The 55,844-nt window shown below is 30.0% G+C and overlaps 14 protein-coding genes across 14 annotated transcripts; 7 read left to right on the top strand and 7 right to left on the bottom strand.

The window, feature by feature from the left end:
* Positions 1-7,329: 7,329 nt before the first annotated feature.
* On the bottom strand, positions 7,330-8,276 carry GGI43DRAFT_419074 (uncharacterized protein). Its single transcript, XM_083207631.1, has 3 exons — positions 8,067-8,276; positions 7,795-7,973; positions 7,330-7,695 (listed from the first exon to the last, which is right to left on the bottom strand). The coding sequence occupies exons 1-3, from the start codon at positions 8,256-8,258 to the stop codon at positions 7,542-7,544; spliced, it is 525 nt and encodes a 174-aa protein (XP_083055147.1). The 5' UTR covers positions 8,259-8,276; the 3' UTR covers positions 7,330-7,541.
* A 1,600-nt stretch (positions 8,277-9,876) lies between these two features.
* GGI43DRAFT_388948 (MFS transporter) lies at positions 9,877-11,587 on the bottom strand (the record flags this gene model as incomplete). The annotated part of the gene is made up of 3 exons (XM_083204131.1): positions 9,877-10,538; positions 10,593-11,264; positions 11,329-11,587. 3 exons carry the CDS (start codon positions 11,585-11,587, stop codon positions 9,877-9,879), a joined length of 1,593 nt encoding a protein of 530 aa, XP_083055146.1.
* A 2,862-nt stretch (positions 11,588-14,449) lies between these two features.
* Positions 14,450-15,645, top strand: GGI43DRAFT_426639 (thioesterase family protein; the record flags this gene model as incomplete). Its single annotated transcript, XM_083208691.1, has 3 exons — positions 14,450-14,609; positions 14,669-15,219; positions 15,364-15,645. 3 exons carry the CDS (start codon positions 14,450-14,452, stop codon positions 15,643-15,645), a joined length of 993 nt encoding a protein of 330 aa, XP_083055145.1.
* Positions 15,646-17,043: 1,398 nt separating this feature from the next.
* Positions 17,044-18,110, top strand: GGI43DRAFT_426638 (uncharacterized protein; the record flags this gene model as incomplete). The annotated part of the gene is made up of 3 exons (XM_083208690.1): positions 17,044-17,444; positions 17,508-18,009; positions 18,063-18,110. 3 exons carry the CDS (start codon positions 17,044-17,046, stop codon positions 18,108-18,110), a joined length of 951 nt encoding a protein of 316 aa, XP_083055144.1.
* Positions 18,111-18,974: 864 nt separating this feature from the next.
* On the top strand, positions 18,975-21,487 carry GGI43DRAFT_303927 (Zn(II)2Cys6 transcription factor). Its single transcript, XM_083201585.1, has 6 exons — positions 18,975-19,316; positions 19,388-20,149; positions 20,239-20,335; positions 20,392-20,627; positions 20,678-20,991; positions 21,058-21,487. Exons 1-6 carry the CDS (start codon positions 19,177-19,179, stop codon positions 21,114-21,116), a joined length of 1,608 nt encoding a protein of 535 aa, XP_083055143.1. The 5' UTR covers positions 18,975-19,176; the 3' UTR covers positions 21,117-21,487.
* Positions 21,488-21,800: 313 nt separating this feature from the next.
* On the bottom strand, positions 21,801-23,654 carry GGI43DRAFT_419063 (glycoside hydrolase family 18 protein). Its single transcript, XM_083207630.1, has 5 exons — positions 23,309-23,654; positions 23,196-23,252; positions 23,119-23,132; positions 22,945-23,063; positions 21,801-22,879 (listed from the first exon to the last, which is right to left on the bottom strand). The coding sequence occupies exons 1-5, from the start codon at positions 23,409-23,411 to the stop codon at positions 21,979-21,981; spliced, it is 1,194 nt and encodes a 397-aa protein (XP_083055142.1). The 5' UTR covers positions 23,412-23,654; the 3' UTR covers positions 21,801-21,978.
* A 1,508-nt stretch (positions 23,655-25,162) lies between these two features.
* On the bottom strand, positions 25,163-26,162 carry GGI43DRAFT_426634 (NADP-dependent oxidoreductase; the record flags this gene model as incomplete). The annotated part of the gene is made up of 2 exons (XM_083208689.1): positions 25,163-25,586; positions 25,624-26,162. The coding sequence occupies 2 exons, from the start codon at positions 26,160-26,162 to the stop codon at positions 25,163-25,165; spliced, it is 963 nt and encodes a 320-aa protein (XP_083055141.1).
* A 1,095-nt stretch (positions 26,163-27,257) lies between these two features.
* On the bottom strand, positions 27,258-28,800 carry GGI43DRAFT_432435 (cytochrome P450; the record flags this gene model as incomplete). Its single annotated transcript, XM_083209576.1, has 4 exons — positions 28,372-28,800; positions 27,820-28,295; positions 27,511-27,759; positions 27,258-27,440 (listed from the first exon to the last, which is right to left on the bottom strand). Exons 1-4 carry the CDS (start codon positions 28,481-28,483, stop codon positions 27,258-27,260), a joined length of 1,020 nt encoding a protein of 339 aa, XP_083055140.1. The 5' UTR covers positions 28,484-28,800.
* A 1,467-nt stretch (positions 28,801-30,267) lies between these two features.
* On the top strand, positions 30,268-32,420 carry GGI43DRAFT_419059 (Zn(II)2Cys6 transcription factor domain-containing protein). Its single transcript, XM_083207629.1, has 2 exons — positions 30,268-30,376; positions 30,436-32,420. Exons 1-2 carry the CDS (start codon positions 30,287-30,289, stop codon positions 32,323-32,325), a joined length of 1,980 nt encoding a protein of 659 aa, XP_083055139.1. The 5' UTR covers positions 30,268-30,286; the 3' UTR covers positions 32,326-32,420.
* A 665-nt stretch (positions 32,421-33,085) lies between these two features.
* Positions 33,086-33,783, top strand: GGI43DRAFT_303904 (Endoribonuclease L-PSP/chorismate mutase-like protein). Its single transcript, XM_083201584.1, has 3 exons — positions 33,086-33,375; positions 33,430-33,587; positions 33,641-33,783. The coding sequence occupies exons 1-3, from the start codon at positions 33,211-33,213 to the stop codon at positions 33,714-33,716; spliced, it is 399 nt and encodes a 132-aa protein (XP_083055138.1). The 5' UTR covers positions 33,086-33,210; the 3' UTR covers positions 33,717-33,783.
* GGI43DRAFT_303902 (uncharacterized protein) lies at positions 33,690-35,393 on the bottom strand. Its single transcript, XM_083201583.1, has 2 exons — positions 35,126-35,393; positions 33,690-35,064 (listed from the first exon to the last, which is right to left on the bottom strand). The coding sequence occupies exons 1-2, from the start codon at positions 35,315-35,317 to the stop codon at positions 33,850-33,852; spliced, it is 1,407 nt and encodes a 468-aa protein (XP_083055137.1). The 5' UTR covers positions 35,318-35,393; the 3' UTR covers positions 33,690-33,849.
* A 215-nt stretch (positions 35,394-35,608) lies between these two features.
* Positions 35,609-36,462, top strand: GGI43DRAFT_303901 (HAD-like domain-containing protein). The gene has a single exon (XM_083201582.1). The coding sequence runs from the start codon at positions 35,764-35,766 to the stop codon at positions 36,403-36,405; it is 642 nt and encodes a 213-aa protein (XP_083055136.1). The 5' UTR covers positions 35,609-35,763; the 3' UTR covers positions 36,406-36,462.
* Positions 36,463-36,876: 414 nt separating this feature from the next.
* GGI43DRAFT_432434 (monooxygenase) lies at positions 36,877-38,399 on the bottom strand (the record flags this gene model as incomplete). Its single annotated transcript, XM_083209575.1, has 3 exons — positions 36,877-37,095; positions 37,139-37,851; positions 37,919-38,399. 3 exons carry the CDS (start codon positions 38,397-38,399, stop codon positions 36,877-36,879), a joined length of 1,413 nt encoding a protein of 470 aa, XP_083055135.1.
* Positions 38,400-38,662: 263 nt separating this feature from the next.
* GGI43DRAFT_419054 (transcription factor domain-containing protein) lies at positions 38,663-40,913 on the top strand. Its single transcript, XM_083207628.1, has 3 exons — positions 38,663-39,287; positions 39,359-39,823; positions 39,888-40,913. Exons 1-3 carry the CDS (start codon positions 38,880-38,882, stop codon positions 40,647-40,649), a joined length of 1,635 nt encoding a protein of 544 aa, XP_083055134.1. The 5' UTR covers positions 38,663-38,879; the 3' UTR covers positions 40,650-40,913.
* The last annotated feature ends 14,931 nt before the right edge of the window (positions 40,914-55,844 follow it).

Raw genomic sequence — 55,844 nt, 5'->3', positions numbered from 1 at the left:
TATATTTAATTTTTTATATATTATTATTAAAAAAAATATTAATTAATAAAAATATTAAAAAAATTATTTAAAATAAAATTATTATTAAAAAAAAATATAAAATGAAAAATATTAATATTATAAAAATAAAAAAAAATAAAAAATAATATTATTAAATATAATAAAAAAAAATAAAAAAAAAAATATAAAAGCTTATTAAATATTTTAAAAATTTAATAGTATTAATAAAAAAACTTTATTAAAATTTAAAAATTATATTAATTTAAAATTTATTTTTTATATTTTTAAAAAATTTATAAGCTTTATTAAAAAAAAAGCAGGGTTAGCCTTAAAGAAATTAAATTATAATATAACAGTTTAACAAACAGCTTTTATTACCCCCTGCTTTTTATATTTTTTTTTTTAATATATTTTAATTTTTTTAAATTATTAATTTTATAAATAATAATATATTTTATTTTTTTAAATTACTTTTATTTTTAAATATAAAAATATTTAATTTTTATACTTATTATAAGTTATTTTTTTTTAACTTTTTTAAATTTTTTATTTAATTTAAAATAATAACTAGTAATTTTATATATTTATTAAAATATAAAATTAAAAGTTTTATAATAAGACTTTTAATTTTTAATATAATATAAATAATAATAAAAATTTTTTTTTAAAATAATATATTTATAACCTTAAGTTTTATAATAAGTATAAGATTTTATTATAAAAATAAAATTTTTTAATATAATATTAATAAGACTTTTATATTTTTTTTTTTTAACTTAATAATATTTTTATTATTTTTTTTATACTTATAATTAAATATAATAAAAATAATAAAAAAAAAATATAAAAAAAAAAAAATACTTATTAAAAAAAATAAGTATAAGTATTTATATATTATAATAATCAGGTTTTAAAAGTAAAACTAATAAAAAAAGAGTATTATATTATAATTTAATTTTTATAATTATAATAATATACTTATAAAATAAGCTATTTTAAATTAAATATAAATTAACTAGCTAATTATAAATATTAATTAGCTTTAAAAAAAAAACTAGGAAAGCTAACTTTTTTTATAATTTAGGAAAGCTTAAAAAAATAATTTTTTATAATAATTTAAAATATTTAATTAAATATATAAATTTAATTTTTTATACTTATTAAAATAATTTAAATAGCTAATTATTAATATACTAATTATAATATAATTAAAGTGTAACTTACTAAGTCTTATTAACTTTAGTAGTAATTAATTATTATTACTTTTTATTATTACTTATAAATCCCCTTAACTTTTTTACTAATATAAACCTAAACCTTAGGTTTATTTTTTAAGAATCCCTTTGTGTTACTAATCTAATTTAAGAATCTAGTGACTGGGTTATTACACCTTGCTATTATTATTATCGCCGCTAACCTTACTGCTGCTGCTGCTTTTTTTTTTACAGGTGTTAATATAACTTTAATAGCTTTTTTAAGCTTTTTTAATAATATAGTCTTGTATTTAATACCTTAATAACTTAAGAAGAACTTTATTAGCTATTTCCTAGGCTTAAAAATATATTAACTATTTTTTTTTTATTAAAATAAAATAAATTTTATATTAACTATTATCTAGGGTTATTTTTTTAAGTATTATAAAATTATATAAGCTTGTAACTGTATAAATAAAAAAAATTTAATTATTAAAATTATATTTTAAAGTGTTAAATTATATAATTTTTTATTTTTTTTTATAATAGTTAAAAACTTATTTAATAATAGTTTTTAATATTATATACTGCAAGTTATATAGCTTTTTACTAGTTTAAAAGTGTTAATTAATATTACCCTAGTTTTTAAAGTGGTAATGCACTTTTAGGTAAGGAATTATAATATTTTTTTACTAGCTAAAGCTAATATTAGCTAAATAATATTTAATTAACAGGATTTTAAAGCTTTTAATTATTATATATAATAAAAATATAATATTATTAATAAACCCCTTAGTTTTTGTTAATATATAATAAAATAAGTTATTAAAGGTTATAGTAGTAAATATATTTTATAATATATTATTTTTCTTAAATTAAAACTTTTACTAATTTATTTAAAAAATAAAAGTAAGAATATATATATTATTAATAGCCCTGATAGCTCTCTTAACACTACTAGTTTTTTTATTTAAAATAACCTTTAATAAGGTATATAATACTGCTAGTAAGGTTATAAAAGCTAGGTGTAGTTTTTTTATAAAATAAAAAAAATTTTAAATAATTTGTAATATAATTAATTAATATATTTTAAAATAGTAAGTAATATTTTTTTAAGTTTTATTAAATATATAAATTTATAAAAATACTATTATTTTTTATTTAAAAAACTATAGCTAGTTTTTTAAAGTTTTAATATAAAACTTTAATTAATTATAAAAAACTTAAAATATTATTTTTTTTATATAAAATAATTTTTTAAATTTTTTTTTTAAGTTTTATAAAATTTTATTATAAAGCTTTTATAAAGCTGTTATAGTAAAGTAGTAAGAATTTTTATTATTTTTTTTTTTAAATAAGTTAATATTTTTTAATTATTAATACTATTAATTATTAGTAAAATAATTATAAATTTAAAAATTTTTTTATTTTTAATATTTTTATTAAAAAAATTATAAAAATTATTTTTTATAATTTTTATAATTAATTTATTAAATTTAATTATAATTTAAATTAAATTTAATAATAGTAATTAAATAAAATTATAAAAATATTCTTTTATAATATTATTTAACTGTTATAGCTTTTATTTAATAGAATTTCTTATTAATTTTTAATAATTAAACTATTTATAAATATTTACATAGCCCTAGTTAATATAATATATACTTAACAAGGGATATAAGATTTTATATAATTTAAATCTTTATATATATAATTATACTAATAATGTTTTTTAAATAAGAAATAGCTAGTGTCTTATAAATTTAAATTAGCTACTTAAATACTTTTTAAGCGAGTTATATCAGGACTTAAGTAAAAGTAATAATATTAAAAGTAAAAATATAAAAGTAAATTAAAATTTATAAATAATAAACCTAGTTATAATTATTAAAAAAAATATTAGCTTTAAAATCTTTTAAGCTAATATAAGTAAAAGTAATTTATAATAAAATATTATTTTTTTAATTATATAAAAAAATAATTATAATATAATATTTAAATAATATATTAAATAATAAAAAAGCTAAAATATAACTAGTTAAAAATTAATTATTATTTTTTAAATTTAAATAAATATTTTATATTATATTAATAAATTTTATATTTTTAATTAAAAATAAAAATCTTTTTTTTTAATATAACTAGTTAAAAGCTAATTATTATAAAAAAAAAATATAAAAAAAAAAAATTTTTTTAAAAAAAAAAAAAAAAGTAAAAATAAATATAATTTTTTAATAATACTTAATTATTATTTAATAATAAAAATACTCTTTAGTTTTATTTAATCTTTTATTACTTTTCTTATAATAACTTAATTATAATACTAGCTTTTAACTTACTTTTAATTATTATATATTTTGTATTTATTATATATATTATTTTATAAATTATTTAATTATAAAAAAAAAATTAAACTAGTTTTTTTATTTTTATTTTAATAATAAAAATAAATAAAAATTTAATTATTATTAGTTTTTTTTAATTATTAATTAAATATTTTTAAAAAATATATTTATTATAAGTTATTTAATAAAAATTATGTTTTTATTAATTTTTTTACTTTACTTATTACTTATAAATTTTAAAGTTTAATAATTTTAATTAATTATTTTATAAGTTATTAAAAATATAATAATTATTAATTAATTATTAATTTTTACTAGGTTAAATTTAAAAAATACTAGTATTATAAATAAATATAAATTTAAATTATAAAAAATAAATATAATTATATTATTAAATATATTACTAGTAAAAAAATTATTAAATAATAATAAATTTAAAATACTTATATAAATATTTTTTATAAAATTAATATTAATATTATTAACTTATTATTTATTTTAGCTTATAAATTAATTACTTATATTAATATAAATAATTTTTAAGTAATTTAAAGCTAGCTATTAATTTATTATAAAATTATAAAATTAATAAAATTAATTATATTATTTTATATAAATATAAAATTTAAAATAAATTTATTAAAATTATTATTAAAAAATAAAAAAATATTAATATTTTAAAAAAAGTTTTAAGTAATAAGTAGTAAACTAGTTAATTTTTAACTAATTTTTAATATTTAATTTATAATTAATTAAACTTAAAATTTAAATAAATTTAAAATAATTTTAATTTAAATAAATATTTAAAGTTATAATAAAATATTATAATATATAAATATATATTATTTTACTATTACTTTATTAAAAATTAATATTTAATTTAATATTAATTTAATTTTATTTTTTTTAAATTTATTTTAATTTTTTTTTTTTTAATTTAATTTAATTTTATTTTTTTAATAAATTATTAATAAATTACTAGTAAATTATTTTAATTAATTAGTAACTGATTAAAGTTTAATTATTATATTTTTTAAAATTTAAATTATAATTTTAAAAATTTACTTTTATATTTTAAAAATTATAATTTTTAAAATTTTTAATATAAAATTAAAATTATTATTTTTAATACTATTTTTTTTTTAATTAACTAGAAGTTAATTAATTTTTATATTTTTTTTTAAATTTTATAATTAATAAAATTAAATTTTTTAATTTAAATATTTTTTTTTATTTAAATAATTTTATTATTTAATATAATAAAAGTATTTATTATTATTATATTTATATTTTATAATTTTTTTAATTTTATATATTTTTTTAATTATAAAAAAATTATTTAATAGCAAGTTAAGTTTTAATTTTTTATTATTATATTATTTAAAATTAATTATATTAAATATATTATATATTTTAATTAAAAATAATAATAATAATTTATATATAAAGTAATTAAAGTTAATAATTTTTTAAATTTAATAAAATTTAATATATTAAGTAAATTATTATAAATTAAAATATTTTATAAAAATAAAAATTTAATTATTAATATTAAATTTTTTATTTTAATATTTATTATTATATTATTTTTAATATACTTTATTAAATTTTTATAATATTATAAAAGTTATTTTATATATATTTTTTAATAATTTTATTTTTTAATTATTTTTTTATTTATATATAAAAATATAATTTTTATAATAAATAAAAGATTTAAATAATATTTTAATAGTAAAAATATAAAAAAGTAATTATAAATTAAATATATAATTATATTATATATAAATTAAATAAATAAATATTTTTTAATTTAATTTAATTAATATTTATTATAATATACTTATAAATAATATTTTAAATTTTAATTTTACTTTTTTATTTAATTATTAATTTATTAGTAAATATATTATTAATTATTTTTTTTATATATAAAATATATTAAAAATATTTAAGAAATTAATTTATAATTATAAAAATAGTATTATAATTATATCTTTTATATTAAATTTTTAATATATTTATAATAAAATTTATAAAAAAGTTTTATTATAATTAAATTAATTATAATAAAAATATTAACTTATTATATAATAAATAATATTTAATTTTTATAATTTAATAAATTATATAAGTATTAATATATATTTTTATATTTTATTTTATATTTTAATAAAAAAATATATAAATTTTTTTTTTTAAATATTTTATTAATTTTTTAATTTTTAATAGTTAAATTATTATAAAATAATATAAGTATTTTTATTTTTATTTTATAAGAAATAAATATTTTATTTTAATAATATAATAATTTATTATTATTTATATATTAATATTATTTTTATAACTTATTTATAAAATTAAGCTTATTAATTTTTATATTTATAAATTTTATAATTTAAATATTTTTTTTTTAAGTTTTTTATAAAACTTATAAAAATATATAACTAGCTTTTAATAATATTTTAATATTTTTTTTATTAAATTAAATTTTAATTATTTATTTTAATTTTTTAAATAATTTATTAAAAAAAAATTACTTATTTATTTATAATTAAAATCTTTTTAATTAAAAAAATTAATATTAATTATAATTTAATATTTAAATAGTTTTTATTTACTAGTATTTAAATTTTTAATATTTTTTATAATATATTTATAATAATTATATAAGTTTTTTTATTTTTAAATTATTATAAAAAAATAAGTAAATAAGTAAATAATTAAAAATTATTTTTTATTTTATTTTTTTATTTAATAAATTATATTTTTAAAATAATTTATTTATAAAATTAAATTTATTTAAATATTATTTAATTTAAAAATTAAATAATATTAAATATTATAAAATATAAATTAATTTAATTATTAATCTTTTTTTATTAATTAAATAATTATATTTTAAATAATTTATAATAATATATATTTTCTTTTTTATATAAAAAAAGTAATATTTTTAAATTAAATATATATATATTATAACTAGTATTTTTATATTTAATATTATATAATTTAATTTATAATTTTATAGTTTATATAATAAATAAATAATTAAATACTAAGTATTTTATTATAATTATATAAGTATTATATTAATAATAAATTTAAATATATTAATTTTAATTTATATTAGTATTTTTAAATTATAATAAATTAAAACTAGTTTTTTTTAAAAATTTTTATTTTAATTAATTAAATATAATTAATTTACTAAAATTTAATTTAAAAATTATTTTTATTTTATTTTCTATTTTATTAATTAAAAAAATTAAAATTTTATTATAATTTTTAATAAATTTTTAATAAAAACTTATAAAATTTTAAAATAAAAGTATTTTATTAATATTATATATTATAATTACTTAGTAATATTTTTAATATAAACTTATTTTATATATAATTTATTAAATTAAATAATAAATTTAAAATAAAATATTAAAGTTATTAACCCTCATGTATCTGTTAAGGCGAGCATATCTAACAGTTATAGCTCAGAATATTTATAAATACTGTAAAATAAAATCGGCCCTTTTTGGTAGCTCTATAGTAAGCACTAGATATAGAAAAATAGAATCTGTTAGCTTGAATATCTTTTTCGCATTCTACACCTACAAGAGGCCAGAAACATGGAAAACAGCGCGGCTGTAAATGTGGACATAGAACATGCCGTAATATCCATAGCCCTGGTGATAATATAATCTATAAGCAGGTGGCACACCCTCTTGCCTACATTTATCCGACACCTTTTCCAAAGACGAACTACGAGATATCCAAATCTAAACACCCCGAAATTAGTGAGTTGGTGATCCTGATTATCTGCAAGTGCGGGTAAGCTAGAAGGGATCATGGTTTATCATTGACTGTTTCAATATAGTGGCACAAATGACACTATCAATAAAGATTCTTGGTGCAATTTGATAATACCTATTATGGTGGATTATATTGCTGTCAATAACTGGGAGAAAAATAGCTTAAGGCCTTACGTCGAAAGTCATTTTCTCTAATGGGGATTCTGCCAAACAAAGAACGACCCGATCATATCGTTCCAGTTCCCCTGATTACCCACAGACCGGAGATCAGGGTATCCTGGATATGAGATTGTTACGGACGGAGGACCTGCCGGGTCATCTGTTTCAAAACCGCAAGCGTTATTCCTATTTAGAATTCGTCGGTTAGAACATTTTATATCACGAATAATAACGGATAGGGGCTTATTAGATGTATCAAGATGGTAAATAAAAAAGAGGACTCACTCAAATCCTTGCACGTAGGCACCTTGGTCTGGGACAAAGGACGAAATGGTGTGATACCAAGGAGATGTAAGAACAATACAAATCTCTCTGCCGGCGTCTGGGGCTTTGAAGATGGTAGAGAGGGGCTGAACCTTGTAACCACATGTGCCTCCCCAGTTGATATCAGTGCATATTTCGCACTATGGAGCGCAGTATGTCAGCTTTGTCCAGAGCATGTAGACGCCAGCACAGACACTTATTGTATTGAGCGGTTCAAGACTGAGATTCCTTACTCCGCCAGGAGTGCCTCTCTTTTGTAGAGACGTCTCATTAGCCCATGGAATGTCTTCAAACTTAATGAAAGTGACATTCCCGTGGGGGTTTCTAGAAACAAGGGGATACGTATTGCGAGTATTATCGTTCGTGGGAGCTGCGTTTGCATCCATAACGTAGAGCGAGAGGAACAAAGTAAATGCGGTATTCATGATGGAAGATAGTTGGCCAGTGGTTGTAATTGATTCGAAAGTCGCTTTGTGAGCTAGGTACCACAACTAGCTTTAAATACGTCTTTGCTCCACGTGACAAAAGAGAGGGATCCAAACCATCTTTGTATACACCTATTCTGCCAATGAGGGGAAGACCCCACGTGTCTTTGATCTATACCTCCTGACACTGACAATCGACTCCCTAAGCGGCCATAATGCTGCGGCTAGTTGGTGGCATTCTCGTGTTTCTCTGGGGTCCAAATTATACGAGGCAGTGGTTAGTTTAACAAAGAAGGTATCTTCAAGGCAATCGTTTACCTACATCTATAGTTGCCTCAATCAGACGGTCAATTCTCTCGGATGATACCGTTGCTCGCCTTTACGAGTCATCTTGTCTAGGATTTTAATTGTCTGACACTTGGGTGCTCAATTTGGGATTCATTGTATACTCCAACACTGCCAGTCTGATAGGAAAGAATATACGAAAGCTAATGCAACTCACCCTAGCATATAGAGTTATTTCTCTCCGTGTTCATGAATAGTTTTTCTATATGTCATATTTACCGATAAGCAAACAGCGCATGTAAGACATATTCCATTTTCCCAAAGCTTCTATATATTACCTTTCAGAAATTAAAATAAAAGCGCCTCCATCTGGTCGTCTTATCCTTGAATTATCGTTAGATTTAGACCGTATCTACCCGACAGTATGTGCAATGATCATCATTGTGCAGATTGTTCGACAAGAATACCCAAGGAAAGATCTCAACAATCTCAAATTATTATTGTCGAAGTACCTTAGGAATGACCTGCGCATAACTACCCACCGCAGCATGGTCAAAATCTTTAAGGGAACCATCTCTGCGCGAAAAATGTGTCCCTAAGTTGGAGGAGCAATGCTTTAAGAACACTTATCAACTGCACTGTTCATAGACTTCAGGAAACTATTTCTCATTCATGCACCGCCTTTTATTCCATTTGTGAAACACGAAGCCATTTCACCGGTTCATTACATCTCGGTTGGTTCTCAGCCCAAGTCATAATTTTCTCCGTCTCGGCGTCCATGTACCACGTCCTGTTTGTTGGAAATGGATAGTAAAAGATATCCTCGTTTGGATCATCAAACGCCATTTGGCAGAGTTGAGATATATGCATGTCCCAGTATCTTGCGCGCCTGCCACAATACTTACGCAGTATTTCCTCGCTCAATAGCTCAAAAGTGAGTTATTATTACTCTTTATAAATGCATCTATCGCCTTGACATACACTCCTAGTGTATAATTTTTAAATATTATTAATTTGCCCTAGGCATTAGTAAAAGCTGGTTTTGCAAAAGTTTACATATAGAAATTAATAAGATTAGTTTCTATATGAAGGCTAAATTATATATGCTAGGCCAGTTGTTATAACATCGTTTTTATAGATCGAGTAGTAGTCCTATAAAATGGGCAGAGTTCGACCAAAATAAAACATATATCTAAATTGGAAGTATAATGTACGAAGAACAAAAGGATATTGAGGGCATTAAGTAACACAAAATTAAAAGAGAAAATACAGTATTTCACTCCTGGTTAATGACTTATGTTATAATAATATAGTAGAATAGTAAAGACTCCTATTAGGGTTCTCTAGGAGATTCCATAACCTCCATGTCAGGCACCGCCACATCGCGATGCTGGGTCATAGCTGCTTCAGCTTGAGCAGCATAAACGCAGCGTTGGCGTATCCAGGCTCCGTATTTGTAGAATATAAATGGGAAAGGGACACAAGCTAGTGATAGAAATGCTGGAATGGAGCTTGCCCAGTGGATACCAAGGGCCTGGTACATGTCAGGTGTGAACAGAGGAAAAGCTGCACCGAACAGTGATCGTAATACTGTATTTGCGGCTAGCGCAGAAGCGGCGAACATGAGGTAGGAGTCTACCAGGTAACTCACTACGGACAAGAAGACGACTAAAAGTCCAAATCCAAAGGGAATGCTTGCTGCCACCGACGACGCCCAGTGAACGGATGGTTGGTTCGTCCATGCAAACCAAAATAGACCGATTGGGATGGCGATAGCTGTATACATGGCTGGTAGGAGGCGTGTCTCTGGAGGAGCGATATCGCCATGCTGCTTGGCTATTTTGTTATACTGTTTGTTCGTCCAGAAACTGAAAGCAAGTGCACTAAGCAGACCGATGACACCACCAAGGAACGGAAGCCCAGCGAGGCCCTCTGACCAATTGCGATTCACTTGATAAACAATTGGGAAAGCCCCAAAAAGTAGATATAGTGTCCCTGCGCAGAAATATTAGCTTATGATTAGTCTGATTCGTGGAGATTTTGACGGACCATAGATAATAGCCATATAGAGCGACAATAATAGCACAATGGGTTCTTGTATCAAAATAACCCAAGGCCGAGTTAAACTAGTCGCTAATATACTCTTGACCGAAGGCCTGCATATTTCTATGTCTGATTTCAGCGCGTACACCATTCCCGTCATTTGCGACAATTTTGCCACTCTTTTGCGAAGAATAACACTCGAGTATGTCTCAGGTACGAATAAACTTCCAAAGATCCACATGACTCCTGCGAAAATAGCTATCAATCCAGAGACCCATCGCCAGCCCTGATGCTCTCCAAGGAACCCACCGCACATGGGTCCTAACGTCGGGCCAATCGACGGCATTAGAACAAAAAAACCAAGAGCAGGGCCTCTGGATGAGGGTGGGAATATGTCCGCAATAACACCACCGGAATTGGTGAGAGTAGATGAACCAAATGAGCCGGCAAAAAATCGCAGGACGAGGAGTGTGCTAGGATTATTGGCACCAGCACAGCCAGCGGCGAAGGCGGTGAACATACCAAACGTCATGATGAAGATTATTTGGCGCCCATAAAGCTCTGAGAGAGGAGCCCATATTAGAGGGCCAAGAGCGAAACCGAGCACGAAGAGAGATACTCCGGCCGTGATCAACTCCGTGCTCGTCCCAAGATTCGACTTCAATTCAAGCAATGAACCTATTACATCAATGTTAGTTCGTTTTGACTGGGTTAGAAAGTAAAGACCTTTTGCTAGACTAACCAGTGAAAGCTGTTGAAGCAAATGTCGTCGCCAAGGTCCCCCCGCCAGCGATTATTGTGATCAACCATTTTAACCTGGTGGGCCAATTGTAGGGATTACCAACATCGTGAGGAAGGAAAGATACGATATATGGATTCTCTTGAGTGCCAGAGCCTGTATATCTAAACTCAAGAACTTCGGGTGTGACTCGAGCTTGGTCAAAGACGAGCCTAAGCAAGGACAAAGGACGAAGTGGGGCGTTATCTAGCTTTTGACTCATCATGAGTATTAATCAGTGGTTCGTGATAATGAGAGGTGAGATCAAACTAGAAGTGACACTTTAGGTACGTCAGGCGATGGTTATATACCTTATAAGATGGAAAATCTACACGTTATGAGTATGAACAGTCAAACGAGACATGATACCCCTTATTTTAAGCCATCAGGGGCTTCCATGGACACTATGAAGCCGTCTCTAAAGTCACAGCTTGAACCCTGTTAATGATATCCGTTTTGTAAATCCGTCTGCAATTCATATCCCATAATTGTGTTATTGCACGGATCCTTTAGCTGGATGTCTGCGCAGAATTCGAACCTGTTTAGCCGCCGCACAAGCAAAGCAGCTACCGACTATGGCTACAACTGAGTCAGTACTCAGTAGCTGACACCTGTTGAGGATTTCTACAAGATTATAACTCAGATTTCAATACCCGCACAAAAGACCGCTTGAAAAGATCGTTAGAAAACTCCACTTAAAAACTCCGCTTGAAAACTCCGCTTGAAAACTCCGCTTGAAATATCCGTCAAGGATCGTCCCAACCGAGTATCCGTGTTAGTATAGGCTATAATACAACAAAACAAGTCAAGGCTTCCAAATTCATTCTTTAACAACTTCTTTAACAACTAATAATAGCTCCTGAATTTATGTTCGTGTAGTACCTATTTCAGGTAGAGCAATGATGGTTTCTCCAAGTCTGTAATATTGTGCCATCCGCTTGCTGCAGATATTGACAAAAATGTCTTGTGGATAAAAGAATAAGTAGTATAAAAGAATGTCCAGTGCTTCGAAGTATTATGCGCTAGATGTATTAAACTGTAAATACCCGGCCCTGAGGCAGTAGCATATTTCCTCTTTAGATGTAGCACATAGGCAATACACCAAAGGAGATGCTTTAAGCTATAGAAATTAACCGAGTGTCATGCTACTATATTACTGTGGTCCGGACGGCAATACGCTTTGCGATGACCATAACTGACCAAGACGGCAAAGATCTCACTTGTCACCCAGTATTCTCATTAACCGTCCACCCCTCGTGCCCATATTTAATCTCTGTGTGGCCTCTTGAAAAATTTGCCACTCGAAGGGTTTGTGAGATAATTGATGCTTTCGTCTTTCGTAACTGACATGATCGTCTCTGTGATATCTCTTTCGAACTATGTTGAGTTGGTGTCTCAGGAGTTGTATACCCCATTGGTGGGAGACAGGGGCAAATTCGCAGTGTTAGTGTTACGACTTTGTTTAGCGTAACAGGTAGAATCCCTTATAAGCAGCTAGTTCTATTACAGTAATTACTATAATAGTAATTAGGGATGGCATATCAAGCATCCAAGGCATAATTAGAATTTTAAAAAGTAGACTTCACCTGCTTATAATTAACATACACATGATTTTATATACTTATACTTAACATACACATGATTTTATATACTTATACATGTTTAACAGATATCATAGCTATGAGTTAAAATATAATATATATATAATAAGTATATTTGATAATATAATAAAATTATAATATGGCGGATAAGTGCTGTAATTTAGCGTATACGAGCTATAATAAGCGCTATAATTTAATAAATATACGCTATAGTTTAGCAAATAAATTTTAGTTTTAGTAGATAAGTACAGGAGTGGGAAACAGTGGCGAAGTTTAGTAGTTAGCTATAATAAAACCCTGGTAAAATGCCTTATAAAAGTTAACAAATGCCCTATAACAATTGATAAATTACTATAACTCTTTTATAAATACAAAGCATTTACGTTATAGCAACTGTGTTAAGAAATTAAATTATTAAAAATACTAAAATCGTTACGATTTTCGGACTGGCTAATTAGAGCGCGGCATTTCCTTGATCGGGACCTTTAGCAGGAGCACTACTATAGATAACTTACAGCACAGCGCTTTAGCGCAGTATTCATTCCGCGATAGGGACTTTTAGCGGGCGCGCCGGGCGCACTATTATAACTTAGAGTGCTGTTATATACACAGCGCCTTATAAGATGAAAAAGAAGAAATGCAGGCGTTTTTGCTAATGTATAAATAATCTAGTGGTATAGATAAATAATTTAATTCACTTATTGCTTGTTTAATCCCTGTTTGCAGCGCTTTTTTCTTACTTGAGTTATATGATGCATGTATTTATATTATAGAATTGACTGCTCTATGAGACAGCCTTGCAATGATATATCTCCCCTTTATAATCCGCTATAAATTATAGTGGATTACAGTGGCTTCGAACCATTAAAGATAAATATCCTAGCCTCTTATTAGGAAATAAAAACTGTTGTAGGTTCTAAAACGGTTTAGTCTGAGCTGAGTTTCAGTTCTCAGGCAATAGTTACAGCGCAGTAAACCACTAAAATGCCCCACCAATTTCCCGTACTGTACTATAGCTTAGCGGATAAGCCCTGTAAATTAGCGATTAAACGCTATGTTATTGCATATGGATCTTACGTTGCAATACTACTTTGTTTTACAAGTCCCGCCTTTTTGGATGCTATTTACGCCCGCTTATTAGATGCTTGATAAGTCGTCCCTGGTAATTATTTGCCTAATCTTTTACCATATTTAGCTTAACGGTATAACGGATCATTATAGTTAGAGTAAGCTGGTACTATTCATACATCCCCTAAAGTCAGAAAGCAAACTAGCTTATGGTTAGGCTGATTAAAAATTGTTTTATGTATTGAAATGTAACGTTTAGTGATATATATTTCGAGATGACGTGCGCTATCAGCTGTCAGTGTGAAACAAGCTGACGTGAGAGCCATGTTACTCTTTGTGTGTAGTTAATAAAGTATAAGAACTGGCCTTGCATGCTTGCTTTTACAGTGGCATTTCTTCTAGCGTTAACTGACACCATGGTCGATGCTCACATTCCGAATTCGGAGGCGACTCCGGGTTGGAAAACACACAAGTTTGCCCGGACCGAGTTTCTAGAAGCGATCGAAACCACGCCTCTCGAGGGATTTGGCGGCTCTCGATATGCGGGAAATGCACCTGTTGATTGGTGCTCAGGAAGTACAGAATACTTCAGTTGTTTAAGGTAGTTTACGCGACTTACTGACACATGTAAATAGCCGGTAGCAGGGGAAAGCTGCCCGTTTTAGGTGGATTTCTCGGCGCAGTATTAATCAACGCAGCTTGTCAGTTCAGCCGTATACAATTCAAGACAAGAGCCGAACATGACCCTCTTAGTCTCTACATCGAGTTCCTCCAGCCAGTTCGCCAAGGACCATATCATGTGGCCCTAAGCATCCTACAAAGCAGTGCTTCTCAAGCCACTATAATGGCCGAGATCGTGTCCGCTGATCCGGCCAAGAATATTGTATACTGCCATGCGACTATACGTGTTGGGAGCTTGAGCAGAGGAAAGACTCTCTTGGAGCAGAATATAAACCAGAAGAAGGTAGTTGTTCCAGACCGCATCAAGGACTGTAGCCGCTGGGTTGACGCCTTCTTCTACTACGTAAACCCGCCATCTACGACAGTGCGGTGTTACACTCCTACTGGTGGGCCGACTGCATTATGGAGCCCTGCATTCGGGGGCCAGAATGTACGATACATGTGGAAGAAATTAGACAATGAACAGACGTACGAACTGGAGCACCTGCCATTGTTAGTAGATATGGTAAGGATGAACCATCTTCTACGGACTGATATACCAATCTACACTTTCGCTGTCCTTCATTATAACTATAACGCCCCTAAATTTGTCTACCTTAATCTATATGCCCCAGTCCAAGTGATCATATACTGACCGAACTGATTACAGATCCCCCCTCTTCCTTTGAACTATGAAGATAATGCACTGGAAGGTATCGTGAAATACCAACTTCCAACGATTTCTCTTAAGCTGGACTTCTGCACCAACGTAAGAGGGAAAGAGTGGCTGCTAAGTAAAACTCATATGCGTTGGCTCTCTGGTAATCGATTTGAAGAAAATATTAAAATTATAGATGAGGACGGGAAATTTGTAGCAACATGCCATCAACTTTGTGGCATATATCCATCTAAATATCTACAGGAGAAGGAGAAGCCTGAGACTCGCCTATGAGCTAGTTCAAATATGCTTCTGGGAAGAGGGCCCGACTGCGGAAAATGTCAATATTAATCCTACTCGCCAAGCTTTCATCGCAGTTGATATCATATTTCGCTGTGTCAAATTGGGCTACACTTAGTAAACCGTAACACTTAGTCAAAAAGTTTGCGTCTCTTCGTACGATAAATTGAAAGTCAATCTGCCGTTGCAAACGTCTGCCGCTCCAGGCATGGACGGCAATAAGTTCGTAAATTAAGACTTCTGACCAACCATTTCTTCAAGGTTTCCACGTACGTTAGTCGTCCATTTTTTGCTCTTTGTCAAATAACAAAAGAAAGTATTCTCAAGTGATCAGGAATAGCAGCCAGTTAACATCGGTATTTAAGATGATCAAGAATGCAAAAAATATAATGAAGTATATATGTGTATTTCTTTTAGTTAGACCTAGGTTGTGAAATTCGTAATTGAACTTTACTATTATTAGTTTTCCTAGTAACGAATAACTGCTGATGAAATTCATAACTCTGGATTAGACGGAATGCAAGACCAGTTTGCACTATCCAGGCATCGCCCAGGTTATAATGTGAAATAAACGCGTAGCTTTCGCCGCCAAGGTCCAAAGCATCTTACATATTATCGAAATAGTTAGGCTCGTGTTCTAATGAAAGCTTACTATATCTATCCCCGCTTCTATCATAAATTTCTTTTCAAGACGCGTTCTAGAAAATACGATGCTCTCAATCTTACAGTCCCGAAGTTCCATCTTCTTGTTCTCTCCTCCAGCTCATTTTCGGTATATTCTCCGTGCCTTCCGCGACTACCACCATTACTATAAAACAAGCGCCACGCATACGACGTGGATCGCCTACTAATATTAGTGTTTTTTCTACTTGGAAGAAAACTAACATGTGGACCTTTCTTGGTCAAGGTCAAATTAAGTAACCTTTCCTGAAATATCTCTCCGCTAGGGTTTTTTAGTTCACCCCAGTGATCTGATTTACACCGAGTCTATTGTCGGAAGACCCATGTCATGTATCAACCCGGTGGACACACTTCCGAACTAATGGCTTTGTACTAATATTATACTATTGAAATAGATATCGTACATTAATTGGCTGGATCCGATCCCGCCTTAGTTATGCCGTGTGGGGCATTCGAATGTATCATATCACATCAATATTAGGCTGTTATTTCTTCAGATGGTTTTGTGGATATTTGTGAGAACAAGACAAAGACGGTACGCAAAATTAGATCTAGTATTACGAAGCCCATCAGCGTATCAAATATATATATATCGTGTTAACACCCGACTTTGCAGACTGAAACATCATCAACAAAATCCAATATTTTGACTGTCATATATGCAAAGTATCTGCACTTACCGTTAATCTATTCTAAGCTCCCGGTCTCGCAATGTCAACTCTACCGCCATTTGAAACACTTCCGCTGCGTAAAGACGGACCGCGGGGTAATGCTTGGGGTCTTTTTGATGAAGATGACCAAAATGGAATGCTAAATCTTCTTACGTCGGACAATACTGTGCAAGCTTCCAGAGAGATCAGAGACGGTACCCGTGTGTCAACTGACTGGACTCTCACGAGCATGTCACCACCCTCTTTTGGACGTCGTCCATTGGAGCACACTATCAAGCACTTAGCACCACTCATCGTTGACGATGAAATCTCCTTCAACACTCAGAGTAGCTCTCAATGGGACGGCTTCCGCCACTTTGGATTCCAAAAGGAGGAAAGATTTTACAATGGGAAAACACGGCAAGATATGGAGACTACTGCTTTAAACGGGATCCAAGGCACGTATGTTTCTGGTCTGCTCTTAGCCATGTTACTAACTCCCTGAGCTGCAGCTTGGGTTGATAGGGGAGGAATAGTCGGTCGCGGTGTACTGCTTGACTATGCAACTTGGGCAGAAGAAAACGGGTATGAATTGAAGCCATTCGATCCTGTGTCCATTAACGTGGAAGCGCTTAATGCGGTTGCAGCCAGCCAGGGCACCAAGTTTAAGAAAGGAGACATTCTCTTCATTCGATCCGGTTGGAACCGCGCATATAAGACATTGTCAGCAGAGGGTCGCCAGGCATTGGCCGACCAGGGTCGTGACCCACTTCAGGCGCAATCCATAGGCATTGAGCCTTCTGAAAAAACACTTCGTTGGCTTTGGGATCATTCATTCGCAGCAATTGCAGGGGATCAGCCTTCTATGGAAGTCTGGCCCCCCGCAAGTGAGGAGTTTTTCTTGCATGAGTGGCTGCTTGCTGGGTGGGGTCTGCCCATTGGCGAGTTATTCGATTTGGAACAGCTTAGCGAGGAATGCAGGAAGAAAAATCGATACACCTTCTTCTTTAGTAGTATGCCTTTGAAGGTAAGTCATTGTTTAACTTTCTACGTCTTGTCTTCCAAACTAATACACTGCAGATTCCTGGAGGCGTTGCAAGCCCTCCCAACGGAGTGGCTATATTTTAAATCTCGCGATCTGAGAAGAACAAAAGTGGCGTTCAGTTGCAGAGAATTAAAATATGGATGGAAATCAATTATTTCAAATGTTTTAATAACTAAGGCAAACAAGATTTCGTAACAGCGCCATGTTCAAAGTGGAATTCGGCAATTACGCCTGTTGTATCCTATATAGGGTGGCTTGGTTGATGCTCCGCCGTTGTACCTTGCTAGCTGGAACCCACCGCGATCGCAATTTAACACACATCATTTATCAGCTGCTATAGCTCTCTTTTTCCTATTGATTCGTGGTTATGCCCTAGCTAGTTAACAGTACTCGCTTGGATCATTACAAAAATAGATGTTTCCCTTTCCTGCGCCTTTCTCCTATGGTTCAATCGCCATGTATATTTGTTGGAGTATCCAGTCAGTTGTCACTGTGCGTGCTGGATCGCTCCGACGCTACACAAGTTCCCAATCGCGAAAGATGCGGACTGCTATATCATAATTACTATCCCGTGGATGGTGCATTTCTCACTGTTTGTATGCTTGCTATGGATGCCGCTTGACGTGCACGCTATTTGCAATTACTAATACGCGAATGTCTTCTGTATAACAGGATTTATGGATACCTATATTCAATTGTGAATGTCTAGAACAAGGACCTCGAAAAGGCGCATTCTCATTATGAAAATATTTAAAGTAAAGGCTTTCAAGCATACTATTGATGCGAAATTTAATATCCATGGACTTCTGAAAGTGGACTTTCCAAGGCGCACTCTCAGAGCGGACTGTTAGAGCGGACTTATAAAGCGGGCTTTTAAAACGGACTTTTAAAACAGATTTCTAAATGCGGATTTGTAAGCGGATTTTAAACCACGGAATTTAAGAAGTGGAAGTTCAAAATATGGACTTTGAAGGCAGCGGCCTGGGAGCGGAATTTTGCCTCGTCGATTCACAATCCGTATCTGGAGCAGAGCCTTGATGCCCTTACAATCACGTCGATTGCAGTCACGTAACAGAAGGTCTGGCAAATAATAATTCTGGCTGCAACAGTGATATATTCCTCCGTAAATACGGGCGAACCTCGCATGCGATGCCGCCGCACCGATCCGCTATTGTGAGGCGTCCAGACAATGACACTGCCACTGTGAGGTCACAGCTCTCCTGCCATCGGTGTCGGCGTTTGAAGAGGCGTTGTGATCGCCAATATCCTTGTTGTGCGCTATGTGATGAGTAAGTTAACAACTCCCCTGATTTCTGTAGAGTGTTTGATCTCCAAGTTGACAGTAGGAGCAATTTAACAGAAATCGCGTTGCATGCGATTATCCTCACAAGAGGAAAAAGAGAACCTGGCGTAGGGATAGAGATGTTCCAGATGTAGTTTCTCCAGCTACTTCGTCTCGCTCGTCTGGAGGTTCTCCTCCAAGTTCAAGCCTACTCACTTTCTCAAGTCGATCAGGAGAGAAAAATGCACACCGGCAGTTGTCTGAACTAGGGGAGCTCGATCTCGTTGCTGCTAGCTGCCTGGATCCCGATCATTTCATATTAACGCAACTGGAAACCCTAAAGATAGATGTTGGTATCACGAACCCAGTTGCTAATTTAGTCGGCAGCGTCGGTGATATTCACGCCACCGCTGAAAGCTTCTTCCGAACTATCCATATTTGGATGCCTATTGTATCCAAGAAGCAATTTCATGAAACTTTGCTGGAGAGGCTAGCTTTTCGAAGACCCGAGACGTTCCTACTCGTGCTAGCCATGAAACTCTGTTCATCGCGTGCGATAGTGGCAAGATCAATGCTTTATCGAACGGTAAAACAATTCTATTTTGATGTTGAGTCATCAGGGAGACTCTCTGTCCAGGTCCTTCAAGCTGCCGTCCTGATTGCACTTTATGAGCTCGGCCACGGAATATATCCTGCAGTGATTATTTCCGTTGGAAACTGCGCTCGCATAGGTCTCCTACTTGGGATTGACCGGTATCTCATAACTTGGGTCCCTGGAGTTCCATGGATTGAGCATGAAGAACGTCGCCGAGTCTGGTGGATGATTATAGTACTTGATAGGTACACGCAGCTTGAATCCGATTCTTGTCGGACACCAGCCCACTCACTCTCTATTGCTGCTCTGAAATCTCACGAACCATGTGTTACAGGTTTATGAATCTTTCGCATCCTAAGCAATGTCTGGTCACTCCAGACCCGGACCCGGAAAGCTATTTACCAGTAGATGATGGAAATTGGGATAGCGGAGTGAGTGCCGAGGGATGCCTTTTCAAAAATTGCCCCTCGCTAACAGCATACCGCAGCTTGCAAAGCCAGATGACGCAGTGAAACTACGTTTATCGTCCCAAGTTCACATAGGAAGATTTGCTCGGTTTGTACATGCGACACCTCTGCTTAGCCAGGCCATTTCTAGGTCAGATGAAGACCCACACAATACTGCGCAGCTACGGCGTACTATTCTCTCTCTAATAAATCTCGGGGAGACAGAAGGGGAGACTGGCAGAGTTTTGTTCTGTACATTGAACGCCGCATGTTACATGTAACGACACCTAACTCCTGAATGTTGTCTTCATACTCACATGCCGACAGCGCGGTATTTGTCCTGGATAATGCCTTTTCACGATTGAGTACCGACTATGATAGCCTGTCCGCCGAGGAGTTGATATCCCCTGAAACTGTCTCTGCTCTTCAACACGCAACCAAAGTCTTAGCTCGAAGATCTCTCGATGCGGTTACAGAAGATTGTACTAAGCTTTCGCCCTTCTTGCTGCACATGTTGTATAAGGCATTAATGATGTGTTTGAGTTTACAGCATCGGCCTCATGCCGAGCTAAATTTTGCATCAACTATCAATGTGCTGAAACATGCCTTAGAGCGTCTTGGTGATCGGTGGCTGGTTGCTGGTACGGTTTGAAGAATCCCTGCTGTTACAAGGCCCCATTGACGAACGAGCGCTAAGAAAGCGACAGGTACTTATCTCTTGCTTGCCAAGAGAAAGGAAGTTTTCTCTCTTATCCAGCCACTATAAACTCAAAGTATGTGGCATAATGTCATATCTAGAAAACAACGCCAGCTCAGGGTAGACCAAGACTTCGATATCTCTTAATACAGTTATGGGAAATATGACCACATCAATGCCATAGTTTACCAACCTTATACCGATGCTGCGGCAAGCTTTCACATCGAGACATCAGATGCTGTTATTGACTATATATACACGTATTCTTTCATGGGCCTTGACCCTTATCAATTATACTAGCTTATTATAGATTGGGCTCAGCTGAGTACAAGATCGGCGGTGGATTATGTATTAGATTTCACAGGGCTTGGATGCTACAATTAGTTCCTGAATTGGCATTTGAACTCTCGCAGTTCCGCCTATTTTGAGATCTGATATCGAGACTTTTTTGAGATAACATGGATATAACATTGAGTTGCGGTGAAGTGCTGTGAAGGTTAATTCAACGTAACGAAGAATTCGTAGGCTAAAACTGAATGAATCTAGCAAACTGCACCAAGTTAGTTAAGCGGATTGGGAGTGTTCCATGAGAAAGTTCCATATCCTTGGATCTTAAATATTCATAGAGTACATATCCAGAAACGGTGCCATTGTGTGGAACCATCACTTCTCAATTATATGGCTTTGAATGCAGAGCCCTGTATAATCAGTAGCTCAAATATGCCATCTTTATAAGCGTTGGATACTTAGGAACATGTTCAAAATATGTATTGTGCTATGTAGGTATTCAAGTATAGGCAATAGAAGTGCAAGATATATACTAACGACCGTCCGCGCCAACGGTCCAGCGAGTCAACCCTTTTTGTTTTCGTATAAGTCATCGCACATCCCCGTCATCTTATGCCAGGGTATATTGGCGTTAATCTCTGCATTACTGGCAAGATGACCACCACTGACTGCTAACAACGCACTTGTAAGGCGACTGGCATTGCGTAGGACCAGTGTACCCTTCGCCTCCACATTGACCCCATTGCGGCACACTGCCGCCGCTACCGCCAGTTGGGCTAGTAGAACTGCCACTAGAAGTGGTAGTCTTGGAAGCGCCAGTAGAAGTAGTAGCCGGGGGGCTTGAACCAGAGGCGGCCAGATCGCTGACAACCTGGTCCAGGAAACCGGAATTCTCATACAACTGGGACATATCCCACATCATGATACCCGCAAAGCTTGAGTATTGCTTGGTAAATGAGATGACCGCAGAAAGTTGTGTTCCGGACACGTATCCACTTGCAGCACCAGTGTTGGCAGCGATACCGAGCAGAATCCTCACGTTAGGGTTCTTGCTGACGGTATGCGCCCAGTTGTCCCAGACATCAAAGTTGTAGTTCCACTGGGTAGTTGCTCCAGGAACATAGCTGCTGACCCCACATCCATTGTTGTAATATTGAATCATAATGAAATCGAAGAAAACCGAACCGTTTAGGGCCGGGTTGTCAGCGTAATCGGGATAGACGCATTGCGGCGCAGCAGACAGGTAGAACTTCCTGTTCGCAGAAGACGCAGAAGCGTCCATCAAACTTCGCAACTCAGTGGCAAAAGTGGCCAAGTTATTGACACCAGATTCAAAGTCAAAGTCGACGCCATCCACCACTGCGGAACCAAATGGGCGGTCTACGTTGCTGTTTGGATTGACGGGGCCAAACATATTCCAAACCGTCTGGGCCGCAGATGTGGCAACATCAGTGGACGAGAAGCCGCCCTGGGTATAAGATCCGCCTCCCAGTGAAATCAGGATTGTCTTGCCATATGTTTGCTGGCATGTAATGATGTCTTGCCTAAAGAAGATCTAAGCATCGTATACCAACTAGCGGAATTCACTTGGAGTCTGGGTACAACTTACTCGATTTGGGGGCAATTAAGTGCGTTATCATTATCTGCGAAAGCTGTGCAATTGTTGCCTGCATTGGCGAAGTTGGTGATGACCGGGCTGATGCCATTCATGAACCCAATCGGGATGATCTGTGAGAGGTCAGCCAGGCTACAGAACGGCATCCGAGTTTTTGGTAATGCTCACATCTATCTCAGCATCTAGAAATAATCGTTAGTTGTCATGAATTGTTCTGAGTCGTTCTGAGTCGATCTTGAACTTACTGGCACAATAGGTGGACAGGCGCTGCTGAGAGGTTGCTTGATTTGCCGAGTTTTGACCTGAATGCAACGTATTAATTGGAAGCTTAAGTTTTGAAAGAATATGTTCAGCCCACCCCAGTACACGGCAATGTTTTGCGTTGAGCTAGCGTTGAAACCGGCACGTGCCAAGGGCAGAGCGGCCAACAAGGCTCCTAGATAAGCCAATGATTGAACCATGCTGACGATATTGACCGATGTAATCTGTAGACCAGCAGATAATGGCCGATGTCAAGCTGTAAATTTCTACTTGCACAAGACCTATATATAATCAACTCATAGGATGCAGATTCAACACTAGGAACTTAGACTGCAGGGTGGTACTGTAACCGCTCCAAGCTTTACTTCACAAGGCTAGGCGGGGCAGCAAGTGGCACGTTTCGAAACAGCAACCCACGATATCAGCACAACGTTGTATCTGGGGAAGATAGCGATAGCTAGGGTAAAAGTTCTCAGCAAGCAGGAACTAAAGCAAGTTTATACCAAACGCAGCGCTATCATAATCATGTGGCAACATTTTACATGCCAAGTGACTTGTATGGTCAAGTGATGCGGGCCAGAGGATGGCTGGAGGCGAGGGGAATGAAACCTAGCCACAGGCCAGAAACGTGTACCATAAAGTCACAGCTACAATAGCAACTATCAATTATGGATTGGTATGCTGGTGATACACAAAGCTCTAAAACACAATGCTTGCAGATATGGTCGCATCGGTAATCAGGTACAGTCTAGGAGCGGTGGATTTGCGCGGCAGACGGCCTGGCAGCGTTACAATTTGCTGGCCGATTATGATACTGTAACGTGGGAGCTTTTAGTTACGTTTAGGCTATATCGCTTTTGAATTAATCTATCCATTTATTTAATTATTTGCGTCTGCGAATCCCCTGATCCTTATGCCTAATTCCTAGCTGTGGCGCCAGGCATTTGTCAACTGCCTATAATGGCAATCCTAGGCAACAACGAAGGTAAATGATCCACCGACTGACCAATTATTTCCAGTGGTTCCTGCGCTACAACTTTGTAATTGCCTAATTCGTACTACTAACACCGGACACTAAAATCTGGGCTTAGCGGTGTTTTATTGTGGTCTCTGGTCACAATGAACAAGTTAAGCGCCTATTCTGACGGCTGTAAATGTATGCAACGATCCAGCTGCCTGCAACAGAGCTGCGCAGATTCGTTTGAGAAACATGAGTATTTGGCTGTCCACTCGATACGTACATTGACAGCTCCTGAAACTACCTTTCGTAGGCGTTGGGTCGGCGAAATAGATCTAGCGCAAAGCAGTTAAAATACTGCTCTTCTTCAAAGCTTTTCACTTATAGCCTTTTTTACATTACCCCCGTTCTCTTCGTCTACCTTCAAGTTAAAGCAATACTATTAACTCTATCACAATGCGATAGCCGAGAAACTGCGCTACGTTTATGGGAACCTCAATCGGGTCAGCAAGCAGGACGTATAATAAGGCACCCATTGCCCACGCTTCTACTAGTACGTGTGGATTTTATAGAAAGGCTACGACAGGCTGAGTTTATTACTTGAACAAACCAAGAAAGTTTTTCTCAACGGTCGATCTTTTCATCTGCCAAAAATATTCGCATTGATGCACATAGATATTACTTAATGTCACATATACTCGATTCCAGATGATTACATCATATTCAATGAATATGAAAGGGATTTGTGTGCGTCAAACGTACTCAAAGATAGTCACTAATTTATGAATATATACATAACCAGTTACAAAAGAAATAAATGAAAGTACCACTTATGTTCTAAGTACTATAATTATTGAAGAAACATAATTTAATTGGAATATAACTTAACTATCCAATCGATGTATATTTTGATTAATAGCTTCTGTTCCATAGCTAATCCCAAGTCTGACTACCCGTTGGCCCTTTGAACTGATTGCCAATAACACCTTAAGGTCAATCAATGGTAATAACTACTTTACCATTTGCCTTTTTATTCTCGACCTTGTTGAACGCCTCTTGAAAATTTGCGAAATTAACCACACCATCCACCTTGGCCACACATTTCCCTTCTCCTTGTAAATTGGAAATTTTGTCAAGCTGGCGGCCATTTGGTTCGACAAGAAACCACTTTGCCTCAGCAAGTGTCTTGGTCGTTGACTCAGGCTTTTCCTGCTGTGGATCGCCAGTAACACTAAGAAGAATACCGCCTTCTTTAACAGCTGACCAGCATGACGAGAGCGTCGCACCTCCAACGCAGTCAAAAGCGGCATCTACTTCGCGCTCTAGTTGATTCGCAGCCCAGTCAGAAATGTTCTGCTTCTTACAGTCAATTACTTCAGTTGCACCTAGTTTTCTAACGTAATCAGCAGTGTCCCCGCTAGCAACTGCAATAAGCTCCAGCAAGAGCTGCGAACTGGATTGCCCAGCTACCCACAACGCCGGAGGCTCCTGTGATAAGGACTTTGAGGTTGCTATTCTTGTTCCGAGATTCTATATCTCCAAAGACTGCTTTTCCATCTAGAATTCCGTGTTGGAAGATACCCTGCCAAGCCGTCAGGGAGCTTAACGGCGTTGCGCCGGCCTCTATCCACCCAATGTTTTTAGATTTGTGCGCCAATTGAGAAAGTCTGGCTAGGGTATATTGACGGAAATTACCGGTTTGAGATGGTTCAAGGCGAAAGAAGACCTCGTCGCCAACTTTGAATTGAGACGCGCGAGCCTCTTCACTATCTGCAACTTTGGCGATGACTCCAGCTGCTTCTGTACAAGGAACTCTCTCACGACCAGGTGCAAAGAGCGAAGGAAACCAGATCTCCCAACGAAGTTCATTCAGGCATGGCATTATAGCGTGCACATGAATGAGAAACTCATCTGATCGGGATAAAGTAGGCAGCGGAACGTCTTCAACGACAAGTTGTGTTGACTTAGGGTCCGGTTGATGAACCACTTTCATAGTCTTAGGAAGGGTCAAGGACGCCATTTGAGCTAACCTTCTGTTAAAGGTCAAATGTGAAAGTTGATGTTTAAAATGAGTGGTCAGAATATGACAACGGAGCTAAGTTGACATTGAAAACCTTGCTGGAAGCACTTGTGGGATTTCTAATTTGATAGCACCGTGCCAATTGTCAAATTATATTCTGAAAGAAATAGCTTAATTTGTCTAGACTTTAAAGTAAACTTTTGCATTCCGGGTTTTTCGGGAGCTGTATAATTGACATGTAAAAACGCCACATAATATATTTTATCATATCGGATAGCCTATTGTCGGGTATCAAAATACGAGTGGTAACTCTAAAGTGTTGGGGGGCTTGTCAATTGCGAGGTTGCTTTTTGAAGTTTAAAAAGGTTATGTTTAGTATTTATGGGGCTTTTTGGTTATGTAGTAGGACATAACTGACACAATGTTACTTTGTAGATACTTGCGACACGATACTATTGGCTTACTTCACAATTTTCCCCCCCTACAAAGCCTAATGTGATGAAGCATGACCAAATTTTACTAGTCTCTCCCAAATATGCCTGAAGACAGTACTTATAGTCTATTTTACACTGTCTGGGTTTCGAAGATCGCAGTGCGGGCGAATTTTTGTCTAACTTGTTTAAACTATTACTACATAGAGGCGCTGACTGGAATATTAAGGATATTGTATTGCTTTTATTCCTAGAATTTGCGTACCAATATAAACTTTTAAACTGTCTTAGGGAGTATTTCATCGGCCTCCCGGTTACCTTTCCTCCTAATGCTGCGACGCCGCCTCATTGGCACGAAGGAGCTGCTGTTTCTGCAATTGTGGTCGAAGGGAGCCTGCCGAACAAGATAAATAGCGACCCAGCGCTCGTGTTTGGGAAGGGTGGAAGCAGGTTTAAGATTCTTGGTTTCCACCACTTTATCAGCAACGACTATAACAGTACAGTATCTACCAGGCCAATGGCAACTCGGTCATACACCGAAGCTGTGAAGAAAAGAGGAATTGCAACTCTAGTGGAATTTGATGAGGAGTATAATGATATTTAGCTTCAAGGTATTAGAAGTTTGATGGACTCAGCCTCATGGCCCTTCATAACGGATAGGGTGAAAAGACAGCTGGTAGTTGGCCATCGCGTATCCCATGCCAGTTGGGATTACAAAGGCTCGCCCGCTTTTCACATCTTTGTAGACCAAGTCCTCGTCCGGTGCAGCTCGTTCTTGGCGATGTGTGGCGCCAGGAAAAGAGACGAAGAGCCTTATGAACTATAGCGTTAAGATAAGGAAGTTAGTCAAGCTTTGATGCTTCTGGCAGCTGCTGTGGGCCAGGCATTACGGCTCCCAGTTCGGCTTGTAGGCGGGTCAGAGCGTTGCGGTCAGCTAGCATATGGCACACTATGGCAGCCAATGTTGAGGCTATTGTGTCAGTTTCGGCAAACAGAATTACCATAGCTTCGTCTGTAATGCGTTGTGTTTCTTTTTCCGTCTCGGGAAGATTATCGCTTCGAATTATCTCATGGAAGATGATCCGTCCCTCAGGTATTTCCTTCGAATTGCGAATAACTTCGATCGTATCAGCAAGGTCCTATGTATCTATCAGCACGCCCCAAAGACTAGTTGAAAGATAATGAGAATTCCAAAGCACCTTCAGAAACTGTTCAAATACGCCTATCCGCGAGACAAGGATGGTCATAAGTGCCGGTGGTATACTCTTCAATATTTTTGCCAGCCAAGGCACATGAGTAACCAAGTGGGTTACTCTGTGAGGCTCCAAAACACCAAAGAAAGGGGCGTTGATGGTCGGCTCGAGATGTCGGACGGTGTGTTGGGAAAAGTACTGATTCAGAACAGCCCATCGACGCCGGTGCAGGTCATGGTCTGCTATACCAGATATTGAACCAGGAGTCATCAGTAACTTCACTCCAGTATGAAACTTCTCGCGGTGCCGTTTGGGGTTTTGTGGGTATAAATCTTCAATAAAAGTAGGGTCACAAATGTGTATTGCATCTGGTCGGGTGCCCACTATGGGACCGAATTTGCGGTGCATCTCTTCGATCACCCAAACATACTGCCCACCCCTCACAAGGTCATTATATGCATTATACCGAGGGGTCAGGGCTACTGGCAAGTGAAACAGTCCTCAGCTACAGATTCTAGGCCTGACAAGGGTTTGAGTGACATGGAGAATGACACTTACCAGCGAGCTTGCAGCCCGGAATCGTTGCCAACGGGTTGAAATATAGTCGATAGACGGCTAGCACAGCCAGATACAGCGCCAGGAGCGAAATACCGGCCCATAGATTTAACATTTTCTATGGCTGAAGGCCTCATTGAGTTGCTCTAGCAAAGAGTAGGAGTCGTACAACCGCTCGCAAGGTTCGCTTTTTGCCTTGATGGGCTGATGAAGATGTAAAGATTGGAGAAGCACGTATGACCTTTCAACATGGCCCTGTTTATAGACTTAATAAATTTGGGCAGATAAAGTTTAGTATTTAAAGAAAAAAGAACAAAAAGGAAGAATAATACCAAGGGCCTGGTCAGCCAAGCCGCCGCACATGGTGTAGCTCAAAATATGGCCGCAAATGAACGACCCCGTCAAGTAGTAAATAATGTACGCGACAATTTCTTCCAAGTTCGCACTCAGCATCGGCCCTAGGACGCGCGGGCGGCAAAATTTAAGTCCCTGAGACCCCCGGATTGCCGGATTGCCATACGCTAACATACTATAGCCGGGAACTTTTGTCTTGCTACTTATACTAGACTTTGTGAAAAGGAATTTGTTTTTGCGGTCATATTAGTTACAGTTATATTATATAACTTTTACAGCCTGCGTTGTATGTAGATGCAAACTATCGTAAAATCCGCTGAGAAGAGGGAGGGAACGTACCTCTGAACTGGCTTACAAACATATACTTACTAGCGCATACACGGAAATCTAGCTTGTGATATCACTATCAAGACCATACCGCGAGAAAAAGTCAGAGGAATCATTTGATCTGTCCGGCACGACCTCGTTTTCTCAAGAAATAAGCCGCTGCTACGGCTAGGAGTCTTTTTGCGTAGCAGACTTGTGTTGTTTTTGCTATTAATAAAAGGAATCTCATTCTATTTATATCCTAACCCGTTGGGCCAGGTCCGGCTTAACCCTTACGCCAACTTTCTTTCTTACCCTGGACGTAGCTTGCAGAGCCTCATCTAAATGCTTTACCGGAATCTCTCTATTTACTCATGCTATGAGATAGTAAACGTTTAGTAGCTACAAGGTAATGGTTTTTTGAGGGGCCTGACTTATACTACAAAGTTTATAATAAGATACAGTTCTAACTTCATTGTTGACTGACTCTCATTTCACGACTATCGCATTCTTCCAAATGCAATTCGTTCCCCTTTTTAGGAATCACGTATCATCAGAACCGCCCAAGTCAGCTTGGTAAGTATTACTTAGTTGCATGAGGATCGTCAGAATAGCGAACTTGGGCAGTAATCACCTGATCCGTAAATCTAGTAGCATCTAAATCTGGAAAGATATATATCTAAGTGTTTGTGGAGGATTTTGAATCATACCTTTTCATCTTCGTTTTACCTAGCTCCGAACTTCGGGCGGTATTTGCGACGAGATCTTATAAATTTTTACAGCGATCTGCAGCATATAGTCTGGCTGTGCTTTACAAATTAACACAACAATCGTATCAAATTTTCTCTATGTATTTAGTGCAACAGCATCCCTTACCACTGCAATTGCATGCTCAGGATGCGAGATGTCTCAAGGCAAGGCTCTAAAAACGCGTCGACGCTCGAAACGAAGGCTTCCTCGAAAATATAAAATTTACCACCAATATAAACTTATACCAAGACCGGTTGCTATGGTCCAATGGCTCCATGCATCGGCATGTCTGCCGAATTGATCAAATTTATTAAGGTGGCACATGGTGGATTAGTTTAGCCAGCGCTACTTAGCGGTCGCATGACTCGCGAAGGCTGCTTTGGCTTTCTTGTAAAGAGTTTATCGTAATACCGGGGATCAATGTCGGCGGTCGGCCTGTATCGCAACTTTGGGCTGCCGGGACTTAGAAGCTTCACTAGCTACATTTCTCAGGCAGGCATGTCTCAACATGTACGAACCAGCTCCGCCTCGTCCAAAAAAGACCAACATTTGTCGCTCTCGTAATGGGTGTAAAATGTGCAGGCAGAGGCGGAAAAAGGTGTGCTAAGCAATTGATTGTAATCCAAGGCGTGAATGTCACGGCTAACGACCCAATAGTGCGATGATCAGAAACCTTGCGGGCTCTGCATGAGGCTCGGTGTAGCCTGTGAGCAGACCTTCCCGACGCTCGAGTTTCGCAGCGTCTTTGGCCCGTCACGGTCACGAAAGACTGGAGTGCGGCCAGTCACTTCACTGTATCAGCCAAATCCGCCATCGTGTAATTTTGTTGCTATTACAGGGACTTCGCCAAAGCATTGGCGACGCTCGCCTCCAAGAATGGGGGGCGGCTCTGACACCGTTTTCGACCCAGACAGTCTGTTGAATGTAAATATGATCCCGCAGCCGGAGCTCTGCTTGTTCTATGATCCCAAAATTCACAATAGAGTCCAGGAAGACTATCCTTGCTCCGACCTTTTTGAGGAGCCGTTAGACTTGGGGAGCACGGAGAGCATACTTGTCAGTTTAGGCCCATCACTTTTACCACAACAGAGAACCAGTGACGTCGTTAGATTCTACCTGAATATTTGGGATGTTCATTGTTTGCCAGCTTTAAATTTGGCGTTCAAATCTATGGAGACTATTCGCAGCCAATCGTCACTCATCACGGACACCATAGCTACCCTTGCAGCCAGCCGCCTGAGTCGAAAACTGCCACAGAGACGACTACTCAAGCCATCTGACTCACTAGAATTGGACTTCCGACCGGATTCTGGCCATGAAGCTTTAAGTAGCGAGCTGTACGGCTCTGCCCTGCGCAAAATGTCAAGTTGGAGCCCTGAAACCTTCGACTCGAACCCAATGCTGGCCTTTGCCACGCTTGTGCTTTTCTGTTATGTGGAATCCTCAATGGGTCACTTCAAAGGGTTTTACATCCATTCCCAAGGTGTAGAAAAACTGCTAAAGAAGTCCGCTAATCTTCTCTTTCCCCACGGTGCCGGTCTGCTTGCGGCTTGGGTGGAAGTCAAGATGCAAAACTGGTGGCGCAGGGCATATTTTGGGGTTCCCGAGTTCTTTCAGGACTACTTCAACCCGTTACTTTGTCCAGAAATGCAATTTATTTCGAATACTACGAGTGGTCGTACGGCTACTATTCTTTGGATACTTTGCGAATCGCATCGTCTCAACACCGCCGCTCTTATTGCGTGCTGGACGAAACAAGGGAAAAACAGTCCAATGCTGAGAGAAAACACAGCCTCAAAACTTATAGACAAAGCCACTTCAGCATCTGAGCAACCAATTCCTTTCAGTGAGCTTTTGGTCATGATTAAGATTTACTCCGAGAAGCTGGATGAGTGGCGCGCGCCCCTCCCAGGCTTGGCAGAGATCAAGGGGAATCCAAGCCGTCTGAAGCGTCTCGACTTAAAAAGTCCTGAAAATGAAGCTATATATTTCTCGTCTCACAAATTTGCCATGAACATGGCTTATTACGTGGTGGCCCGTGTCATGCACTCTACTGGACCGCTACAGACCTTTGATAGCGCATCTATCCATAATATCGATGATTTATATGATGAAGTAGAGGCTTGGATCTTCATCTTGCTACGCATCGCTGCTGGAATCAGCTGGGAGGACTGCGTTTGTCTCAATGCTTACACCATCGGGTTTGCGGGGTTATTATTCACATGTGCGCTAGCTTCTCGAAGGCTTGAAACTGGACTTTGGATCCAGGAGTGGTTGAAAAAGCGTTTAGATCAGGGAGGGATTGAAGAGGGAAACTTTCCCGTCTTTCAAATTCTGGATGCGGTACGACTCATCAATCGTGAACGCAGAAATGGTCTGGATGTAGTTGCGTTGTTTCAAACAGTGGATGATGGAGGTGGTAGAGGTAAGTTTGGCTCGTATTCGAGCCAGTCTATCTGGTCGATGTTGGTTTACGCAAGGTGTAGAAGTACGGGGGAGTTGGGCTCATACCATGTCTCAACAGGTGGTCTGATTGCGCCCAAATAAGTTCTTTTTCCTCACCATTTACTTTTTTGCGGGCGTTATTGGGAGACGGTGACATAGATCTTATAGTGCATTATTGAATGACAGTTAATTCACTTGCGTAGCTCTGCCAGTAAAGATTATATCGACCAATGCTTTTGTCGATGGGTGCACATCACGAGCAGTGTTGGTAGCTAAGCTATTTCAGGTTGTCTAGGTAATTTGCTATTGCGGCCATCTTCCCTAGCGCCGATTTCGTGTCGCAGATTCTACATATAATTATGATTCAAATTTTTTTTAATTTGTAATCGGTAGTTTTACCATTCATGCCGTGATTGCTTGCTTCTGGAGATTAAGGAATTGCCAGCGCAGTTTGCATCTCTACCACTTCTGTTATATCCCGAGACCGCCGTGACTAGACGTCCAATTTGAAAACGTACTATAATAACTATCGGGTTTGCGGTTTGTGGTGCACAGGAACGCAATGTCGGGATATATGTCAGGCAGTATCCCGGATTGTTTCGTAAAATTTCGAGCCTTGCCACATTTGGTGCACGGAAACGCAGCCGAAGTGGACAAATAATCAATACCAATATTGGGTCTGGTGTAGAGTAGGGGTTAAGATCTTACCCGAACTTTTCCTCTTGTGGTGCACGAGAGCGCTAGTATGCATTTATCCATTCAAGATCCACATAGCGGTCTCCGCCTACATACCAGTGCTCTTAGATACATGTAGGTGGTGTATAAAACCCCAGGGAATTTTGCTTTGAAGGGGGTAATGGGGCAGCAAGTGGCTTATATCTCGGGAACCATGCGTGACCCCCAAGTTGTTCCTTATTTAAGAATTGTTCCCCTGATTTCGACCCAAGGGCAGTCACTCTAATTCAGCACAATACAATATAGTCGCAAATGTCTCTCAAGAAAGTCGGTGTATTTACTGACGATGCACCCACGCTTCGCCCAGGCGTTTACACGCCTGCTATTGTCGCCAATGGCTTTGTCTTTACATCAGGTATATTAGGTGCTGATTCTATAACGAAGATAATGGTTCGCGGCTCGGTTATTGATCGATTTGTATGTCGTCTTGACTTGTCCAGCTTGTTATTCTAAGCTCATTAGATTGCACAGCATCAGATCATGAGGAATGTTGAAGCTGTCCTCAAGCAAGCCGACTCCGGCCTAGAGAGCGTAGTTGAGGTCACGATATTTTTGACCAACATCGCCGACGCCGATGAGTTGTCTCCTGTTTACAAAGCTTACTGGGGAGACCTCAAGCCTGCACGGACGTAAGTTGACAAATAACCTCTGATGTTACACATTCTGAAACTACTATCTTAAGTTGCGTTGCAGTGAAAGAATTGCCCTATGGTTCAGATACCAAGCTCAAGTGTATTGCAGTAGTTATGGGTAGCTGACTAATTTCTGGCTATGCTACGGGATATTACTAGTCCGCCTTGCTGGAAGCCACCAGAGAAGAATCTAGCCGGATGACTGCAAATAGCATATATAATAGTATTACTTATTATATCCATGCGGACAATCTAATTTTTATCTAACTATGGATATTTTCCGCCCATCCGCCCTTTCCCAAACATCTACGATTCGCTCACCATCTTCTGACGAATCTACTACGTAATACCAACCGTATAAGGCTCCCGTAATGCAGGCATGGTTCGGATAGATGCGAACAGTCTGACCCACATGCAGCGGTATGGGCGGCTGAGAATCTCCATCGCCATGGCCGTTGATGAGTCCCCATGACACAATGCAGTGTTCCTGGCTCACACGCTTCACAATCAGCCGGCGATCGGGATATGGCGTATTAGGGGCATAGGCATCGCGGTCGATGATGCCCCACCCCTCATAGGCTACACAAGGTTCACGTCCCAAGCCCAACACCCCAACCGCAAGTAAGGCTTCGGGTTGCTGCCGCTCTCCGTCGTTGTAGACGCTACAAACCTCTGCCGTGACAGAGATGGCTATTTCATCCTCATAGTCCCCGAAATGAGCCCGGGAATGCGTAGACAGTTGTTGCACGTCAAGGAGGGAGTATACACCGGCGTGAAGTTCGAGTTTGGTGTGAAATCCATAATGTCTCCCACTTATAACCTTGTGCAAGGTCTGCCGCAGAGCTTTGGCGTCCTCTAATAATGTGCCCTCAGCCCCAACCAAGTTCTCTATTGAAGTAACCTGCGGCGAGGCTCCGATACTGATAGTTATTTCCTTATCGTTTGAGAACAAACCCGCATTTTTTTGGAGCGCATCAAGACACCCGCTGAGCTCGCCTTGGAGATTAGCCATTGCTTGCTCGGCGGTTGAGTCATTGTAGCTGAGGCTGCTGTGTGAGTAAAGACCAATAAAGTTAATTTTGCGCTGGCTGTCAAGGGTCATCAGTTTGGAAACCAAATCGTCCTTGTTGAGACCCGAAGGAGGTAAACCCGCTCGGTGGTAGCCTGTATCGACTTTTAAGTAGACTCCGGCTGGAAACGAGGCTTGCTCTGCAAAGCGAGCTACGTGGCTCAGCTGGGCTGTGTGATCGACCATGAGAGAAATGGTACCTTGGCCCAGCTGCCGGCCGATAGCCGCCAGGCGATCGACCTGGGAAGGTGGTAGGGGAATACCGCAAAGAATATTCACTTGGCGGCCATTTTCCATGAATTCGTGTAACAGTGGCTGTAGATACTCGATTTCAGCGACAGTTGACGCTACCAGTCGAACCTCTTTTTTTGCTTCCCCAGTTTGCAGACGGACCCCTTCCAGAGTCTGTCGGTCTAAAGTCAGTGTTCGGAGTTTGGGATATTAGAATAGGAAGGAGTGTATGCACCTTGTGTGTCTTGACATGTGCCCGAAAGTCTACACCTAAATATTCTACGGCATCGAGGAGAGATTTGCAGTGCCGATGCATTTTGGCCTTGTCGAGTATCAGGGCCGGTTTCGGCAGTTGAGAGAGATCCTTTCCGACATAGTATTGTCGAAAATCGCCCGCGGTTTGTAATATTAGATGCGCTGATTCCATCACGAAGTGATGAGTTGGCTGTTGGATGAACTTGGCTATACTTGTGCTGCTGCGCTTCTTATAGACGGGGCTAGCAGTCCTTTCTAAATAAATGCGGGATACAAACTCATTAACCAGGAAGAGTGCGCGGGTGCGACGCTATGCAACGACAGGGGACCGGGTGTCCAGAATAATGCGGCTATTCCTAATGAGGTGTGCGGCTGCGACTTGATGACCAAAATTGGAATTAGTGGGGTGCTGTCAATCCTGTGCTAAAGGACATGAGCCACACCACACAAACCACACCTTTGTGCTCGGAAACCCATGCTCTTGTATTAAATTTATGGTAATACAGGTCTTATATCTACCGTTAATCCGCCCCTCTGTGAATCTATAGCAGTCGGTAGACTCTCAATTTTACTCAACTTCTCTCGATATCCATCATACGTCACAAGCTGTCTATCGTCATGACGTCCTCATCTGCAAACTGGCGACCAAAAGTCGTTATATTCGACCTCCTTACCGCCCTATTGGACTCTTGGACTCTATGGGACGCATCTACTCCCTCCACGAGCGCGGCAGAGGGTCGAATTTGGCGCGCACGCTATTTGGAATTGACCTTCGGCACCGGCGCTTATGTCCCATATGAGCAACTCGTTCACAAAGCTGCAAAAGATGTTGGCTTGCCTGACTCGGCTCCCAGGACGTTATTAGAAAACTGGGACAAACTGCAGCCATGGCCCGAAGATACCCGAGTCTTAGAGCAGCTGAAGCTTCAGGGTTATAAGCTCGGCGTGGTAACCAATTGTTCACAGCATCTAGGAACTATTGCGGCTGGTATAGTTGGGAATTTCGACACAGTTGTCACCGCAGAGGAGATTGGCTTTTACAAGCCTACCGAACAAGCCTACCAGGCCATCTTGACAGTTATGGGTGTTCAAGCTCAAGACGCGTTATTTGTTGCAGGCAGTCCAGGAGATGTTGAAGGCGCAACGAATGTTGGCATGAAAGTCGTCTGGCATAACAGGATTGGGCTACCGAGAAAGGGTAAATCGATTCCACTCAAGGAGGCTACAAGGCTGGATAGTGCTTTATCAGATTTTATGTAAATTTCTGTAATTAATATAGCTTATTATTTTGTATAATATACAGCCTTTGTAACCTAATCTATGACGAAGCATGTTCCTTGGGCCACCAAAATACAAATGTAAATTTAAGATTTATGTAAGCAGGTATGTTAAGTCAATATACCAATAGTAATGCATTTAATAGGTTACCGCTTTGGTAAACGTAAAATAGGTAATCAGCCTTCTTATAGTAACATAGAGTTTAAATTATCATTATAAGTGTGCACGTACTTGAAATCCATTTTTCAATCTTGGATTGGACAATTAACGTCGAGTATAATGGATCAAACTATTACCAGGTACCCGATTATAAAACACAACGTAATATATTACTATTAATCAGCGAATAGGTTTTATATTTATCCGCTACGTCCTACTCTGTAGATTCATTTTTGAGTATAAGAGCCAAGTTATAATAATTACATATTATACAACTAACTTTAAACTTTGAGTTTAAATTTCTTTATACTGATTTCCAAGTAATTCAGTTATGGCAGATTTAATTTGTTCTCTAGGAAATGAAGCTCTGCAAACCCAAGCAACACGTGCATCTGGACGGACTAAAGCTGCACCCACACCATCCCATTGCTTACCAAAGGAAATTATATCGTCATTTGGACCGAAATACTTGATATGAGCGGCCCAAGGGCTAATGCAGTCGTAAAGAAGCAGCTTAAGGTCGAGGCTTCGCACAAAGCAGAATGAAGGTATCAACAGCCATGGCACCATGGAGTGGCTCAAATCCACCGCCTACTTCAAGGTGAGTTACCCTTGAGCCTATTAAGGGATCTTGACTAGCTTCTACCTTAGGGAATGGATCATCAAACCCGGTGATTCGCCTCACCCACAACTTGTTTAAGTCAGGGTGGGTAATTAGTTCGTATACAACGTCAGCCAAAGCAGACTGTACTGGATTGCTTGAGGCATACAGAGCAGTTTGGGCAAGTGTGCTCTTGATTATCGCTTGCAACGCTAGTCTTCTCTCCGTGCTGTAAGAGTTTAAAAGCTCATCCCCCTTCTTTCCTGTCAATCGTTTTTGAGTAACAGCAGCTAGTTTCCATGCTAAATTTGCAGCATCCTGTAACCCTGTTGTGATTTCTTGGCCACCTGCCGGGAAAAATTGATGAGCAGCGTCGCCGGCGATAAAGACACGCCCGCTACGGAAGTTCGTCGCTAGACGGGTCGTGATCGAATACCGAGAGATCCACAGAGGAGAATCAATTCCAAAATCTGTCCCAAGAGCTTCAAATGCGAATGATTTGAAATTTTCCAGTGTTGGGATTGCGCTTGGTGGAAAATCCATGGTGCCTATGTTCACTCCGGCGAGCCGATAGTACTTTTGATACCCAAGAGGCTGCATCAAGAAGGACCCAGACTCGTTATTGACTGATATCGGGTTAGAAGGTGGGTCTGTAACTAGTGCATCTGCTAGCCAACCGGAGATATTGCCATCAGTACCAGGGAACTCAAAAGTTCACTAATTTTCTGACCTCACTCTTCGTTCCATCGCACCCAACAAGCCAAGATGCAGTAAATGTAGACCTCAACCCGTTTTCAGTCTCGATTTCAACAGTGACGGTCTCACCATCTTGAACAAGGCCAATCGCGAGGTGGCCGAAGAAGAATTTGACTCCCTTTTCTTGGCAAAGCTCTACTAAGAGCTGCTCCGTCACGGCTTGCGGAATCATTAAAGAATGAGGATGCTTGATCCCTAAAGTCTCTCTTGACATTTGCAGCCGGCTCTCTGAAGAGCCAAAATGAACAGAGTGAAGAGGTATACCGGCGTTGATGAAACGTTGAGCCATACCACGAGTTGCGAACGTTTCAAGACTACCAGCAGACATCGCAATCGCATGTGAACGAATATCTCGGTCCCTATTTCTTTCGATTACAGTAACCCCAAGCCCAGCAGTGCGGAGCTCTAATGCGAGCCAAAGGCCCGTCGGACCAGCTCCAACAATAATGATCTCAGACATTGCAGCGAATAAGTCTTGGTGGATAGAATGAAAGTCTCAGGGGGCGTGGAAAAAAAAAACTAGACAATATAACAATTGTTGTTGCCCTTCTCAAATTTACGTTAAATGGTTGGCCTTTTTATGTTAATGATGTAACCTCTGAAGTACCATTATCGCTAAGATAACGCGTAAGAGCCGAATCCCATGTCATGTTAGATGACTTGAACACAGGATCCATTCTTTTGCATGTCCGGCTCTTTCAAATTCATTATGTCCGTTAACTGTCTGCTTGTTTTCGGGATTAGGAACATTTGCACATTCGGTTGCAAGCGGACGGGTCTGTCGGGTCTCTCGCGCCTCTCGCGCCGCAGTCCTGTCCTAGGCCTACTTTGATCTCCAAACGCTTGCTACCCCGCAGCATCAGCATTCACTTGCATCAATTACTGTGCTGAATGGCTGAGTTCAATTTTCATGTAACTAATATTTGGAAACCTGCAAATCATGAACAGCAGAAACCCTCTCCATCTCACATTTCCAAGACAAAATCCACGGCTGCCGTCAAGAGCCTGCATGGAATGCTATCGGCGAAAATTGAAATGTAATAGAATTCAGTCCTGTTCGAACTGTGTCCGTGGGAGTATCGGCTGCATATACACCAATGAGCCTATTCGTCGAGATCGTAAATCGAAATATCGTGATTCAAAGCTCGTGGATAGAGTAGCTGAACTCGAACGTCTACTTGGTTCAAACGAAGGGCAAAGTCTTATGAGAAACTTCTATACCAGGGTTGAAGATATCACGGATGATAAATCTAGGGGGTTTCGACAGCATCCCGGCCGCTTATTGATAGACGAGCCCGGGAAAAGTCGCTTTCTGACAAAAACATTCTGGACGGAGCTTCCGGCAAAGGTTTGTCTCCTTCCAAAATAAAAGCATGTTGACAGAGGAAATATTTGCTAAAAAGATACATCTGCGAATAGCTTGAAGACTCCTATGCCAGTTTCGGATACAATTCAGCATACCAGCTCGCCTTAATACCTCGAGAAAACCTGTCCGGTGGGAGTTTTTTGTTCCCACATACGGTACCACAAGTTCAGAGAGCAGTCGCGAACCCTCCCCTCGATCAGATACTTCGACTTTGGAAGATATATGTGCAAAATGTCGATCCCCTCATCAGGGTTCTCCACAATCCTAGCATTGAACAAATCCTAAATGATTTATCACTAAATGAGGGCAGCTTGAACTCAGAGGCTCGCACTCTACTGCTAGCAGTCTGCTACGGCGCAGTATCTTCTCTTTCACCGTCTCAAGCTAGAGTTGAGTTTGCCTTAGATACCCAGAGTTATACAGCCTCTTTCAGATCAGCGGTTGAGAAAGCATTGGCCGACGCTCAGGTGCTTCAAACACATGACCTGCAGGTTCTTCAGGCATTTGTTATCTTCTTGGTAAGCTTATTAAATAAATTATCGCCCTAGGAAGAATAATCAATACTCACCAAGCTCCGTATAGACGTGCATACCTAGAAAGGAAGCCCGTAGCATTGGAGTCCTGATTTCCCTAGCAATCCAGATCTCACGAACTATAGGCCTGCATCGAGACGGCTCTGTTTTCAATCTATCTCTATTCGAAACAGAAACGCGACGCCGTATTTGGTGGCATCTATGCTCGCTTGATTGGCGTATTTCAGAAGGCATAGGCATGGAGGCCACTATTACGCTCTCGAGCTTCGATACAAGAATGCCGCTGAATATTGATGATGGAGATATGGAAGTGGCATCCTCGGAACTCAGCGAGCGTCGTGACTACACAGAAATGGTATTCTCTTTGATCCGATATGAAGCGTGGAAGCTGGCTGCTTCGTGCGGTAATAATATTATCCACCCCTACCAGACACCAACAGGAATTAAAGAGAATGAAATAGCATTAAACAGGCTATCAAATTATTTAGATGATACATATTTGCACCTCTGTCGAGCGATACCCACACCCATAAGTCGGTTAGTGTTGAAGGTAACACCACTGATCGTCGCGAAGCTACGCCTTCTTATTCTATATCCAGCCTGTTATGGTGACACTGAGGAAGGGATGCCTTTAACTCCCAGTGATAAAGATTTGTTATTTAGATCATCTATCAGCCTGCTCGAATTCGAGCAATCACTTGGGGCTGATTGTGAACTGAGCTGCTGGCGTTGGTTCTTTTCCAACGCTCATATTCAATGGCACGCTATGTCATTTGCTCTCTCTGAGCTGTGCGTGCGCGTGCAAGGATAATGGAAGACACGGCTTGGGATGTCATTGACCGAATCTTGAAGCCCTCTCCTCGACAGATGGGCAATGCTGATGACGATATCTGGAAACCACTATATGGTTTAAGACAGAAGGCATTGTGTGCTAGATATTTCCGCACTTCAGAACTTTCTATATCGTCTCCATTTGAATTCACCGACTCACTGTTTGACGAGTATTCGATAGACTGGACGTAATAGCCCCTCTTAGTTGCTATTCATTATATATTTTAGCCAACGAGTTATTTAGGATTAGCGCAGCTACTCATTGAAGGTGCTAAGGCAGAATTTATATATCTTTCTAACGCTAAGCCAATCAAAACACGGGAAAACCAAGGGCACATTAGTTATAGGCTAAAATATAAGTACGCAAGACTAAGTCCCATACGTTCTGCTTATACTTATCAGTACTTTCTAAGTCAGACCACCTAGTTAATGGCCACCCCCACTTAAGGGCCACCCAAGCGTAATTTAATTAGGATTATAAGAATAAAGAAAAAATCAATGCAATAGTATTATAATTAAATTTCTATATATATTTTTTTTATTCTAATTAAAATATATAATAAAAGTTTTTAAATTTAATAAATTTAACCTTATATACAGCCTTAATATATTATTTTTTTTTCTAGCTTTCTTTTAATATTTATAATTTTCTTAACCCTAATAAATTAATTATTTAAATTTTTTTTTATTTTTTATTTTTTTTTTAAATTAAAAACTATTAATTTAATATTATAAATTATAAATTTTAACTTTTACTATTACTTTTATAATATTTTTATAATTTAATTACTTTTTAATTTTTTATAATAATAGCTAAGTTTTTAATAATATAACGTTAATTAAATTTATAATTTTCTTAATATTTTATAACTATTAAAAAATATTAAATTTAATAAAATTAATTTTATTTTTTAATTATTAATTTTACTATATAAATATTAAAATAAGTAAACTATATCTCCTTTCTTAAAAATTAGTTTTCTAATTCTTTTTATATTTGCAAATTTAATTATTTTTTCTTTAACAAATTCAAATTATACTTGCAATTTTTAATACAGTTCCTTAAATTTATTAGCTATAATAATAATTTTACTAGTATTTTCTTCTTTAATTAAAAGCTTGTATAAATCTAGTTTAAACTTATAATTAATATAAAATAGTAAATAATTTATATATTTTACTAGTATACTATTATAAAAAGCTTAAACAGTTAATAAATATTTTACTTAATTATTTTAATTAAAATTAATATAATATTATAAATATATATTAATAATTTAATTAATTTATTTTATTTATTTATTTATTCAAAGGTAATAAATAATACTAGTTTTATATTTTAATTTAATTCTTATTATAAGTAATTACTAGAATTTAAATATAAATATTAATCTTTTATTTAAAATACTCTTATTTAATAATTTATAATTTATTTAAATATTTTTTAAAAAAAATATAAGCTAAGTTTTTTATAAAAAAATTTTTTATTAAAATAAAATAAATTATTTTTAAAAGTTAATTAATTATTATAAAAATACTATAAATATTATTACTTATAAATTCTTTTAAAAATAAAAGCTTTATAATATAATTAAATATAATTAATTTTTAATTTTTAATTAAAATTAATAAAAATTATAATTTTTTATAAAAAAAGTAATATAATATTTTAATTTATTTATATATTATATATTTTAATATAACTTTTTATATTTATTTTTTAATATTTTTAAACTTAAAATATTTATTAATTTATTATTTAATTTTTTTAATTTTATAATATTTATTAAACTTATATATATAAACTAATTTTATTATTTTATTTTATAAATCTTTTAATATTTAAATAAATTTATTTAATATTAAATATCTAGTATTTATAAAAATCTTTTTTAAATATTACTTATTTTTTTAATTCTTAATATATTCTTTTATATTATTAATAATTAAGTTATTTATTTTAATTTAATATATAATATTAATTAATTAAAATATTAAATTTTTATATTAATTTTTCTTTAATATTTATATTTTAACTTTTAGTATTTCTTAAAAAATATTTTAAATATTTATTAAATATATTAATATATTTATTATTAAAACTATTATAATATTTAATAATAAGCTTAAATTTAAAAAGTTACTTATAATATTTAACTTATTTATAAAATAATTCTTATATTATTATAAAATAAATAATATTCTAATAATTTATTAAAATTATTATTAAAAATTAGTTTTTTTTATAATAATATTTTTAATATTATTTATTAAAAGTATTATATATAATTATAAATTTTTTATTATAAATAAAATATTTAAATTCTAGTTTATATAATTTCTTAAAAAAATAAGTTATAAACTTAAATTTTTTTTTATTTAATTAACTTAATACTTTTTTAATTATATAATTTAAAATATTAATTTTTTATTATAACTTAGTTCCCTGTAATAGTTAAATCTTTTATAAATAATTAATTTTATTATAATAATTACTATAATAATAATTATTAGCTTAATTTTTTACCTTGTTTAATTTAATAATATAATAAATTATTATATTTTTATTATAATAAATTTATTTAAATTAAATATTATAAGTATTAATATACTAGTAAAAGCTTATTTAAAATATTTAAAAACTATTAAAATATTTTATATAAAATTAAATTTAATATTTTTTTTATTATATTTATAAATAATATAATAATTTTTAAAAAGCTTTTAATAAAATATTAATAATAATTAATAAGTTTTAAAAAACTTTATATTTATTTAATATTTTCAAGTAATTTTTAATTATCAATTATTTTAAATTTTTTAAAATTTAAATAAATTTTATTTAAAATAATAATATATTTTTTAAATTTTACTAAAAGTTTATTATTTTAAAATATTTATAATACTTTTTTAATATATTTCTTATATTTTTCTAGATTTTTAAAATAAATAAAAATATTATTAAAATATATAATAATAAAATAATTTATATAATTATATAATATATAATTAATTATTTTTTAAAAAAATACTAAGGTGTTATAACCTAACTCTTATAGTTGTAATAATAGGCTTACAAGATAAATAAGAACAGATTAAAATAAGCCTGTTCTACTAATTATATATTACTTAATAAAATTAATTATTAAATAAGTTAAGTACTATTTAATACACTTAATAATTAAGTATATCAAGGATAAATACTTAATTAAATATATAAGTTTACCTTTTACACTTATTTAAATAACTTAAATAGCTAATTATTAATATACTAATTATAATATAATTAAAGTATAACTTATTAAGTCTTATTAACTTTAATAGTAATTAATTACTATTACTTATTATTATTACTTATAAATTTTTTAATTTATTTATTAATATAAACTTAAATTTTAAGTTTATTTTTTAAGAATTTTTTTATATTATTAATCCTGTTTAAAAATTTAATAATTAAATTATTATATATTAATAACTTTTATTTAAACAGTTACTAGACTTATAAGTAATATTAAAAAATATATCTAATTATAAAATAAATAATAATATTAATAAAAAACTTATAAAACTATTATAAATAAAAGCTAATATTATAATTTAATTAGTAAATATAAAAAAACTAGTATAGCAGATAAAAGTTTAATACACCGCGGATTAGTAAGCTATTAGTAACTTATAATAGTAATAAGGCATAGCTTAAGATATTATTACCTAGTAAACTTAAACTATTATAAACTTTTAAAAGCAGCTTTAAGGGATATAAAATAATATAATAATACTTATACTAGTAGTAACTACTGCTACTTTAACTGTTAATATTACCTTATAATAATAAAACCTAAAAGAAGTATTTAAATTAAAAATACTTATATTATTTAATAAAAATTTAAAAAAAATCTAAGCTTATTTTATAAATATAAAAAATTACTTTAATTATTTTAAAATTATTATAAATATAAATAAATTTAAAATTTATATAATAAGAAGAAGATTTATTAATATTATAAAAAATTAATATAAATTATACTTATAAGATTTAAAAAATAATAATATAATAATATAAAAAAAAAAAATTATAACTTTTTTTATAAGTTATATTAAATTTAAAAAATAATTAAAAGCTTTATTTAAAAAAAAAAATAAAAAATAAAAAATTAAAATAGTATTTTTTAATATTAAATAAAAAAAAAAACTATATTTTAAATATATAATTAAATTTATATAATTAAATATTAAAATAAATTATAATAATATAATTAAGTATATATTATATTACACTAGTTTAAAATTTAAAATTAAAAACACTTTATTATTAAAAAACCCCCTGGAAATATTTAAAATATTATAAAAAAAATCTATTAAAATTAATAAATAGTAATATAAATAATAATAAAAATATAAAATTAAAAAAATAAGAAATTAAATTAAAATATATTTATAAGCTAATAATAATAAAAAGTGTAAATATATTATTAATAGTAATAATAATAAACTAGGAAAAATAAACTTAAATTTTATTAATTATAAAAATAAAAATTTTTAAAAAAAACTTAAAAAAAAGTTTAATAGTAAATATTATTATTATAATAAGCCAGGTTATAAAAAAAAAAATTATTATATTAAAAAAAATAAAAAAAAAAAACTATTTTTAAATAATTTACTTAACTAAAAAAAACTTAAATTAATACTATATGTAAAAACACTTATATAAATTTAAGCTAAATAGCTTGCTATAATAATAATTATATTATTTATAAAAGCAGTAAAAAAAAATTAAGTTATTATTTTAAAAAACTTTAAATAATTAAAATACTTAAAAAAATAAAAGTTAATATAATAAAATTTTAAGAAAAATCTTATAATTATTATATTAATAATAATTATTATAAATATAATATATATAATTTAAAAAATATAAAATATAAATATTTAAAATATTTAAAATATAAATTAATAAATTTAAAATATAAATATAAAGTTAAATAATAATATAATATAAATATAATAGTAGAACTTTTTTAAAAAAAAAAAATAAAAATTAAAGCTTACTTTAAATTATTTAAATATCTAGAATATAAAAAAATAAAACTTAACTTGGATTATAAATTAAAATAGTAAATAAATAAATTTATTTTAAGGGAACTAGTTAATAAGAAAGCTAACAAGTACTAGGAAATATTAAAATACTTATTATATAACTTTATAAATATATATTATAATTACCTAGGATACACTTATTATAAAAGCAAGATTTATAATTATAATTATAAAGTTAAAGTAAAGAAAAAAAGAATTCTTAGACCTTTTAACTTTAAAATAAAATAAAAATATATTATAAAAAAATAATTTCTTATTAAATAATATTTAAAAAAAATAATAAAAATATCTAATAATAATATTAATAATTATAAAAGCCTTAGCTTAAGCTTAATTAAAGAATTTTAATATAAATATTATAAAAGTAATAATATAAAGTATACTTACTTAAATTATAATTATAATTATATAATATATTACTGCTGTTTTTATTTTTTAAATAACTTAAAATATAAATATAAAAAGTATTATTATTATAATTTTAAATAATAAATTTATAATTACTTTTAAAAAAATATAAAATAATAAGATATACTAGACTATTACTTTTATAATAATAAAATAATAAAATAAAAGTTTTAAACTAAACTTTATAATACTTATAATACTTTTAAAATATTTAAAAAAATAATAAATATAATTTATAAAAGCTAAGATAGCTTTAAAATATATAAATATAAATTTTATAAAAAAAAATATATTATATACTTATATAAAAATTAAAATTATTAATTAATATAATATAAATATTATTTTTATAAATTATATAAAGTATATTATAAATATATAAAATATAATTTCTACAGATTTTATAACCTAGAATATAATTATATTAAAAAAATATAAAGAAAAGTATATATAATATATTTTAAATAATAACTTATATAAAATATTAACTTTAATAAAACTTAAGAAAAGATTATAATAAAATAAATTTTATAAAAAATTTTAATTAATAAAATTATTAACTGCTTTAATAATAATTATAAAAAAAAAAGCTAGGATAAATATAATAAAATATATTATTAAATATATATTTTTAATAAATTTAAAAAATAATATAAGATAATATAATTATAACCTTATAAAAAAAAAGTAATAAAATATTATAATAAGTAATATTTCTTAAATTATAAATTATAATATTATAAAACCTATAAAAAAAAAAAAAACTAATTTTATTAAATTATTATTAAATTAATTTAACAGGGTTATAATTTAAACACTTATATAAATAAAAAATTAAAAAATATAATTTTAATTAAAGCCTATTATTAAATAATTTAAAATTAAAATTAATATTTAAAATATAAATAATATATAAAATATTAAAAAAAATATAATAAAAAAGTTATTTAAATAAAATTATTATTAATATAATTTAAATAATAAAAAATAAAAAGTTTTTTTTTATAAAATAATTATATAATAAATTAATTAAAATTTATATAAATAATAGTATAAATTATAATTTTATTATTAATAGCTTAGTAATTAAATTTTAATTACTATACTTTATTAAAATAAATCTAATACTTATTTTTAATATTATTAACTTAAATATTAAAATTAAAATTAATACAAAGATTAATTACTTTTTTATACTTATTATTAAATATATTAAAAATATTAAATTTAATATTATAATATTTAATAATTATAATATTATATTTAAAAACTATTAGCTTTATTAAAATAACTTATTAATTAATTAAAAAATAAAATAAATAAAATAAGAAAATAAAATCTTATTAAAATTATAATTATATTTTAAAAAAAGTAAGGAAAGTAAAGCTGTGCTTTTAAATTTAAAAACTCTTATATAAAATAAAAAAAAAAAAATAAAACCTAAAAAAAAAGTTAAATTTAACTTAAAAAAATTACTTGTATTATTATAATATAATTATAAGTAAATTAAATTAAAAAAAATATATATTAATAAAATTATTATATAAGTAAAAAATAAATTATAAGTTTTAAATAAAATACTATTAAAAATAAAAAAAAAAAAAAAAGTAAAAGAATTAAATAAAACTTTACTTAAAGTATTAAAATAATATAAAAAATATTAAAAATTATTTAATTTAATATTAAAAATAATATAATTATTTTACTTATAATAAAATTATTATATTAATTTTATAAATAAAAAAATAATAAAGTTTTTTTTAATTTATAATTTTAATAAAATAAAGCTTAAAACTTTAAAAAAATAAATATAAAAATAATTAAAAAAAGAATATATTAAACTATTTATTTTATAAGCTAAATACCCTATTATATTTATATTAAAAAAAAATAAAAAGTTATAATTAATTATTAATTATTAATAATTAAATAAAATTATTATTAAAAATTAAATCTTATTACTATTTATTATAAAAATTTAAAATTACTTAACTAGTATAAAATAATTTACTACCTTAAACTTTAAAAAAATATATAATTTAATTTATATTTAAAAAAAAAATAAATAAAAAATAATATTTAAAATATATTATAAATTATTTAAATACTTAATAATATTATTTAAATTTATTAATATACCTGTAATATTTTAATAAATAATTAATTATATTTTAAAAATATTTATAAATAATTTTATAATTATATATTTAAATAATATTTTAATATTTTTTAAAACTTTTAAAGAATACTAGGAATATATTTATAAAATATTATAAATATTAAAAGATATTAATTTACTAGTAAAATTAAATAAATATAATTTTTATATATAAAAAATTAAGTTTTTTAAATATTTAATTTTATTAAAATAAATTTAAATAAACTTTAATAAGCTTATTATAATTTAAAACTAGAAATTATTAAAAATAAAAAAAAAAATATAAAGCTTTTTAAAATTAGTAAATTATTATTAAAAGTTTATTAAAAATTATAATAAAATTATTAAATTATTTACTAATATTATTTACTTAAAAAAAAATAAGAAAAGTAAAAAAAAATTTAAAAATAAAAAACTTATATATAAAAAAAAAATAAAAAAAATATTTTAAAAATTTAAAAATACTTTTTTAAATAAACTTATATTTATTATATATAATTTTAATAAATTATTAAAAATTAAAATAAATATTTTAAATTTTATAATTAAAAAAGTATTAATATAATAAAATAAAAAAAAGAAATTTTATTTAATAATTTTCTTTTTAAAAAAATTATATAAACTTAAATTAAAATATTTTATTTATAATAAGAAATTTATAATAATTATTAAAATATTTAAAAAATAATAATATTATTACTTAAAAAATATTTATAAAGTTAAAGTTTATATTAATTATTATAATATTATTTATTTTATTATAATTTAAAAATTTTTTTTATAATAAGTTAAATATTTTAAGTTTTTATTAAATTATAAATATAAATTTATATATTATAAAAAAATTAAAAATAAAAAAGCAAATATTTTAAATTAAAAAAAAAAATATTTTAAATAAATATTTAAAATAAAAATTTAAATTTTATATAAAAATTATAAAAGAAATTATAAGTAAATATAAGTTAATACCTTGTTTATTATTAAAGAATATAACCTTATTTTTAATAAAATAAAAAACTTAATAAAAAACTTAATATTTAAATAACTTTTAAAATATATATATTTTAATAAAAAAATATTAAAATAAAATAATAATAAAATCTAGGTATTAAAAAAACTACAAATTAAAATATTAAAAAATATATATTAAAATATAATTACTACTATATATTAAAAAATTAATATAATATATTAATATTACTAATAATATTACTAATTTATTAAAATAAAAAATAAAATTATTAATATAATATTAAAATATAATATATATTAATAAGTAAAAAGCTCTAAATATAAGCTATATAAAAAAATATAATTATTACTTATACTATAATAATTATAAAAATTAATTTTATTTAATTTTATTATTAAACTATTATAATTTAAAAAACTAATAATATAAATAATATATAATAATATATTTATTAATATTAATAAATTTATTAAATTTACTTATTTCTTATTATTTAAAAAAGTAATTAATATAAAAGATTTAAGTTATATTATAATAAGATTTATTATATATAATTATAAATTACTAGAAAAAATAATTTTTAATAAAAAAAATATATTTATATTTAAATTTTAAAAAGTATTTATTACTAGACTTAAAATAAATTATAAAGCTAATATAACTTATTATTTATAAACTAATAAATAAATAAAATAAATTAATTAAATAATTAAAATATAACTATATTATTATATTAATTTTAAATAAAATAATTAAGTAAAACTTTTTTTAATTACATAGCTTTTATATAATAATATAAAATTAAAATTTATAAGTAAATTACTATTTTTCCTTAATTATAAATTTAAACCTAAGGCTTATAAATTACCTAGGCAAGGGGAAAATATTAAAAAAGCTATTATTAAAATTAAAAATATAATTAAATTATATAATAAATTAAAAATATAATTTAAGTTTATATATTAAAAAATAATTAAATATATAAACTAATATAAGCTTAAAAAATTAAACTTTTAAAAAAGAAATATAATTTAATTATTATAATATATATATAATAATAAATAAGTAAATATTAAAATAAATAAATTAAATAATAAGTTAAATTTTAAAAAGCTTAGCTTTTATAAAATTTTAAAAAAAATTAAAAAAATTAATTATAAATTTAAATTTTTTAAAAAATAAAAAAAAATAAAAAAAACCTATATATTTAATTTTTTATATATTACTATTAAAAAAAATACTAATTAATAAAAATACTAAAGAAATTATTTAAAATAAAATTATTATTAAAAAAAAAAAAAAAATATAAAATTAAAAATATTAATATTATAAAAATAAAAAAAAATAATAAATAATATTATTAAATATAATAAAAAAAAAAAAATAAAAAAAAAAAAATATAAAAGCTTATTAAATATTTTAAAAATTTAATAGTATTAGTAAAAAAGCTTTATTAAAACCTAGGGATTATATTAACTTAAGATTTTTCTTTTATTCCCTTAGAAAATTTACCTGCCTTAAAAAAGCAAAATTAGCCCTAAAAGAACTTATACTAAGCTATAATATTTTAATTTAAAAAACAGCAGTTTTATATATTTTATATTCTTCTTTTTTAATATACTTTAATTTTTTTAAATTTTTAATTTTATATTTAATTACTTTTTTTATTTTTATAAACTATTTTTTCTTTTAAAAATAAAAATATTTTATATATACACTTGCTTTAAGCTATACTTCCTTAACTTATTTTAATTTAAAATTAAAATTAGCTTTTTTATTTATTATTTTTTTAAATTAAATAATTAATAAATTAAAAGTCTTATAATTTATTTATTAAAAATAAATATATTAAAAATAATATAAAAAATTTAACTTAAATATAAAACACTTATAATTATATTTTTTATAATAAAAATAAAATTTTATAATTAATAATATAAGTAATATAAAATACTTTAATATATTATATTATAAAATTTAAAAAAACTTAAAATACTTATATTTATTACTAACCATAATATTAATTTAATAAAATTATAAAAAAAAAAAAAAATTACTTATATAAGTAACAGGGGTGTAAGCTATAAAAAGTAAAGTTTTAAAAGCAAAACTATTAAAAAAGAAATATTATATTATAACTTAACTTTTATAATTATAATAATAGGCCTACAGGGTAAGCAAAAATAAATTAAAATAAGCTTATTTTACTAATTATATATTACTTAATAAAATTAATTATTAAGTAAGTTAAATATTATTTAATATATTTAATAATTAAGTATATTAAAAATAAATATTTAATTAAATATATAAGTTTACTTTTTACACTTATTTAAATAATTTAAATAGCTAATTATTAATATATTAATTATAATATAATTAAAATATAATTTATTAAGTTTTATTAACCTTAGTAGTAACTAATTACTATTACTTATTACTATTACTTATAAATCCTTTAACTTATCTGCTAATATAAACCTAGACCTTAGGTTTATCCCTTGGGAATTCTTTTATATTACTAATCCTGTTTAAGAATCTAGTAACCAGGTTGTTATATAAGGTATTTATAAATTTAAAAAATATTATATAATATTTATATAATTTACATTTAATATAAAAAATAATTTTTTATTTATTACTTTTTTTAATTTAAATAAAATTATATATTTTTTTAAAATCTAGTAAAATAAAAATTTTAACTTTTATAAATTAATTTTTAATTTTTAAAATTAAAAATAATAATATAATATTTTTCTTAATTATTATATTTAATTATTAATAATTTATAATAAATTAAAATTTATTATTTTTTTTAAATATAAATATAATTAAATATTTTATTAAAAATTTAAAAAATTTAATATAATTTTTTTTAATTAATTTTTAATTTACTTATTAAATTATTTAAATTATAAATTTTATTAAATATTAAAACTTTATTATTTATAAGTTTAATTTTATAATTTTATTAGTTATATTCTAGTAATTTAATATCTAGTTTTTTTTTAAAAACTTTTATATATTAAAACTTTATTAATATATTTTTAAATATTCCAGGGTATTTTAATTTTAATAATATAATTTTTTAATTTTTTATATAATTAAAATTAAAAATTATATTTATTTCTTTTTTAATTATTTAATATATTTAATTATTTTTTAATTTTAAAGTTTTCTTATTTATATTATAGTATATTTTTATTTAAATTATAATAGTTTATACTTATATTAAAATTTAATAAGCTTTTTATATTTTCATAAACCTTTTATTATAAAAACAGCTTTGCTTTTTAAATTAAACACAGCTTTAACCCCTAGGTATTAACAGGGAAAAAATCCTGATATATTATACCCTTGGTTATAATTATACTAGCAGCTAAGTTTTTTTAAATATTAAAATTTAATAAAATTTAATTTAAAAGATAAGTTATTCTTATAAGATTACAGCCTTAGTTATTAAACAAATTAATTAAAAGTAATTATATTACATAAACTATAAAAATTATAATTATTTACTAACCTTTAACTTATTAGCTTATATAATATATTAGTAATAAATACTTTTTTAATAGTAATAAAAAAGAGACTTGGCAAGGCACTAAGTTTTGCTAGCCAAGGAGATAGCCCAGATCTTTTAAAAAAGTGCCAGGGAGCTTATATACTTCTATTAATTAAATATTTATAATAACAAACAGAGACTTTAAATAAAAGCACTTAACAGCTTATCTGCAACCTAGGCTTGGATTAAAAAGCTTAAAAAAGGTAACTTGTACTATTATATTAAGTTAAATAATAATAATAATAAAATCCAGGGAGTCCTGTAAACTTATAAGTAATTAAAAATAATATAATTATAGTTCCCTGAGGTCCCAGGGATTAATAATATATATAAAATAAATTATTTTAATATATATCTTTTTAAAATTATTAAAATTATTAACTAGAAGTTTATAATTAACTTTACTTTTAGCTTAATTAATATAAAAAAAAAAGATAAATACTAATAGCTTTATAAAAAACTAAAGGTAATTTATTAAAACTTTTATATTCTAGCACCTTTTATAATTATTATAAATGAAAAAAAATATATTTAAAAATATATATAAAAATATATTTTTTTAAATACAGCAGCAGCTGTATATTTATTATATTAATACTAATATATAAGCTAAGGTTTATATTTGCTAGAAAAATAATAGTACTATTAAAAAAAAAAGTAAAAATAAAAAGCTTAATAAATTTAATAATAAGTTTAATAATAACCTTGCTACTTAAGTGGCTGTTATATAATAAAAAATTAAAACAAAAAAAACTTAGTATTAAAATTATAATTAAATAATAAAAAGCTAACTTGTAAAAATATATTTATTAATTAAAAGTGTATTATTTATATTAATAATAAGGCAGGCTTTTAAAAAACCTGGGATAAATTAAAAAATAAATATAAAAATTAAAAATATATTTTTTATTATATTTTAAAAAAATATATATTTTATTATAAGTAGTAAGCTTCTTGTTTTATTAAATAATATTATAATTACAGCTAAAAAATTAATAGTTTTATTAAAACTGCTTATAAGAATATTAAATTATATTTTCTTTTTAATATAAGTAATCTTTTTTACTTTTATATAATAATTATTTTTATAATTAATTAAAAAGAAAAAAATTATATTTAAAATATAATTAAAATATAAATATAGCAGTAGCAGCGCTTTATTAAATAATCCTAGCTTAGTAATATTATTTTAATTATCTCTTATACTATTATAAAATTATTTAAATATAATTTAAATATATAATTTATTTATTTTTTAAAAAAAATAAATATATTTATTAACTTTTATAATATAATAATATATTTATATAATTTATATTTAATTATAAATATTATTTTTTATTTATTATTTTTTTTTTTTATATAAGCTTATAAATTTTAATTAAATTAAAAATAATAAAATTTTATTTTTAACTATTATTTTATTTAATTTTTTATAATTAATAATTAATTAAAATTTTTTTTTTTTAAAATATAAATAATAAATTATTTAATTAATAATTTAAAAATATAAATATATTTTTTTTTTTAAATTAATATTTAATTTATTTTTTAAAAATTTTAAATTTTATTTTATTAAAATTATAAATTTTATAAAATTTTAAATTTTTTTTTATTTTAAAATAATTTTATAATTTTATTTTAAATATAATAGTAATTTTTTTTAATTAATTTTTAAAATTTTTTTTATATTTTTAATATTATTTTAAAATTTATACTAGTAAATTAATTAAAAATATTTTTATTTTTTTAAATTTTTTATTTAATATTATTAATTTTTATTATAAAATAATAATTTACTTTTTTATTTATTATTTTATTATTTTTCTTTTTTTAAAAAATATTAAAATAAAATATTTATTAAATTAAAAAAAATTTTAAGTTTTTAATAATTTAATTTTTTTTTTTTTAAAAAAAAATAATTTATTATTATATTAATAAATTTAACTAGTTTTTTAATTTATTTTAAATTTATATTTATATAATTAAAGTATTTTAAAAATAATATTATATTTTAAAATATTTATAATATTATATATAATTTTTATAATATATTTATAAATTTTAATTAGTAATTAATTAATTTATTATTTAATTTATTTATTATTATATTAAAAAGTTTTTTTTATATAATTAAATTAATATTTTTTTTTATATATATTAATAATTTTAAATATATTATAATTAATATAAATATATAATTATATTATAATTTATTATTTATTAAAATTATAAATAACTTATTATTTAATAATATATTATATAATAATTTTTTTAAAATATTTTTTTATTTTTTTATATTATTATTATATTTTTTATTTTTTATATATTTTTTTTAAAAAATATAATATATTTTAAATTTTTTTATTATTTAAAATATTTAATAATATTATTATTTTTTTTATTTTTTTTTTATTTAATTTTTATTAATTTAAAAATTTATTAAATTTATATATTTTATAATAATATTTAATATATTTATAAAAACTAATTTAATTTTTATATTTAAAATATTTTAATATAATAATTTTAAAAAATTAATATTTTTATATTAGTTTTTAATTAATAAATTATAATATTAAATAAAATTATATTATTATAAAAATTAAAATTTAAATTAAAAAAATATTTTATATATTTATAAGTAATATAATTTATTTAATTAATATAATAATAATTAAAATTTTTTAAATGTATATTAATATATTTTTAATAATATATTTATAATTAAAATTTTAATATAAAATTTAATTTATTATAATAATATAAATAATATATTAAATTTTAAAAGTTTATTATTTTATAATATTTAATTCTTTAAATAATAAATAATAATTATTTAATTTTAAAAATATTTTAATTTTTATAAATTTAAAATAAAAAATATTAAACTTTTTTATTTTTATAATATAATTTTTTTAATTTTTATTAATATTTTTATTTAATTATTATAAGTAATTAATAAAATTAAAAATTT

Source organism: Trichoderma evansii, assembly GCF_050947405.1.
Source record: "Trichoderma evansii strain SZMC 28006 chromosome Unknown GGI43scaffold_44, whole genome shotgun sequence".
NCBI classification, from domain to species: domain Eukaryota; kingdom Fungi; phylum Ascomycota; class Sordariomycetes; order Hypocreales; family Hypocreaceae; genus Trichoderma; species Trichoderma evansii.
This window is presented reverse-complemented; position numbering and strand designations above follow the sequence as displayed.

What these genes read in the sequence shown, in the direction of transcription:
- GGI43DRAFT_419063 (XM_083207630.1), bottom strand. Translation starts at nt 23,411, where the DNA reads ATGGTTCAATCATTGGCTTATCTAGGAGCCTTGTTGGCCGCTCTGCCC. An exon ending in AAACATTGCCGTGTACTGGG is followed by an intron (nt 23,253 to 23,308) that starts GTGGGCTGAACA and finishes CGTTGCATTCAG; the next exon opens with GTCAAAACTCGGCAAATCAA. An exon ending in CTTAATTGCCCCCAAATCGA is followed by an intron (nt 22,880 to 22,944) that starts GTAAGTTGTACC and finishes GATCTTCTTTAG; the next exon opens with GCAAGACATCATTACATGCC.
- GGI43DRAFT_303904 (XM_083201584.1), top strand. Translation starts at nt 33,211, where the DNA reads ATGTCTCTCAAGAAAGTCGGTGTATTTACTGACGATGCACCCACGCTT. An exon ending in GCTCGGTTATTGATCGATTT is followed by an intron (nt 33,376 to 33,429) that starts GTATGTCGTCTT and finishes TAGATTGCACAG; the next exon opens with CATCAGATCATGAGGAATGT. An exon ending in GACCTCAAGCCTGCACGGAC is followed by an intron (nt 33,588 to 33,640) that starts GTAAGTTGACAA and finishes TACTATCTTAAG; the next exon opens with TTGCGTTGCAGTGAAAGAAT.
- GGI43DRAFT_303902 (XM_083201583.1), bottom strand. Translation starts at nt 35,317, where the DNA reads ATGGAATCAGCGCATCTAATATTACAAACCGCGGGCGATTTTCGACAA. An exon ending in CACATGTCAAGACACACAAG is followed by an intron (nt 35,065 to 35,125) that starts GTGCATACACTC and finishes TTAGACCGACAG; the next exon opens with ACTCTGGAAGGGGTCCGTCT.
- GGI43DRAFT_303901 (XM_083201582.1), top strand. Translation starts at nt 35,764, where the DNA reads ATGACGTCCTCATCTGCAAACTGGCGACCAAAAGTCGTTATATTCGAC.
- GGI43DRAFT_419054 (XM_083207628.1), top strand. Translation starts at nt 38,880, where the DNA reads ATGAACAGCAGAAACCCTCTCCATCTCACATTTCCAAGACAAAATCCA. An exon ending in GGACGGAGCTTCCGGCAAAG is followed by an intron (nt 39,288 to 39,358) that starts GTTTGTCTCCTT and finishes ATCTGCGAATAG; the next exon opens with CTTGAAGACTCCTATGCCAG. An exon ending in AGGCATTTGTTATCTTCTTG is followed by an intron (nt 39,824 to 39,887) that starts GTAAGCTTATTA and finishes AGCTCCGTATAG; the next exon opens with ACGTGCATACCTAGAAAGGA.
- GGI43DRAFT_303927 (XM_083201585.1), top strand. Translation starts at nt 19,177, where the DNA reads ATGCCGCCGCACCGATCCGCTATTGTGAGGCGTCCAGACAATGACACT. An exon ending in TGTTGTGCGCTATGTGATGA is followed by an intron (nt 19,317 to 19,387) that starts GTAAGTTAACAA and finishes GCAATTTAACAG; the next exon opens with AAATCGCGTTGCATGCGATT. An exon ending in ATGATTATAGTACTTGATAG is followed by an intron (nt 20,150 to 20,238) that starts GTACACGCAGCT and finishes CATGTGTTACAG; the next exon opens with GTTTATGAATCTTTCGCATC.
- GGI43DRAFT_419059 (XM_083207629.1), top strand. Translation starts at nt 30,287, where the DNA reads ATGTACGAACCAGCTCCGCCTCGTCCAAAAAAGACCAACATTTGTCGC. An exon ending in GCAGGCAGAGGCGGAAAAAG is followed by an intron (nt 30,377 to 30,435) that starts GTGTGCTAAGCA and finishes ACGACCCAATAG; the next exon opens with TGCGATGATCAGAAACCTTG.
- GGI43DRAFT_419074 (XM_083207631.1), bottom strand. Translation starts at nt 8,258, where the DNA reads ATGAATACCGCATTTACTTTGTTCCTCTCGCTCTACGTTATGGATGCA. An exon ending in AGAGAGGCACTCCTGGCGGA is followed by an intron (nt 7,974 to 8,066) that starts GTAAGGAATCTC and finishes TGCGCTCCATAG; the next exon opens with TGCGAAATATGCACTGATAT. An exon ending in GCCTACGTGCAAGGATTTGA is followed by an intron (nt 7,696 to 7,794) that starts GTGAGTCCTCTT and finishes AATTCTAAATAG; the next exon opens with GAATAACGCTTGCGGTTTTG.